This window comes from Cucumis sativus, chromosome 1 (genome assembly GCF_000004075.3).
Source record: "Cucumis sativus cultivar 9930 chromosome 1, Cucumber_9930_V3, whole genome shotgun sequence".
NCBI lineage: Eukaryota > Viridiplantae > Streptophyta > Magnoliopsida > Cucurbitales > Cucurbitaceae > Cucumis > Cucumis sativus.
The window spans coordinates 25,431,590-25,488,832 of NC_026655.2; the positions used below are offsets into that span (position 1 = coordinate 25,431,590).

Below are 57,243 nucleotides of genomic sequence, written 5' to 3' on the forward strand. Positions count from 1 at the left end.
GTTATAAGGGCCGTTTTGGAGATATTGTTTGAAAGAAATAAGTTGTATAAGGATAATTATATAATTGACTCGTATATTATATTGCATACGTTTTTTAAAATTTACACATCAGTTTTCGTTTTTCATTTTAACGAAAAACAAATCAAGAGGTATTTTTCCTAACAACTTTTTAAATTCAAAGACAATTAAAAAAAATAAAATACTTTGGTTGTTATACTTTTGGTTTATTTTGTTCATTATACTTATTGACCTAAAAACAATAATGGACGAACTAAAACGATCACCACCTTAAGAGTACAAAGATAAGATGAACTAAAATTAAAAATATAAAAATGAAAATAAACATCACAATGAAGCAAATGGAACTTGAAGTACACGGAACCAGACGATATGAAATTAAAGCATTTGTTTAAAGGATTGGATGATAGAAGATCAACTCTTTAGACTTTAGAGAAGAGAGTGGAAAAATTGAGATGGGTATTATGTTAGTGTGTATAGGAAAGTTCTATGAAAATGACCACCGACTATTGAGAGACCAATTTGGGGCCAAGTCAATGATTGGTAATTTCAACCTACAATTATGATTTATGACAATGACAATAGCTTAGGTCACTTTGAAAATGACTATAAGATTTTCTAGTTACACATATACACTTCATATTAGACTTGGTCGTTGTAATAATAACTATGTCAGGGATGATATAAGCTAAGTACATGTGTTTAGTCTTTAATGTTTGCGTATATTTCTTTACATAATATAATCTTCGAACAACGTAGATAGTAAATAATCAGTATAGAGGTTTGGTGGTTTATTACCAATATTTATGAGTAGAGAGATAGTTATTCAAGTTATAAAATAATAGGTGACAATACATGAGTTTTTATTTTAATTTAGTTTTGAGACTTTAAAATATTTGTTTTGACTTTCGTAATTTAAAAAAGTTGATATAATTATTATTGTTTTGAGTTGTGAAGACGTGAGGTCAAATCTCTCATGTCTAGAATGAAATAACGTACCAATTAATTTTGAGCTAAACCCGTTTAAAAAAATTAACTTTTTTTTAGTTTTAACAAATCAATGATGTCGGTCAAGAAGTTATGAAAAGCAACCATTGAAGAAAGAGAACTTTAGAAAGAAAAGCAACGTAGTAAATCACAAATGATTTTTTTTTTCTTTTAAGTTTAGAGGTTGGAACTAAAACAAACTTTTTCATTACAAGGAAGGATAATCGAACCTTCAAGGTTAGGGAGAAAAATCAAAGAGTGACAAACTAAAATAAATTTAAAAATTTAGGAAACAGAATATACATTTTAAAAGTTTATATTTATAGAGAATGTTAGCTAATTTTTAAAAACTTTTAAATTTTAAGAAAAAAAAATTAAAAGTTTAAAATAATTATGGATTCCAAAATGCAAACATATATTTTAATTGAGTTTAAAAACTAATTAATGTATTTATACACGGTAAAATTATGAACAACACGAACATAGTTCAATAATATAGAACTTGTACTTTTTACTTCAATGTCAGTTAGAATTATATGAAATTGTGTCACAAAAAGTTCCAAAGAAGGATAGGATCTCAAAATGAAAACGCTTGTTGATATAATTTTTTTATAATATGTCACTTTGTTCAAAAGTAAAAAACCAATTGTTAGGGGTTTAGAGAAGGTTTTTCCCCTTGCAATACATGACAACATGATACATTACTAATTTTCTTTTAAACAAAAGATTTTAATATGTATACAATGATAAAGGTCCAAAAACAAATGTAGGAAAGATGAAGCAATTTGTTGCACATTTAGGCTCATGGACTCATTCTAGCACCCACCATACAAGGAGGCCTTGGAAACACACCAACCAATGGTCCAATAGCCCAATAGCCCAATAGCCCAATAGCTTTTGAAATACTTTGGAACACTTCAAGTCTTTTTTAAATACTTCTGCTCGAGAGGCTTCTTTCTCCACAAGAAAATAAAACAGCCGTTGCTCTCTCTTCCACGGTCAAAAGGCACCAATCTCCCGGCGCTTGTTTCAGTTCCTATTTTCTTCTCCACTCTCTACTCTCTTCTTCAGGCAATGCAACCGGCAGACGGAGATTTTTTTCCTAAATGAAATCTTATGGTAGGCGTCTCTATTCCGATTAAGGATTTTTTGAATTAGGGTTTTTCTTTTTTCTGTTCACTGGTTTATTTTACATATGAAGGACAGATCTTGTTTTATTTTCTCATAATTAAGTTTACAGGTTCTTCTCTCTTCTTCAGGCAATGCAATCCAGACGACGGAGATTGTTTTCCTAGATGAAATCTTACGGTAGGCGTCTATATTCCGATTAAGGATTTTTCGAATTAGGGTTTTTTTTTTCTTTTGTTCACTGGTTTAATTTACCTATGATGGACAGATCTTGTTTTATTTTCTCATAATTAAGTTTACAGGTTCTCCTCTCTTCTTCAGGCAATGCAATCCAGACGACGGAGATTGTTTTCCTAGATGAAATCTTACGGTAGGCGTCTATATTCCGATTAAGGATTTTTCGAATTAGGGTTTTTTTTTTCTTTTGTTCACTGGTTTAATTTACCTATGATGGACAGATCTTGTTTTATTTTCTCATAATTAAGTTTACAGGTTCTCCTCTCTTCTTCAGGCAATGCAATCCAGACGACGGAGATTGTTTTCCTAGATGAAATCTTACGGTAGGCGTCTATAATCCGATTAAGGATTTTTCGAATTAGGTTTTTTTTTTCTTTTGTTCACTGGTTTAATATACCTATGATGGACAGATCTTGTTTTATTTTCTTATAATTAAGTTTACAGTTCTCCTCTCTTCTTCAGGCAATGCAATCCAGACGACGGAGATTGTTTTCCTAGATGAAATCTTACGGTAGGCGTCTATATTCTTCTTTTGTTCACTGGTTTAATATACCTATGATGGACAGATCTTGTTTTATTTTCTTATAATTAAGTTTGCAGGTTCTCCTCTCTTCTTCAGGCAATGCAATCCAGACGACGGAGATTGTTTTCCTAGATGAAATCTTACGGTAGGCGTCTATATTCTTCTTTTGTTCACTGGTTTAATATACCTATGATGGACAGATCTTGTTTTATTTTCTTATAATTAAGTTTGCAGGTTCTCCTCTCTTCTTCAGGCAATGCAATCCAGACGACGGAGATTGTTTTCCTAGATGAAATCTTACGGTAGGCGTCTATATTCTTCTTTTTGTTCACTGGTTTAATTTACCTATGATGGACAGATCTTGTTTTATTTTCTCATAATTAAGTTTACAGGTTCTCCTCTCTTCTTCAGGCAATGCAATCCAGACGACGGAGATTGTTTTCCTAGATGAAATCTTACGGTAGGCGTCTATATTCCGATTATGGATTTTTCGAATTAGGATTTTTTTTCTTCTTTTGTTCACTGGTTTAATTTACCTATGATGGACTCATCTTGTTTTATTTTCTCATAATTAAGTTTACAAGTTCTTCTCTCTTCACGCAATGCAATCTGGCGGACGGAGAGTGTTTTCCTAGATGAAATCTTACGGTAGGCATCTATTCCGATTAAGGATTTTTCCAATTAGGGTGTTTTCTTTTCCTGTTCACTGGTTTAATTTGCCTAAGAAGGACACATCTTGTTTTATTTTCTCATAATTAAGTTTTACAAATTCTTACTTTTAGACATATTCTTTACATTATGTTTTCTTTTACAGGTAGAAGAATAAACTTGGTTAGCTGAGGAGTAAAAGACAGGGTCTGGAAAAAGTGTAAGCTTCTTCTGCTGTAAGTGAATTTAAATTGATGAAATTCCATGAATATACATTTTCAGTGGTTTTGTTAGAAGTTTTAATGACTTAATAGCTTTGCTTCGTAGTCGTAGGAAATTGTTTGTTTATGATAAACTACCTAGGATTATTTTATACATATACAGAATTGTTTTAAATATTGCTTCGTAGTCGATAGATATAGTGTTTTTGTTTCAAAGAGTAGGTGAGTCAAATAGGAGGACTGATTGTAGAGACGGGTTTGAGAAAAGCTGATGAGCAAGGAATGAAATTATAACATCCTTTTTGTCTTAGTGGTTAGGAATGGAGCATTGAACTCTAATTTAAAAAGAAATAATAATATAAATGTTTTGAGTATTAAAAGTTTTTGAAGGATTGGTGAAGAAACTTATAAGCCTAATAGGTGTTTTTAAAGGAACCAAGAAAAGAGGTCTGAAGGTTTTTAATTAAAGGGAGTACTTGAATAAAAAATCTTTCGGGTAATTGGTGCAAGTGCAAAGTTAGATTCTGTTGGTTATAAGCTAGATAAGGGGCAATCATATGGAATTGCTGAGTTTGTTAGGTATTAAAGGAGACCCAAAGATAAGTTGAATAAGAGAATGATTATCTTCAAGTAGATAGGAAGATAAGTTTGAATAAGGAATTTCAAATTAAAGTACGATATTGGACTTCAAGTTTTTGATAGATTTCTTGTCATTCTTTGGAAGGAAGATTATATGCTAAAGGAAAAGAGATACGGAAGTATATGGTGGATCAAGAGTATTTATTTAAATCAATATCAAAACTGAAAATTGAAGTATTATGCGAAAAATTTGTTTGGAATTGAAGCATTCCATTTGGTTTTCAAATATGAGGGTATAAATTAATATTTATTCAGGAGTTTTTTGGAATTGAAGATACATTTTTATGATTTTGGATTTTAAATGTTAGGAAACTCACAAGTCTAAAAAAGAATAGTTGAAGAGAAAAGTTTGATTGTACACAATATTAACAGAAAAGGTTTTGGATTTGTTGGGTTGAATCATTATGTTACATAAGGAAAATAAGTTATAATAAAAGAATTTTCTATTATTCAACTATGTGATTGTACTTCCACGTTTTGGCGTTTGGTGAGGTCTAGACATTCTTTGGATAAAGGAGTATAAAATTGGATGGAGAGTTCACAACTTGGAGAAACATGATACTTTTAAGATTTGCCAAATTGCCGTGATATCTTATAGGAGAAATTATGAATTTAAAGAGGGGAAAAGCACATGGAGTGTGGTGGATCATGGAGTAATTCATTGAAAAGATTTTTAGTAAATGAAACTCTAAAATAACAAGTGCTTGGGTTAATTGGTGCAGGAGTAAAGTTTCTTTTGGTCTAATAAGGTTAATATGAGATTGAAGTTCGACTTTTGAATGAAGTGTTCTTGTCCTTCTTTGGATGAAATAAGTAATGAAATGTTAAGATGGACAGAGATGGGGCACCTATTTGATTTTCTTCACAGTTCTGGCTTTGGCTTGGACATGAAGTTGGTTATATTTGGACATTTTCATTGGTAGAAGGTAGAGTATTAAAAGTTTTTGAAGGATTAGTGGAGAAACTTGTAAGCCTAATATGTGTATTTAAAGGAACCAAGAAAAGAGGCCTAATAGGTTGCCATCTTTTGAAGAAAGGATTATCAAATTGGATCAAGTGTTGAAGCAGTAGGAAAGGAGGAAAAGAGAAAGTGGAAAGGGGGAAATATTGAAGTAAGAAAGTAGAAGAAGAAAATACCAAAATTGAAGATAGGAAAAAAACATGAAAAGTGAGAAGGCTGTGATGATTATTGATTTAGCTTTTAGAAGAGTTCGTACCAAAAAGTTTGTATTACCCATCATTACCCTAGAGCCGGACTAGGGTATGATGGGAAATAAATACTTTTTGGTAGCATTCGCTCCTAAAAACTAAGCCAATAATCATCACCGCTTTTATCAAATTTCTTGTTTTTTTCTTGTATTTTAATTTGGTATTTTCTTTTTCTACTTTCTTACTTTGACTAACGGTGAGATTAGCCTAATGGATTAAATTTTTATTTAAGGGATGGGGTGAGTGCTCATATCTCTTTGCCATTGTTTTGAGAAATGATTATCAACTTGAATTAGTGTTGAAATAGTGCACTAAGAGTCAGATTAGCCAATTGGATCAAGGTTTTATTTATAAGCTCTATGGTGATTTTTCGTTGATATGAATATAGCGAAAAGTCATTTGGCTAATGAAATGATATTGAAAAAAGACAACATGGAGGGACTATAGACGACACAAAAAGAAAAGTTAGAATATAAGGAGGCTGGCTGTTAAGAAGAAATCTGACTCAACGAGGTTTGAAAATCTAATATTTCCTCATTATTAGGTAATCTTCTGAAACAGATGGACCAAGAGTTGGTTGAAGAGTCCTAGTGATCTAAAACAGTTATGGTTTTGAGGGATCCACAAGATTTTTTTATAAATGCAAGAGAAACTCATTTTCCTAAAGGGAGTAATTGGACAGATCTTGGAAGGGGTTTTGAGAGAATTATAAACAAAGAAGGAAGACATTAGAATAAAAGTTATTTGGGTAGTTGGACCCAAAGAAGTATAAAATTGGATGGAGAGTTGTGAACAAGGAAAAGCTTTGATGTTTTTTGGATTTGGCAACAACTTGCCACCATGTTTATACGACAAGATAATGTTAGAGATTGCAAAATGAAAAAGGGTAGAGAAGAAACATGGAGTGCGGTGGATGATGGAGTAATTCATCAAAAAAACTTTCAAGTAAGTGAAACTCTAAAATAAATAGTTTTTGGGTTAATTGGTGCAAGAGAAAGGTCCTATTGGTCTAATAAGGTAGACTAGTATGAGATTGAACTTCAATTTTTGAAAGAATAGTTATTGGCTTTCTTTGGATGAAATAAGTTTTGAAATGTTAAGATGGACAGAGATAAGGCATCCGTTTGGTTTTCGCAGTTGTGGCTTTCGCTTGGACATGAAGTTTGTTATATTTGGAGATTCATTGGCACAAGGTTTTGAGTATTAAAAGTTTTAAAGGATTAGTGGAGAAGCGTATAAGCCTAATAGGTGTATTTAAAGGAACCTAGAAAAAGAGGTATGAAGGTTTTTAATTAAAAGAAGTACTTGAATGAAAGTTCTTTGGGTAATTGGCGCTAATTCAAAGTTCAATTCTGTTGGTTATAAGTTAGATAACGGGCAATCTTATGGAATTGCTGAGTTTATTAGGTATTGAAGAAGGCAAAGAGATAAGTTTGTATAAGGCCATGGTTATCCGTAAGGAGATGGGAAGATAAGTGTGAATAAAGGAGTTTCATACTAAAGTATCAAATTTTGGACTTCCAAGTTTTTGATAGAATTCTTGCCATTTTTGTGAAGAAAGATTAGCAAATTCACTAAAGTGCTAATATAATGGACAAACTAAGATACTTTATTTCAGTAGCTGACAATTGACCGTGGAAATTGATCTAAGTCCAAACATTAACAGTATAGTATATAATTAAAAATGAAATGGTCAAATGTGAGATTCGTTGGTATATGGTTTCTAGGGTTCTACAAGATTGTCTGACAAAATGCAAGAGAAACTCATTTTCTGAAAAGGAGTAATTGGACCGATCATGAAAAGAGTTTTCAGATCATTCTAAACAAAGAAAGGAGACATTAGAATAAAAGGTATTTGAGTAATTGGAACCAAAGAAGTATAAAATTGGATGAAGAGTTTAAGAAGATGGAAAAGCTTTGGTACTTTTTAGGATTGGCAACTACTTGCCATGATGTTTTATACGAGAAGATAACATTAGAGATTGTGAATTTAAAGAGGGGAGAAAAGACACAAAGAGTGTGGTGTGATGGAGTAATTCATTGGAAGAGTTTCATGTAAATGAAACCTAAACATAAAATGGGTTTGGGTTTATTGGTGCAAGAGAAAAGTTCCTATCGGTCTAATAAAGTAGATTAGTATGAGATTGAAGTTCAACTTTTGAATGAAGAGTTCTTGTCTTTTTTTGGACAAAATAAGTGATGAAATGACGGACAAAGATGAGGCATCCGTTTAGTTTTGCAATTGTGGCTTTGGCTTGGACATGAAGTTTGTTATATTTGGAGATTCGCATTGGCATAGGTTAAAGTATTAAAAGTTTTTTAAGGATTAGTGGAGAAAGTTGTAAAGCCTAATAGGTGTATTTAAGGGAACCAAGAAAAGAGGCCTAATAGGTTGCCATCTTTTGGAGAAAGGATTATCAAATTGGATCAAGTGTCGAGGCCGTAAAGAGAAAGTGGAAAGGGGAAATGCCAATGTAAGAAAGTGGAAAAAGAAAATATCAAAATTAAAGATAGGAAAAAAACATGAAAAGTGAGAAGTCTGTGATGATTATTGATTTAGCGTTTAGAAGAGTTCGTACCAAGAAGTTTGTATTACCCATCATTACCCTAGAGCCGGACTAGGGTATGATGGGTACTAAATACTTTTTTGTAGCATTCGCTGCTAAAAACTAAGCCAATAATCATCACCGCTTTTAACACATTTCTTGTTTTTTCTTGTATTTTAATTTGTTATTTTCTTTTTCTACTTTCTTACTTTGACTAATGGTGAGATTAGCCAAATGGATAAAATTTTTATTTAAGGGATGAGGTGAGTTCTCTTTGCCATTGTTTTGAGAAATGATTATCAACTTGAATTAGTGTTGAAATAGTGCACTAAGAGTCATATTAGCCAATTGGATCAAGGTTTTATTTAAGCTCTATGGTAATTTTTCGTTGATATGAATATAGCGAAAAGTCATTTGGCTAATGAAATGATATTGAAAAAAGACAACATGGAGGACTATAGACGACACAAAAAGAAAAGTTAGAATATAAGAGTTTTGGATTGAAGTGTGACGTTGAGATTCAAGTTTGGATTAAAGAACTCTAGCCAATTGTTTTGAGAAAGAAATATCAAAATGGATTTGTGCTGAGATTATGCATTTAAATTGTGAATAGATTAAGTTTTTGTTTAACGAATTTGGTGATTTCCAATGGACATGGTTGTTGGAAAAAAAAGTTGGCTATACTAAAGTAAATTGTAAAAAGAACATGGAGGACTATAATCGACACAAATATAGAAGTGTGGATTTATTTAACAAATTTGGTGATTTCCATGGATATGGTTATTGGAAAAAGAAAAGTTTGCTGAACTAATGTAATTGGCAAAAAGAACGTGGAGGACCAGAAATGGCACAAATAGAGAAGTAAGGATATTGAGTTTTGGATTGTTAAGTGTTATTCAATTTTAACTTTTGGAATGAATAACATTGTTTCGAGAAAAAGATTATCAGAATGAATTAAGAGTTAAAGATGTGCACTAAGAGGAAGATTAGCCAATTGGATTAAGTTTTTATTTAACGAATTTGGTGATTTGTTGTTGACATGATTATTGGAACAAGAAAAGTTGGCTATACTAATGTAATTGGTATAAAGAACATGAAGGACCATAAAAGGCACAAATATAGAAGTAAGGATATTTGATTTTTGATTGATGTGTGACATTCAACTTTTAACTTTTGAATGAAGAGCCAATGTTTTGAAAACAGATTACTTGTTTTGAAACAGATTACCATAATGGATTTAGAGTTAAGATAGTGCACTACGAGAAAGATTAGCCATTTGGATTTAGGATTTTGTTTAAGGAATTTGGTGATTTGCCATGGATATGGTTAGTGGAAGAAGAAATGTTGCTATACTAATATAATTGGTAAAAAGAACATGGAGGACTATAAAGGAAACAAATAAAGAAGTAAGGATATTTGAGTTTTGGATTGAAGTGTGGCATTTGGACTTTAACTTTGGAATGAAGAGCCAATGCTTGGAGAAAGGATTACGATGAATTAAGTGTTAAAATAGTTCGATATTTGAGTTTTGGATTGAAGTGTGGCATTTGGACTTTTAACTTTTGGAATGAAGAGCCAATGCTTGGAGAAAGGATTACGATGAATTAAGTGTTAAAATAGTTCCTTAATTGTAAGATTAGTCAATTGGATTATGATAGATCACCAAGTTGTGTTCGTATTGTATGGATATAAACTTCAACGATTGCAGTAAGGAATAGATCAATTTCAGAATGAAAAGTACGAAAAACCAAGAAGAGAATTAAAAGAACTATCCTCTCTGCTTTTGGGTTAATTTGTGCAAGAGAAAGGTCCATTGGTGTAATAAGGTGTCGGATGAGATTGAACTTAAATTTTTGAATGAAGAGTTATTTGCTTTCTTTGGATGAAATAAGTTACGAAATGTTAAGATGGACAGAGATAAGGTATCCATTTGGTTTTCGGAGTAGTGGCTTTCGCTTGGACATGAAGTTTGTTATATTTGTGGAGATTCATTGCACAAGGTTTTGGAGTATTAAAAGTTTTGAAGGATTGTGTGGAGAAGCGTATAAGCCTAATAGGTGTATCTAATGGAACCAAAAAAGAAGTATGGAGGTTTTTAATTAAAGGAAGTACTTGAATGAAAGATCTTTGGGTAATTAACGCTAATGCTGGTTCGATTCTGTTATTATAAGCTGATTACGGGCAATCTTATGGAATTGCTTAGTTTGTTAGGTATTGAAGAAGGCAGGAAGATAAGTTGTATAAGGCCATGATTATGTAAGGAGATGGGAAGATAAGTTTGAATAAAGGAATTTTATACTAAAGTATAAAAAGAACATGGAGGACTATAAATGGGACAAATAGAGAAGTAAGGATATTTGAGTTTTGCATTTAAGTGTGGCATTGGACTTCAACTTTTGGAATGAAGAGCCAATGTTCAGAGAAAAGATTATCAAAATGGATTAAGAGTTAAGATAGTGCACTAAGAGAAATATTAGCCAATTGAATTAAGTTTTAATTAAACGAATTTGGTGATTTGCCATGTACATGGTTATTGGAAAAAGAAAACTGGGCCATACTATTGCAATATTGGTAAAAAGAACATAGAAGATCATAAATGACACAAATAGAGAAGTAAGGACATTTGATTTTTGGATTGAAGTGTGACATTGGCTTTTAACTTTTGGAATGAAGAGTCAATGTTTAGAGAAAAGATTATCATAATGGATTAAGAGTTAAGATAGTGCACTAAGAGAAAGACTAGCCAATTGGATTTTTAGTTTTTATTTAACAAATTTGGTGATTTCCCATGGACGTGGTTATTGGAAAAAAAAGTTGGCTATACTAATGTAATTGGTAAAAATAAATGGGGACTATAAATGCACAAATAGAGAAGTCAAGATATTTGAGTTTTGAATTGAAGTGTGACATTCGACTTGCATTTTCAGTGGTTTTGTTAGAAGTTTAATGACTGAATAGCTTTGCTTCGTAGTCGTAGGAAATTGTTTGTTTATGATAAACTACCTAGGATTATTTTATACATATACAGAACTGTTTTAAATATTGCTTCATGGGAATATCTTTGTTTTGTTTTTATGTTTCTTTGTCGATTATATAGTGTTTTTGTTTCAAAAGTAGGTGAGTCAAATAGTAGGACTGATTGTAAAGACGGGTTTGAGAGAAGTTGATGAGCAAGGAATGAAATAATATAACATCCTTTATTGTCTTAGTGGTTAGGAATGGAGCATTGAACTCTAATTTTAAAATAAATAATAATATATATGTTTTGAGTATTAAAGTTTTTGAAGGATTGGTGAAGAAAACTTATAAGCCTAATAGGTGTTTTTAAAGGAACCAAGAAAAGAGTCTGAAGGTTTTTAATTAAAGGGAGTACTTGAATAAAAATTCTTTCGCGGTAATTGGTGCAAGTGCAAAGATAGATTCTGTTGTTATAAGCTAGATAAGGGGCAATCTTATGGAATTGCTGAGTTTGTTAGGTATTAAAGGAGACCAAAGATAAGTTGAATAAGAGAATGATTATCTTCAAGTAGATAGGAAGATAAGTTTGAATAAGGGAATTTCAAATTAAAGTACGATTTCGGACTTCAAGTTTTTGATAGATTTCTTGTCATTCTTTGGAAGAAAGATTAGCAAACTCATTGAAGTGCTAATGAAATGGACAAACTAAGATACTTTCTTTGAGTAGCTGACAATTGGCTATGGAGATTGATTTGAGACTTGACTAATGAAATGGACAAACTAAGAAAAGAGGTCTGAAGGTTTTTAATTAAAGGGAGTACTTGAATAAAAATTCTTTCGGGTAATTGGTGCAAGTGCAAAGTTAGATTCTGTTGGTTATAAGCTAGATAAGGGGCAATCTTATGGAATTGCTGAGTTTGTTAGGTATTAAAGGAGACCCAAAGATAAGTTGAATAAGAGAATGATTATCTTCAAGTAGATAGGAAGATAAGTTTGAATAAGGGAATTTCAAATTAAAGTACGATATTGGACTTCAAGTTTTTGATAGATTTCTTGTCATTCTTTGGAAGAAAGATTAGCAAACTCATTGAAGTGCTAATGAAATGGACAAACTAAGCTACTTTCTTTGAGTAGCTGACAATTGGCTATGGAGATTGATTTGAGACCTGACGATAACATTAGAGTGTGCCATTAAGAATGAAAAAGTCACATGGAGATTCATTGGTATATGGTATTTATGGTTCAACAATATTCTTGGATAAGTGCAAGAGAAACTCATTCTCCTAAAAGGAGTAATTGGACATATGATGGAAAGAGGTTTGAGACAGTTCTAAACAAAGAAAGGAGGCATTAGAAGAAAAGGTATTTGGGTAATTGGAAGCGAAGAAAAGTTGCATCGTATTTGGTCACTTGTTGAGTTGAAGTGTTATGTATGTAATGTGGGAGGAAGATAAGTACAATTAGAGAATTATGGATTAGTATATGGTATGATATTGGACTCCTATTTTTTATGGAAGCGTTCTATTCGATGAAACATTAAACAATTGGATGAAGAGTTGAGAAATGGACAAATTAAGGTACTTTCTTATAATTGGCTACAATTTTCACGAAAAATGATGTTAGAATTCAAGATTATATGCTAAAGGAAAAGAGATACGGAAGTATATGGTGGATCAAGAGTATTTATTTAAATCAATATCAAAACTGAAAATTGAAGTATTATTTGAAGAATTTGTTTGGAATAAAATGGACTTGAGCATTCCATTTGGTTTTCAAATATGAGGGTAAATTAATATTTATTCAGGAGTTTTTTGGAATTGAAGATACATTTTTATGATTTTGGATTTTAAATGTTAGGAAACTCACAAGTCTAAAAAAGAATAGTTGAAGAGAAAAGTTTGATTGTACACAATATTAACAGAAAAGTTTTGGATTTGTTGGGTTGAATCTTATGTTACATAAGGAAAATAAGTTATAATAAAAGAATTTTCTATTATTCAACTATATGATTGTACTTCCACGTTTTGGCGTTTGGTGAGGTCTAGACATTCTTTGGATAAAGGAGTATAAAATTGGATGGAGAGTTCACAACTTGGAGAAACATGATACTTTTAAGATTTGCCAAATTGCCGTGATATCTTATAGGAGAAATTATGAATTTAAAGAGGGGAAAAGCACATGGAGTGTGGTGGATCATGGAGTAATTCATTGAAAAGATTTTTAGTAAATGAAACTCTAAAATAACAAGTGCTTGGGTTAATTGGTGCAGGAGTAAAGTTTCTTTTGGTCTAATAAGGTTAATATGAGATTGAAGTTCGACTTTTGAATGAAGTGTTCTTGTCCTTCTTTGGATGAAATAAGTAATGAAATGTTAAGATGGACAGAGATGGGGCACCTATTTGATTTTCTTCACAGTTCTGGCTTTGGCTTGGACATGAAGTTGGTTATATTTGGACATTTTCATTGGTAGAAGGTAGAGTATTAAAAGTTTTTGAAGGATTAGTGGAGAAACTTGTAAGCCTAATATGTGTATTTAAAGGAACCAAGAAAAGAGGCCTAATAGGTTGCCATCTTTTGAAGAAAGGATTATCAAATTGGATCAAGTGTTGAAGCAGTAGGAAAGGAGGAAAAGAGAAAGTGGAAAGGGGGAAATATTGAAGTAAGAAAGTAGAAGAAGAAATACCAAAATTGAAGATAGGAAAAAACATGAAAAGTGAGAAGGCTGTGATGATTATTGATTTAGCTTTTAGAAGAGTTCGTACCAAAAAGTTTGTATTACCCATCATTACCCTAGAGCCGGACTAGGGTATGATGGGAAATAAATACTTTTTGGTAGCATTCGCTCCTAAAAACTAAGCCAATAATCATCACCGCTTTTATCAAATTTCTTGTTTTTTTCTTGTATTTTAATTTGGTATTTTCTTTTCTACTTTCTTACTTTGACTAACGGTGAGATTAGCCTAATGGATTAAATTTTTATTTAAGGGATGGGGTGAGTGCTCATATCTCTTTGCCATTGTTTTGAGAAATGATTATCAACTTGAATTAGTGTTGAAATAGTGCACTAAGAGTCAGATTAGCCAATTGGATCAAGGTTTTATTTATAAGCTCTATGGTGATTTTTCGTTGATATGAATATAGCGAAAAGTCATTTGGCTAATGAAATGATATTGAAAAAAGACAACATGGAGGGACTATAGACGACACAAAAAGAAAAGTTAGAATATAAGGAGGCTGGCTGTTAAGAAGAAATCTGACTCAACGAGGTTTGAAAATCTAATATTTCCTCATTATTAGGTAATCTTCTGAAACAGATGGACCAAGAGTTGGTTGAAGAGTCCTAGTGATCTAAAACAGTTATGGTTTTGAGGGATCCACAAGATTTTTTTATAAATGCAAGAGAAACTCATTTTCCTAAAGGGAGTAATTGGACAGATCTTGGAAGGGGTTTTGAGAGAATTATAAACAAAGAAGGAAGACATTAGAATAAAAGTTATTTGGGTAGTTGGACCCAAAGAAGTATAAAATTGGATGGAGAGTTGTGAACAAGGAAAAGCTTTGATGTTTTTTGGATTTGGCAACAACTTGCCACCATGTTTATACGACAAGATAATGTTAGAGATTGCAAAATGAAAAAGGGTAGAGAAGAAACATGGAGTGCGGTGGATGATGGAGTAATTCATCAAAAAAACTTTCAAGTAAGTGAAACTCTAAAATAAATAGTTTTTGGGTTAATTGGTGCAAGAGAAAGGTCCTATTGGTCTAATAAGGTAGACTAGTATGAGATTGAACTTCAATTTTTGAAAGAATAGTTATTGGCTTTCTTTGGATGAAATAAGTTTTGAAATGTTAAGATGGACAGAGATAAGGCATCCGTTTGGTTTTCGCAGTTGTGGCTTTCGCTTGGACATGAAGTTTGTTATATTTGGAGATTCATTGGCACAAGGTTTTGAGTATTAAAAGTTTTAAAGGATTAGTGGAGAAGCGTATAAGCCTAATAGGTGTATTTAAAGGAACCTAGAAAAAGAGGTATGAAGGTTTTTAATTAAAAGAAGTACTTGAATGAAAGTTCTTTGGGTAATTGGCGCTAATTCAAAGTTCAATTCTGTTGGTTATAAGTTAGATAACGGGCAATCTTATGGAATTGCTGAGTTTATTAGGTATTGAAGAAGGCAAAGAGATAAGTTTGTATAAGGCCATGGTTATGTAAGGAGATGGGAAGATAAGTGTGAATAAAGGAGTTTCATACTAAAGTATCAAATTTTGGACTTCCAAGTTTTTGATAGAATTCTTGCCATTTTTGTGAAGAAAGATTAGCAAATTCACTAAAGTGCTAATATAATGGACAAACTAAGATACTTTATTTCAGTAGCTGACAATTGACCGTGGAAATTGATCTAAGTCCAAACATTAACAGTATAGTATATAATTAAAAATGAAATGGTCAAATGTGAGATTCGTTGGTATATGGTTTCTAGGGTTCTACAAGATTGTCTGACAAAATGCAAGAGAAACTCATTTTCTGAAAAGGAGTAATTGGACCGATCATGAAAAGAGTTTTCAGATCATTCTAAACAAAGAAAGGAGACATTAGAATAAAAGGTATTTGAGTAATTGGAACCAAAGAAGTATAAAATTGGATGAAGAGTTTAGAAGATGGAAAAGCTTTGGTACTTTTTAGGATTGGCAACTACTTGCCATGATGTTTTATACGAGAAGATAACATTAGAGATTGTGAATTTAAAGAGGGGAGAAAAGACACAAAGAGTGTGGTGGATGATGGAGTAATTCATTGGAAGAGTTTCATGTAAATGAAACCTAAACATAAAATGGGTTTGGGTTTATTGGTGCAAGAGAAAAGTTCCTATCGGTCTAATAAAGTAGATTAGTATGAGATTGAAGTTCAACTTTTGAATGAAGAGTTCTTGTCTTTTTTTGGACAAAATAAGTGATGAAATGACGGACAAAGATGAGGCATCCGTTTAGTTTTTGCAATTGTGGCTTTGGCTTGGACATGAAGTTTGTTATATTTGGAGATTCGCATTGGCATAGGTTAAAGTATTAAAAGTTTTTTAAGGATTAGTGGAGAAAGTTGTAAAGCCTAATAGGTGTATTTAAGGGAACCAAGAAAAGAGGCCTAATAGGTTGCCATCTTTTGGAGAAAGGATTATCAAATTGGATCAAGTGTCGAGGCCGTAAAGAGAAAGTGGAAAGGGAAATGCCAATGTAAGAAAGTGGAAAAAGAAAATATCAAAATTAAAGATAGGAAAAAAACATGAAAAGTGAGAAGTCTGTGATGATTATTGATTTAGCGTTTAGAAGAGTTCGTACCAAGAAGTTTGTATTACCCATCATTACCCTAGAGCCGGACTAGGGTATGATGGGTACTAAATACTTTTTTGTAGCATTCGCTGCTAAAAACTAAGCCAATAATCATCACCGCTTTTAACATTTCTTGTTTTTTCTTGTATTTTAATTTGTTATTTTCTTTTTCTACTTTCTTACTTTGACTAATGGTGAGATTAGCCAAATGGATAAAATTTTTATTTAAGGGATGAGGTGAGTTCTCTTTGCCATTGTTTTGAGAAATGATTATCAACTTGAATTAGTGTTGAAATAGTGCACTAAGAGTCATATTAGCCAATTGGATCAAGGTTTTATTTAAGCTCTATGGTAATTTTTCGTTGATATGAATATAGCGAAAAGTCATTTGGCTAATGAAATGATATTGAAAAAAGACAACATGGAGGACTATAGACGACACAAAAAGAAAAGTTAGAATATAAGAGTTTTGGATTGAAGTGTGACGTTGAGATTCAAGTTTTGGATTAAAGAACTCTAGCCAATTGTTTTGAGAAAGAAATATCAAAATGGATTTGTGCTGAGATTATGCATTTAAATTGTGAATAGATTAAGTTTTTGTTTAACGAATTTGGTGATTTCCAATGGACATGGTTGTTGGAAAAAAAAGTTGGCTATACTAAAGTAAATTGTAAAAAGAACATGGAGGACTATAATCGACACAAATATAGAAGTGTGGATTTTTTAACAAATTTGGTGATTTCCATGGATATGGTTATTGGAAAAAGAAAAGTTTGCTGAACTAATGTAATTGGCAAAAAGAACGTGGAGGACCAGAAATGGCACAAATAGAGAAGTAAGGATATTTGAGTTTTGGATTGTTAAGTGTTATTCAATTTTAACTTTTGGAATGAATAACCATTGTTTCGAGAAAAGATTATCAGAATGAATTAAGAGTTAAAGATAGTGCACTAAGAGGAAGATTAGCCAATTGGATTAAGTTTTTATTTAACGAATTTGGTGATTTGTTGTTGACATGATTATTGGAACAAGAAAAGTTGGCTATACTAATGTAATTGGTATAAAGAACATGAAGGACCATAAAAGGCACAAATATAGAAGTAAGGATATTTGATTTTTTGATTGATGTGTGACATTCAACTTTTAACTTTTGGAATGAAGAGCCAATGTTTTGAAAACAGATTACTTGTTTTGAAAACAGATTACCATAATGGATTTAGAGTTAAGATAGTGCACTACGAGAAAGATTAGCCATTTGGATTTAGGATTTTGTTTAAGGAATTTGGTGATTTGCCATGGATATGGTTAGTGGAAGAAGAAATGTTGGCTATACTAATATAATTGGTAAAAAGAACATGGAGGACTATAAAGGAAACAAATAAAGAAGTAAGGATATTTGAGTTTTGGATTGAAGTGTGGCATTTGGACTTTAACTTTTGGAATGAAGAGCCAATGCTTGGAGAAAGGATTACGATGAATTAAGTGTTAAAATAGTTCGATATTTGAGTTTTGGATTGAAGTGTGGCATTTGGACTTTTAACTTTTGGAATGAAGAGCCAATGCTTGGAGAAAGGATTACGATGAATTAAGTGTTAAAATAGTTCCTTAATTGTAAGATTAGTCAATTGGATTATGATAGATCACCAAGTTGTGTTCGTATTGTATGGATATAAACTTCAACGATTGCAGTAAGGAATAGATCAATTTCAGAATGAAAAGTACGAAAAACCAAGAAGAGAATTAAAAGAACTATCCTCTCTGCTTTTGGGTTAATTTGTGCAAGAGAAAGGTCCCATTGGTGTAATAAGGTGTCGGATGAGATTGAACTTAAATTTTTGAATGAAGAGTTATTTGCTTTCTTTGGATGAAATAAGTTACGAAATGTTAAGATGGACAGAGATAAGGTATCCATTTGGTTTTCGGAGTAGTGGCTTTCGCTTGGACATGAAGTTTGTTATATTTGTGGAGATTCATTGGCACAAGGTTTTGGAGTATTAAAAGTTTTGAAGGATTGGTGGAGAAGCGTATAAGCCTAATAGGTGTATCTAATGGAACCAAAAAAAGAAGTATGGAGGTTTTTAATTAAAGGAAGTACTTGAATGAAAGATCTTTGGGTAATTAACGCTAATGCTGGTTCGATTCTGTTTATTATAAGCTGATTACGGGCAATCTTATGGAATTGCTTAGTTTGTTAGGTATTGAAGAAGGCAGGAAGATAAGTTTGTATAAGGCCATGATTATGTAAGGAGATGGGAAGATAAGTTTGAATAAAGGAATTTTATACTAAAGTATAAAAAGAACATGGAGGACTATAAATGGGACAAATAGAGAAGTAAGGATATTTGAGTTTTGCATTTAAGTGTGGCATTGGACTTCAACTTTTGGAATGAAGAGCCAATGTTCAGAGAAAAGATTATCAAAATGGATTAAGAGTTAAGATAGTGCACTAAGAGAAATATTAGCCAATTGAATTAAGTTTTAATTAAACGAATTTGGTGATTTGCCATGTACATGGTTATTGGAAAAAGAAAACTGGGCCATACTATTGCAATATTGGTAAAAAGAACATAGAAGATCATAAATGACACAAATAGAGAAGTAAGGACATTTGATTTTTGGATTGAAGTGTGACATTGGCTTTTAACTTTTGGAATGAAGAGTCAATGTTTAGAGAAAAGATTATCATAATGGATTAAGAGTTAAGATAGTGCACTAAGAGAAAGACTAGCCAATTGGATTTTTAGTTTTTATTTAACAAATTTGGTGATTTCCCATGGACGTGGTTATTGGAAAAAGAAAAGTTGGCTATACTAATGTAATTGGTAAAAATAAATGGAGGACTATAAATGGCACAAATAGAGAAGTCAAGATATTTGAGTTTTGAATTGAAGTGTGACATTCGACTTGAACATTTTCAGTGGTTTTGTTAGAAGTTTAATGACTGAATAGCTTTGCTTCGTAGTCGTAGGAAATTGTTTGTTTATGATAAACTACCTAGGATTATTTTATACATATACAGAACTGTTTTAAATATTGCTTCATGGGAATATCTTTGTTTTGTTTTTATGTGTTCTTTGTCGATATATATAGTGTTTTTGTTTCAAAGAGTAGGTGAGTCAAATAGTAGGACTGATTGTAAAGACGGGTTTGAGAGAAGTTGATGAGCAAGGAATGAAATTATAACATCCTTTATTGTCTTAGTGGTTAGGAATGGAGCATTGAACTCTAATTTTAAAATAAATAATAATATATATGTTTTGAGTATTAAAAGTTTTTGAAGGATTGGTGAAGAAACTTATAAGCCTAATAGGTGTTTTTAAAGGAACCAAGAAAAGAGGTCTGAAGGTTTTTAATTAAAGGGAGTACTTGAATAAAAATTCTTTCGGGTAATTGGTGCAAGTGCAAAGATAGATTCTGTTGGTTATAAGCTAGATAAGGGGCAATCTTATGGAATTGCTGAGTTTGTTAGGTATTAAAGGAGACCCAAAGATAAGTTGAATAAGAGAATGATTATCTTCAAGTAGATAGGAAGATAAGTTTGAATAAGGGAATTTCAAATTAAAGTACGATTTCGGACTTCAAGTTTTTGATAGATTTCTTGTCATTCTTTGGAAGAAAGATTAGCAAACTCATTGAAGTGCTAATGAAATGGACAAACTAAGATACTTTCTTTGAGTAGCTGACAATTGGCTATGGAGATTGATTTGAGACTTGACTAATGAAATGGACAAACTAAGAAAAGAGGTCTGAAGGTTTTTAATTAAAGGGAGTACTTGAATAAAAATTCTTTCGGGTAATTGGTGCAAGTGCAAAGTTAGATTCTGTTGGTTATAAGCTAGATAAGGGGCAATCTTATGGAATTGCTGAGTTTGTTAGGTATTAAAGGAGACCCAAAGATAAGTTGAATAAGAGAATGATTATCTTCAAGTAGATAGGAAGATAAGTTTGAATAAGGGAATTTCAAATTAAAGTACGATATTGGACTTCAAGTTTTTGATAGATTTCTTGTCATTCTTTGGAAGAAAGATTAGCAAACTCATTGAAGTGCTAATGAAATGGACAAACTAAGCTACTTTCTTTGAGTAGCTGACAATTGGCTATGGAGATTGATTTGAGACCTGACGATAACATTAGAGTGTGCCATTAAGAATGAAAAAGTCACATGGAGATTCATTGGTATATGGTATTTATGGTTCAACAATATTCTTGGATAAGTGCAAGAGAAACTCATTCTCCTAAAAGGAGTAATTGGACATATGATGGAAAGAGGTTTGAGACAGTTCTAAACAAAGAAAGGAGGCATTAGAAGAAAAGGTATTTGGGTAATTGGAAGCGAAGAAAAGTTGCATCGTATTTGGTCACTTGTTGAGTTGAAGTGTTATGTATGTAATGTGAGGAGGAAGATAAGTACAATTAGAGAATTATGGATTAGTATATGGTATGATATTGGACTCCTATTTTTTATGGAAGCGTTCTATTCGATGAAACATTAAACAATTGGATGAAGAGTTGAGAAAATGGACAAATTAAGGTACTTTCTTATAATTGGCTACAATTTTCACGAAAAATGATGTTAGAATTCAAGATTATATGCTAAAGGAAAAGAGATACGGAAGTATATGGTGGATCAAGAGTATTTATTTAAATCAATATCAAAACTGAAAATTGAAGTATTATTTGAAGAATTTGTTTGGAATAAAATGGACTTGAGCATTCCATTTGGTTTTCAAATATGAGGGTACAAATTAATATTTATTCAGGAGTTTTTTGGAATTGAAGATACATTTTTATGATTTTGGATTTTAAATGTTAAGAAACTCACAAGTCTAAAAAAGAATAGTTGAAGAGAAAAGTTTGATTGTACACAATATTAACAGAAAAGGTTTTGGATTTGTTGGGTTGAATCGTTATGTTACATAAGGAAAATAAGTTATAATAAAAGAATTTTCTATTATTCAACTATATGATTGTACTTCCACGTTTTGGCGTTTGGTGAGGTCTAGACATTCTTTGGATAAAGGAGTATAAAATTGGATGGAGAGTTCACAACTTGGAGAAACATGATACTTTTAAGATTTGCCAAATTGCCGTGATATCTTATAGGAGAAATTATGAATTTAAAGAGGGGAAAAGCACATGGAGTGTGGTGGATCATGGAGTAATTCATTGAAAAGATTTTTAGTAAATGAAACTCTAAAATAACAAGTGCTTGGGTTAATTGGTGCAGGAGTAAAGTTTCTTTTGGTCTAATAAGGTTAATATGAGATTGAAGTTCGACTTTTGAATGAAGTGTTCTTGTCCTTCTTTGGATGAAATAAAGTAATGAAATGTTAAGATGGACAGAGATGGGGCACCTATTTGATTTTCTTCACAGTTCTGGCTTTGGCTTGGACATGAAGTTGGTTATATTTGGACATTTTCATTGGTAGAAGGTAGAGTATTAAAAGTTTTTGAAGGATTAGTGGAGAAACTTGTAAGCCTAATATGTGTATTTAAAGGAACCAAGAAAAGAGGCCTAATAGGTTGCCATCTTTGAAGAAAGGATTATCAAATTGGATCAAGTGTTGAAGCAGTAGGAAAGGAGGAAAAGAGAAAGTGGAAAGGGGGAAATATTGAAGTAAGAAAGTAGAAGAAGAAAATACCAAAATTGAAGATAGGAAAAAAACATGAAAAGTGAGAAGGCTGTGATGATTATTGATTTAGCTTTTAGAAGAGTTCGTACCAAAAAGTTTGTATTACCCATCATTACCCTAGAGCCGGACTAGGGTATGATGGGAAATAAATACTTTTTGTAGCATTCGCTCCTAAAAACTAAGCCAATAATCATCACCGCTTTTATCAAATTTCTTGTTTTTTTCTTGTATTTTAATTTGGTATTTTCTTTTCTACTTTCTTACTTTGACTAACGGTGAGATTAGCCTAATGGATTAAATTTTTATTTAAGGGATGGGGTGAGTGCTCATATCTCTTTGCCATTGTTTGAGAAATGATTATCAACTTGAATTAGTGTTGAAATAGTGCACTAAGAGTCAGATTAGCCAATTGGATCAAGGTTTTATTTATAAGCTCTATGGTGATTTTTCGTTGATATGAATATAGCGAAAAGTCATTTGGCTAATGAAATGATATTGAAAAAGACAACATGGAGGGACTATAGACGACACAAAAAGAAAAGTTAGAATATAAGGAGGCTGGCTGTTAAGAAGAAATCTGACTCAACGAGGTTTGAAAATCTAATATTTCCTCATTATTAGGTAATCTTCTGAAACAGATGGACCAAGAGTTGGTTGAAGAGTCCTAGTGATCTAAAACAGTTATGGTTTTGAGGGATCCACAAGATTTTTTTTATAAATGCAAGAGAAACTCATTTTCCTAAAGGGAGTAATTGGACAGATCTTGGAAGGGGTTTTGAGAGAATTATAAACAAAGAAGGAAGACATTAGAATAAAAGTTATTTGGGTAGTTGGACCCAAAGAAGTATAAAATTGGATGGAGAGTTGTGAACAAGGAAAAGCTTTGATGTTTTTTGGATTTGGCAACAACTTGCCACCATGTTTATACGACAAGATAATGTTAGAGATTGCAAAATGAAAAAGGGTAGAGAAGAAACATGGAGTGCGGTGGATGATGGAGTAATTCATCAAAAAAACTTTCAAGTAAGTGAAACTCTAAAATAAATAGTTTTTGGGTTAATTGGTGCAAGAGAAAGGTCCTATTGGTCTAATAAGGTAGACTAGTATGAGATTGAACTTCAATTTTTGAAAGAATAGTTATTGGCTTTCTTTGGATGAAATAAGTTTTGAAATGTTAAGATGGACAGAGATAAGGCATCCGTTTGGTTTTCGCAGTTGTGGCTTTCGCTTGGACATGAAGTTTGTTATATTTGGAGATTCATTGGCACAAGGTTTTGAGTATTAAAAGTTTTAAAGGATTAGTGGAGAAGCGTATAAGCCTAATAGGTGTATTTAAAGGAACCTAGAAAAAGAGGTATGAAGGTTTTTAATTAAAAGAAGTACTTGAATGAAAGTTCTTTGGGTAATTGGCGCTAATTCAAAGTTCAATTCTGTTGGTTATAAGTTAGATAACGGGCAATCTTATGGAATTGCTGAGTTTATTAGGTATTGAAGAAGGCAAAGAGATAAGTTTGTATAAGGCCATGGTTATCCGTAAGGAGATGGGAAGATAAGTGTGAATAAAGGAGTTTCATACTAAAGTATCAAATTTTGGACTTCCAAGTTTTTGATAGAATTCTTGCCATTTTTGTGAAGAAAGATTAGCAAATTCACTAAAGTGCTAATATAATGGACAAACTAAGATACTTTATTTCAGTAGCTGACAATTGACCGTGGAAATTGATCTAAGTCCAAACATTAACAGTATAGTATATAATTAAAAATGAAATGGTCAAATGTGAGATTCGTTGGTATATGGTTTCTAGGGTTCTACAAGATTGTCTGACAAAATGCAAGAGAAACTCATTTTCTGAAAAGGAGTAATTGGACCGATCATGAAAAGAGTTTTCAGATCATTCTAAACAAAGAAAGGAGACATTAGAATAAAAGGTATTTGAGTAATTGGAACCAAAGAAGTATAAAATTGGATGAAGAGTTTAAGAAGATGGAAAAGCTTTGGTACTTTTTAGGATTGGCAACTACTTGCCATGATGTTTTATACGAGAAGATAACATTAGAGATTGTGAATTTAAAGAGGGGAGAAAAGACACAAAGAGTGTGGTGGATGATGGAGTAATTCATTGGAAGAGTTTCATGTAAATGAAACCTAAACATAAAATGGGTTTGGGTTTATTGGTGCAAGAGAAAAGTTCCTATCGGTCTAATAAAGTAGATTAGTATGAGATTGAAGTTCAACTTTTGAATGAAGAGTTCTTGTCTTTTTTTGGACAAAATAAGTGATGAAATGACGGACAAAGATGAGGCATCCGTTTAGTTTTTGCAATTGTGGCTTTGGCTTGGACATGAAGTTTGTTATATTTGGAGATTCGCATTGGCATAGGTTAAAGTATTAAAAGTTTTTTAAGGATTAGTGGAGAAAGTTGTAAAGCCTAATAGGTGTATTTAAGGGAACCAAGAAAAGAGGCCTAATAGGTTGCCATCTTTTGGAGAAAGGATTATCAAATTGGATCAAGTGTCGAGGCCGTAAAGAGAAAGTGGAAAGGGGAAATGCCAATGTAAGAAAGTGGAAAAAGAAAATATCAAAATTAAAGATAGGAAAAAAACATGAAAAGTGAGAAGTCTGTGATGATTATTGATTTAGCGTTTAGAAGAGTTCGTACCAAGAAGTTTGTATTACCCATCATTACCCTAGAGCCGGACTAGGGTATGATGGGTACTAAATACTTTTTTGTAGCATTCGCTGCTAAAAACTAAGCCAATAATCATCACCGCTTTTAACACATTTCTTGTTTTTTCTTGTATTTTAATTTGTTATTTTCTTTTTCTACTTTCTTACTTTGACTAATGGTGAGATTAGCCAAATGGATAAAATTTTTATTTAAGGGATGAGGTGAGTTCTCTTTGCCATTGTTTTGAGAAATGATTATCAACTTGAATTAGTGTTGAAATAGTGCACTAAGAGTCATATTAGCCAATTGGATCAAGGTTTTATTTAAGCTCTATGGTAATTTTTCGTTGATATGAATATAGCGAAAAGTCATTTGGCTAATGAAATGATATTGAAAAAAGACAACATGGAGGACTATAGACGACACAAAAAGAAAAGTTAGAATATAAGAGTTTTGGATTGAAGTGTGACGTTGAGATTCAAGTTTTGGATTAAAGAACTCTAGCCAATTGTTTTGAGAAAGAAATATCAAAATGGATTTGTGCTGAGATTATGCATTTAAATTGTGAATAGATTAAGTTTTTGTTTAACGAATTTGGTGATTTCCAATGGACATGGTTGTTGGAAAAAAAAGTTGGCTATACTAAAGTAAATTGTAAAAAGAACATGGAGGACTATAATCGACACAAATATAGAAGTGTGGATTTATTTAACAAATTTGGTGATTTCCATGGATATGGTTATTGGAAAAAGAAAAGTTTGCTGAACTAATGTAATTGGCAAAAAGAACGTGGAGGACCAGAAATGGCACAAATAGAGAAGTAAGGATATTTGAGTTTTGGATTGTTAAGTGTTATTCAATTTTAACTTTTGGAATGAATAACCATTGTTTCGAGAAAAGATTATCAGAATGAATTAAGAGTTAAAGATAGTGCACTAAGAGGAAGATTAGCCAATTGGATTAAGTTTTTATTTAACGAATTTGGTGATTTGTTGTTGACATGATTATTGGAACAAGAAAAGTTGGCTATACTAATGTAATTGGTATAAAGAACATGAAGGACCATAAAAGGCACAAATATAGAAGTAAGGATATTTGATTTTTTGATTGATGTGTGACATTCAACTTTTAACTTTTGGAATGAAGAGCCAATGTTTTGAAAACAGATTACTTGTTTTGAAAACAGATTACCATAATGGATTTAGAGTTAAGATAGTGCACTACGAGAAAGATTAGCCATTTGGATTTAGGATTTTGTTTAAGGAATTTGGTGATTTGCCATGGATATGGTTAGTGGAAGAAGAAATGTTGGCTATACTAATATAATTGGTAAAAAGAACATGGAGGACTATAAAGGAAACAAATAAAGAAGTAAGGATATTTGAGTTTTGGATTGAAGTGTGGCATTTGGACTTTAACTTTTGGAATGAAGAGCCAATGCTTGGAGAAAGGATTACGATGAATTAAGTGTTAAAATAGTTCGATATTTGAGTTTTGGATTGAAGTGTGGCATTTGGACTTTTAACTTTTGGAATGAAGAGCCAATGCTTGGAGAAAGGATTACGATGAATTAAGTGTTAAAATAGTTCCTTAATTGTAAGATTAGTCAATTGGATTATGATAGATCACCAAGTTGTGTTCGTATTGTATGGATATAAACTTCAACGATTGCAGTAAGGAATAGATCAATTTCAGAATGAAAAGTACGAAAAACCAAGAAGAGAATTAAAAGAACTATCCTCTCTGCTTTTGGGTTAATTTGTGCAAGAGAAAGGTCCCATTGGTGTAATAAGGTGTCGGATGAGATTGAACTTAAATTTTTGAATGAAGAGTTATTTGCTTTCTTTGGATGAAATAAGTTACGAAATGTTAAGATGGACAGAGATAAGGTATCCATTTGGTTTTCGGAGTAGTGGCTTTCGCTTGGACATGAAGTTTGTTATATTTGTGGAGATTCATTGGCACAAGGTTTTGGAGTATTAAAAGTTTTGAAGGATTGGTGGAGAAGCGTATAAGCCTAATAGGTGTATCTAATGGAACCAAAAAAAGAAGTATGGAGGTTTTTAATTAAAGGAAGTACTTGAATGAAAGATCTTTGGGTAATTAACGCTAATGCTGGTTCGATTCTGTTTATTATAAGCTGATTACGGGCAATCTTATGGAATTGCTTAGTTTGTTAGGTATTGAAGAAGGCAGGAAGATAAGTTTGTATAAGGCCATGATTATGTAAGGAGATGGGAAGATAAGTTTGAATAAAGGAATTTTATACTAAAGTATAAAAAGAACATGGAGGACTATAAATGGGACAAATAGAGAAGTAAGGATATTTGAGTTTTGCATTTAAGTGTGGCATTGGACTTCAACTTTTGGAATGAAGAGCCAATGTTCAGAGAAAAGATTATCAAAATGGATTAAGAGTTAAGATAGTGCACTAAGAGAAATATTAGCCAATTGAATTAAGTTTTAATTAAACGAATTTGGTGATTTGCCATGTACATGGTTATTGGAAAAAGAAAACTGGGCCATACTATTGCAATATTGGTAAAAAGAACATAGAAGATCATAAATGACACAAATAGAGAAGTAAGGACATTTGATTTTTGGATTGAAGTGTGACATTGGCTTTTAACTTTTGGAATGAAGAGTCAATGTTTAGAGAAAAGATTATCATAATGGATTAAGAGTTAAGATAGTGCACTAAGAGAAAGACTAGCCAATTGGATTTTTAGTTTTTATTTAACAAATTTGGTGATTTCCCATGGACGTGGTTATTGGAAAAAGAAAAGTTGGCTATACTAATGTAATTGGTAAAAATAAATGGAGGACTATAAATGGCACAAATAGAGAAGTCAAGATATTTGAGTTTTGAATTGAAGTGTGACATTCGACTTGAACATTTTCAGTGGTTTTGTTAGAAGTTTAATGACTGAATAGCTTTGCTTCGTAGTCGTAGGAAATTGTTTGTTTATGATAAACTACCTAGGATTATTTTATACATATACAGAACTGTTTTAAATATTGCTTCATGGGAATATCTTTGTTTTGTTTTTATGTGTTCTTTGTCGATATATATAGTGTTTTTGTTTCAAAGAGTAGGTGAGTCAAATAGTAGGACTGATTGTAAAGACGGGTTTGAGAGAAGTTGATGAGCAAGGAATGAAATTATAACATCCTTTATTGTCTTAGTGGTTAGGAATGGAGCATTGAACTCTAATTTTAAAATAAATAATAATATATATGTTTTGAGTATTAAAAGTTTTTGAAGGATTGGTGAAGAAACTTATAAGCCTAATAGGTGTTTTTAAAGGAACCAAGAAAAGAGGTCTGAAGGTTTTTAATTAAAGGGAGTACTTGAATAAAAATTCTTTCGGGTAATTGGTGCAAGTGCAAAGATAGATTCTGTTGGTTATAAGCTAGATAAGGGGCAATCTTATGGAACTGCTGAGTTTGTTAGGTATTAAAGGAGACCCAAAGATAAGTTGAATAAGAGAATGATTATCTTCAAGTAGATAGGAAGATAAGTTTGAATAAGGGAATTTCAAATTAAAGTACGATTTCGGACTTCAAGTTTTGATAGATTTCTTGTCATTCTTTGGAAGAAAGATTAGCAAACTCATTGAAGTGCTAATGAAATGGACAAACTAAGATACTTTCTTTGAGTAGCTGACAATTGGCTATGGAGATTGATTTGAGACTTGACTAATGAAATGGACAAACTAAGAAAAGAGGTCTGAAGGTTTTTAATTAAAGGGAGTACTTGAATAAAAATTCTTTCGGGTAATTGGTGCAAGTGCAAAGTTAGATTCTGTTGGTTATAAGCTAGATAAGGGGCAATCTTATGGAATTGCTGAGTTTGTTAGGTATTAAAGGAGACCCAAAGATAAGTTGAATAAGAGAATGATTATCTTCAAGTAGATAGGAAGATAAGTTTGAATAAGGGAATTTCAAATTAAAGTACGATATTGGACTTCAAGTTTTTGATAGATTTCTTGTCATTCTTTGGAAGAAAGATTAGCAAACTCATTGAAGTGCTAATGAAATGGACAAACTAAGCTACTTTCTTTGAGTAGCTGACAATTGGCTATGGAGATTGATTTGAGACCTGACGATAACATTAGAGTGTGCCATTAAGAATGAAAAAGTCACATGGAGATTCATTGGTATATGGTATTTATGGTTCAACAATATTCTTGGATAAGTGCAAGAGAAACTCATTCTCCTAAAAGGAGTAATTGGACATATGATGGAAAGAGGTTTGAGACAGTTCTAAACAAAGAAAGGAGGCATTAGAAGAAAAGGTATTTGGGTAATTGGAAGCGAAGAAAAGTTGCATCGTATTTGGTCACTTGTTGAGTTGAAGTGTTATGTATGTAATGTGGGAGGAAGATAAGTACAATTAGAGAATTATGGATTAGTATATGGTATGATATTGGACTCCTATTTTTTATGGAAGCGTTCTATTCGATGAAACATTAAACAATTGGATGAAGAGTTGAGAAAATGGACAAATTAAGGTACTTTCTTATAATTGGCTACAATTTTCACGAAAAATGATGTTAGAATTCAAGATTATATGCTAAAGGAAAAGAGATACGGAAGTATATGGTGGATCAAGAGTATTTATTTAAATCAATATCAAAACTGAAAATTGAAGTATTATTTGAAGAATTTGTTTGGAATAAAATGGACTTGAGCATTCCATTTGGTTTTCAAATATGAGGGTACAAATTAATATTTATTCAGGAGTTTTTTGGAATTGAAGATACATTTTTATGATTTTGGATTTTAAATGTTAAGAAACTCACAAGTCTAAAAAAGAATAGTTGAAGAGAAAAGTTTGATTGTACACAATATTAACAGAAAAGGTTTTGGATTTGTTGGGTTGAATCGTTATGTTACATAAGGAAAATAAGTTATAATAAAAGAATTTTCTATTATTCAACTATATGATTGTACTTCCACGTTTTGGCGTTTGGTGAGGTCTAGACATTCTTTGGATAAAGGAGTATAAAATTGGATGGAGAGTTCACAACTTGGAGAAACATGATACTTTTAAGATTTGCCAAATTGCCGTGATATCTTATAGGAGAAATTATGAATTTAAAGAGGGGAAAAGCACATGGAGTGTGGTGGATCATGGAGTAATTCATTGAAAAGATTTTTAGTAAATGAAACTCTAAAATAACAAGTGCTTGGGTTAATTGGTGCAGGAGTAAAGTTTCTTTTGGTCTAATAAGGTTAATATGAGATTGAAGTTCGACTTTTGAATGAAGTGTTCTTGTCCTTCTTTGGATGAAATAAGTAATGAAATGTTAAGATGGACAGAGATGGGGCACCTATTTGATTTTCTTCACAGTTCTGGCTTTGGCTTGGACATGAAGTTGGTTATATTTGGACATTTTCATTGGTAGAAGGTAGAGTATTAAAAGTTTTTGAAGGATTAGTGGAGAAACTTGTAAGCCTAATATGTGTATTTAAAGGAACCAAGAAAAGAGGCCTAATAGGTTGCCATCTTTTGAAGAAAGGATTATCAAATTGGATCAAGTGTTGAAGCAGTAGAGAAAGTGGAAAGGAGGAAAGAGAAAGTGGAAAGGAGGAAAGAGAAAGTGGAAAGGGGGAAATATTGAAGTAAGAAAGTAGAAGAAGAAAATACCAAAATTGAAGATAGGAAAAAAACATGAAAAGTGAGAAGGCTGTGATGATTATTGATTTAGCTTTTAGAAGAGTTCGTACCAAAAAGTTTGTATTACCCATCATTACCCTAGAGCCGGACTAGGGTATGATGGGAAATAAATACTTTTTGTAGCATTCGCTCCTAAAAACTAAGCCAATAATCATCACCGCTTTTATCAAATTTCTTGTTTTTTTCTTGTATTTTAATTTGGTATTTTCTTTTTCTACTTTCTTACTTTGACTAACGGTGAGATTAGCCTAATGGATTAAATTTTTATTTAAGGGATGGGGTGAGTGCTCATATCTCTTTGCCATTGTTTTGAGAAATGATTATCAACTTGAATTAGTGTTGAAATAGTGCACTAAGAGTCAGATTAGCCAATTGGATCAAGGTTTTATTTATAAGCTCTATGGTGATTTTTCGTTGATATGAATATAGCGAAAAGTCATTTGGCTAATGAAATGATATTGAAAAAAGACAACATGGAGGGACTATAGACGACACAAAAAGAAAAGTTAGAATATAAGGAGGCTGGCTGTTAAGAAGAAATCTGACTCAACGAGGTTTGAAAATCTAATATTTCCTCATTATTAGGTAATCTTCTGAAACAGATGGACCAAGAGTTGGTTGAAGAGTCCTAGTGATCTAAAACAGTTATGGTTTTGAGGGATCCACAAGATTTTTTTTATAAATGCAAGAGAAACTCATTTTCCTAAAGGGAGTAATTGGACAGATCTTGGAAGGGGTTTTGAGAGAATTATAAACAAAGAAGGAAGACATTAGAATAAAAGTTATTTGGGTAGTTGGACCCAAAGAAGTATAAAATTGGATGGAGAGTTGTGAACAAGGAAAAGCTTTGATGTTTTTTGGATTTGGCAACAACTTGCCACCATGTTTATACGACAAGATAATGTTAGAGATTGCAAAATGAAAAAGGGTAGAGAAGAAACATGGAGTGCGGTGGATGATGGAGTAATTCATCAAAAAAACTTTCAAGTAAGTGAAACTCTAAAATAAATAGTTTTTGGGTTAATTGGTGCAAGAGAAATGTCCTATTGGTCTAATAAGGTAGACTAGTATGAGATTGAACTTCAATTTTTGAAAGAATAGTTATTGGCTTTCTTTGGATGAAATAAGTTTTGAAATGTTAAGATGGACAGAGATAAGGCATCCGTTTGGTTTTCGCAGTTGTGGCTTTCGCTTGGACATGAAGTTTGTTATATTTGGAGATTCATTGGCACAAGGTTTTGAGTATTAAAAGTTTTAAAGGATTAGTGGAGAAGCGTATAAGCCTAATAGGTGTATTTAAAGGAACCTAGAAAAAAGAGGTATGAAGGTTTTTAATTAAAAGAAGTACTTGAATGAAAGTTCTTTGGGTAATTGGCGCTAATTCAAAGTTCAATTCTGTTGGTTATAAGTTAGATAACGGGCAATCTTATGGAATTGCTGAGTTTATTAGGTATTGAAGAAGGCAAAGAGATAAGTTTGTATAAGGCCATGGTTATCTGTAAGGAGATGGGAAGATAAGTGTGAATAAAGGAGTTTCATACTAAAGTATCAAATTTTGGACTTCCAAGTTTTTGATAGAATTCTTGCCATTTTTGTGAAGAAAGATTAGCAAATTCACTAAAGTGCTAATATAATGGACAAACTAAGATACTTTATTTCAGTAGCTGACAATTGACCGTGGAAATTGATCTAAGACCAAACATTAACAGTATAGTATATAATTAAAATGAAATGGTCAAATGTGAGATTCGTTGGTATATGGTTTCTAGGGTTCTACAAGATTTTCTGACAAAATGCAAGAGAAACTCATTTTCTGAAAAGGAGTAATTGGACCGATCATGAAAAGAGTTTTCAGATCATTCTAAACAAAGAAAGGAGACATTAGAATAAATGGTATTTGAGTAATTGGAACCAAAGAAGTATAAAATTGGATGAAGAGTTTAAGAAGATGGAAAAGCTTTGGTACTTTTTAGGATTGGCAACTACTTGCCATGATGTTTTATACGAGAAGATAACATTAGAGATTGTGAATTTAAAGAGGGGAGAAAAGACACAAAGAGTGTGGTGGATGATGGAGTAATTCATTGGAAGAGTTTCATGTAAATGAAACCTAAACATAAAATGGGTTTGGGTTTATTGGTGCAAGAGAAAAGTTCCTATCGGTCTAATAAAGTAGATTAGTATGAGATTGAAGTTCAACTTTTGAATGAAGAGTTCTTGTCTTTTTTTGGACAAAATAAGTGATGAAATGACGGACAAAGATGAGGCATCCGTTTAGTTTTTGCAATTGTGGCTTTGGCTTGGACATGAAGTTTGTTATATTTGGAGATTCGCATTGGCATAGGTTAAAGTATTAAAAGTTTTTTAAGGATTAGTGGAGAAAGTTGTAAAGCCTAATAGGTGTATTTAAGGGAACCAAGAAAAGAGGCCTAATAGGTTGCCATCTTTTGGAGAAAGGATTATCAAATTGGATCAAGTGTTGAGGCCGTAAAGAGAAAGTGGAAAGAAAGGAGAAATGCCAACGTAAGAAAGTGGAAAAAGAAAATATCAAAATTGAAGATAGGAAAAAAACATGAAAAGTGAGAAGGCTGTGATGATTATTGATTTAGCGTTTAGAAGAGTTCGTACCAAGAAGTTTGTATTACCCATCATTACCCTAGAGCCGGACTAGGGTATGATGGGGTAATAAATACTTTTTTGTAGCATTCGCTGCTAAAAACTAAGCCAATAATCATCACCGCCTTTATCACATTTCTTGTGTTTTTTCTTGTATTTTAATTTGGTATTTTCTTTTTCTACTTTCTTACTTTGACTAATGGTGAGATTAGCCAAATGGATAAAATTTTTATTTAAGGGATGAGGTGAGTTTTCATCTCTCTTTGCCATTGTTTTGAGAAATGATTGATAGTAAATACATTGAGGTGTGATGTTTGTTTAATTGGTCGAATTGATGTTTCTTCTTGAAAGCGATATTGGTGAATTGGTGTTAGGATCCTTGAGTTTCGTCGTAAGCTTCGTTGGAGTTCGATTCTCCACTTTTTGGGTAAGTTGTGGAAATTACATATAGGATGAATTGAATGGATGTATTTTTTTGAGGAAGTGATTGATTTTTGGTTAATTATGTTTAAGTTGGTTCATGGCACTTTAGTTTGCTAAGGAAGCTTAAGTGATGTTAAGATAAAGAGATTTCTACTACTGGAACCATATGTAAATTTCAATGATTAAAAGAACTCAATTGTTATATGTAAACGGAATGTGTTGATGGAATTGACTGAATTGATTGAATTTGAGGATGGTTGATTGTTATGTTAAAGTATAGGTAGTGTACTGTTGGCTGAATTAACTGAGGTGGGTGATGCTCATTTGTGAGGTGGGTGATGCTCATTTGTTCAAGAAACCGTTATGCTAATGAATGATTTATGTACTGGTATGAGTAAATTGACTGTATATTTGTTGGACTAAAATAATTATATGTGGATGGCAACCAACTTGGACTGCATTTGGACTTGACTGTTTAAGATGTTAAATTGGACAGAGATGGGTTGATTGATATGTAAATTTAAATATGATTGATGTTTAGTATGATTGATTGAACTGTGATGTGTACTGGTGTTTGTAAAGGAGAAATGTCGATAGTTTTAACTGTGATTTGATGTGATTGTTATGAATTATTAAAATGATTGAGGGGAAATGGTTAGCTTTTTCTATGGGGTAGTGTGCCTTGCAGGTGTCCCACGGAATCACCACTTGTTGTGTATCCTTTAGGGGCACTAGACTGATAAGTGCGTTATTTGGAGCACAAGACTGATTATGTGCATCCTACGGGATCACGAGATTGTTATGGTACAGGTAATACGAGAAATAGATCGACAAGGGACAAAAAGGATATGTGACCGTTATAAGGGGGCCTAGTTTTCATAAAATTTGCTTCTGCCTATGGTTTTATTTTATTTTTTATTGAACTGAGTTTATGGATAGTTATTTTGTAAACAATACTTTTAGAATTTTATTTGTTAAAATTGTTTTGTGCTAAAGTAAAGACTTCAACTTAGATAGAAAAGTAAAGTGGTTAGATGATATGAGAGCTCAAGTTTTAAGTTATGTGTTGGTGACTTTAAAGGGAACTAAATACATAGTTAAGATAAGTTTATTCTAAACACAATGAATGGTTTTAGGATGAAGGTATTGAGGAAAGAACAAGAAAACTTCAGAGCATAGTTGTATTAAGTTGATTTTGAGAAACTGTTTTGAGTTTATCGTGAATGAAAAGACTTTAGTTTGGAGTTTGAAAAATGGCATGTAGTTTAACCATGCAAACATAGTTTGTTCAACAAGGAGAAATGCAAAGCCAATGTTTGGAAAACAGATTCCCATAATGGATTTAGAGTTAAGATAGTGCACTAAGAGAAAGATTAGCCTATTGGATTAAGTTTTTGTTTAATGAATTTGATTATTTTCCATGGACATGGTCATTGAAAAAGAAAAGTTGGCTATACTATGGTAAAAAGAACATGAATGACTATAAATGGTACAAATAGAGAAGTAAAGATATTTGAATTTTGGATTGAAGTGTGGCATTCGACTATAACTTTGGATTGAAGAGTCAATGTTTAGATAAAGATTATCAGAGTGGATTAAGAGTTAGAGATATAATGCACTAAGAGAAATATTAGCCTATTCGATTATGCTTTTGTTTAATGAATTTGATTATTTTCCATGGACATGGTCATTGGAAAAGAAAAGTTGGCTATACTAATGTATATGGTAAAAACAACATGGAGGACTGTAAATGGTACAGATAGAGCTGTAAGGATATTTTAATTTTGCATTAAAGTGTGGCATTGGTCTTTAACTTTTGAAATGAAGAGCCAAGATTATCAAAATGGATTAGGAATTAAGATAGTACACTAAGAGAAAGATTAGCCAAAGATGTCTAACAATCCTTCATATGGAATTGTAGAGAATTGGTCAAGGAGATAAGACTTAAGAAAGTAGGCAAATTAAGGTACTTTTTATGATTACTGAATATTTATTCATTGTCTTTTTTTATTGGTATGTTATTTTTTATTTGAACTTGTTGGATTGAAATTTTCCTCCAACCCCAACCCCTTTTGTGAGAAAGGTTTGTTTGTATGACTCACTAGGGGTTTGTGTATTTTGTGATATCTTTGGGATAATGATCCTAGTGAAGTGCAGCCCCATTTTAGATTTCATATTTCTTTCTTATCTTCAATTTTGAAGACTTTTTGTAAGGCTAATTCAGTTTTATTTTTGAATGGTTGGAGGCCCAATTTTTTCATGCAGGTAGCTGATGTATTCTTGCTCTAGTGGCACTGATGGCCTTTATGATTAGATTTCATCAAAAAGTTCGTTTTCTAAAGTATGTGTGTATTGATCAGTTGGAGTGTTTCTTAATTGATGTCGGGCCAACTTTAAACAAATAAATTATTTATAATGATGTTAGAATATTCTTTTTCTTTGTCTTTTCTTCCACAGGTATACTATATTAATGAATGGGGTGAGGGAATTTGAACCAATTAGTTCGAAGTTAATAATACAAAATGTCAAACCCTATGGTGTTTTATCAACCTAAAGAGAAATCGCACTTAAATGTTTGATTAAACACTTATCCATGCCTAATCGTTAGGACTTTGGTCATACTTATTTCAATCTAATGGAAATGAACAATGGTAATTTAAAAAGTGGACTCTAGGTGATTACGTCAAGCATTTTACTTGTGTTTCGTCAAGCATTTTATTTGTGTTTTGCTCCAAGTGATTAGGTCAAGCATTTTACTTGTGTTTTGCATATGTACTGACATAATGGGGTCCATGCCCAAATCTGTAAAAAAAACCACAAATTTGGTTGACAAACAGAGAGTGATCAATCAGATTTCATTCAAAAATTACACTTACCCTTACCTAACAAACACTATAAGAAATAGGGTCTTCTCCAATGTAGCTCCATGTCGGCAAAAACCCCAAAACATGTCGGAAGGTTATCTTGACGTCGGCATGTATGTCAGGAAAAGCACATCGATGATACTTTCCTCGACACAGATTGGATCGACGACAGAAAAACGTTCACCAACATCGCCGCCAACATCGCCACAGATTCTGTTTTCTTTTCTTTTACGTTATGTTTTCTTTTCTGTTACGTTCTACTTTCTTTTCTTTGTTTGCCATAATCACCACCATCATCTTCTTCTTCTACTTTTAATGAGGTTGGGACTTATTAATTTCCACGTGGGGCCATGTTGCTAAATAAACCTAGGATAAATTTTACAAAATATCTATACATTGTGTGGTAGGGTTTCAATTACGTCACTATTTTGAGAACATCGTTTTCATTTCTTATTAATGTTTATAGATCGAAAACAAAGTGACAGTGATGTTTAAAATTGAAAAACCATATAGAACATAAAATTAGAAGACGACGTGTATTATGCGCTAAGACATCCTCTCCCAACGCTTATCTCTCGACAACACTGTCGGTAGTTTTCCGTGTGTTGGCTTATTAACTACCGTTGACGTGTTTGTGAGTCTAAGCCAACGCGTATGGTCGTCAACAAAGATGTTTATTCTTGTAGTGTTGAAAAGTTCAAACAATAATTTAAACAAATTCAAACTTAAAAGTCATTTGGTTATAGGCAACAATTCAGCGAATTATGAAAACAAAAATAATTAGATGCATGCATTGAAAATTTATGTTCGTCCATTTCATCAAATTGTCTAATTAAACATTGTTATAAGGATAAGGACACATTTGCATGCATTAAAAAAATGTTGTTGAAGAAACTCATATCTTACTCTATGTCAAATTTCTTTTTAAATAATTTTAGATTTTAATTTTTTTTATTTGATTAGAGGGACCGAAAAAAATGAATTAATTAAGGAGGCCATTATTTTCAATTATATAATTTACCAGGGACTTATGAGTAAAGGACTAAAAGTAAATTAAAATTTCATTAGTACTTTGGCATTTAATCCTTCAATTGGAAAAGAAATATTCTGCAACAACACACATAGAAACCAACAAAGTAACAGAAAATAAGTTTAACTTTTATCCTATTTCCCTTTGAAAAAAGTAACTTTCTTATTTTGTAATTAGACATATATTTATTTGTTCTTATTGTTTAATTAATTCACGACCCTGCAATTTTTTCTAATCTCAGTAATCGTTCCACTTGCAGGACTAAGATTCCCCATCTTGATCATTGCATTTTCAAAATCCTTTCTAAAGGTAATGGAATTCATACTATAGGTTCGAACCAACGCATCTTGTGAACCACCGTTGGAGAGTTCTTGGTCCGAATGAAACAAGCCACACTGATTAATTAGGTCAATGAAATATTTGTTGTCAAACTTTATGTCGGTTGAGTCAAGAGGGGCCAAGTTACTGTCACCACCGTTAAGCGGGCAGTTAGCTCGTCGCTGAGCAGCGAAGGCACTGTTGATGTTGGTATCATTGTAAATCCGAGTTCGGAAGAATTGACATTGTCCCATGCCTATGGTGTGAGCACCAGACATAGCTGTCATTTCGTTGGCGTTAAAGCCTTTAACAGCGAACATTGAGATTAGTGTCGAGAGGTTGGAGCTTGGTGCTGGAAGATTGTTGTTTGCTTCGCTCTCACTCGCGGTCCTCGAGTCCCTTCGACCAAGCCGTACATCCCAAAATGGTCCTCCAAGCTACATAATAAAATTAAAGAAATCGTTAACTGTGTGTTTGAAATGACTTTTTAAAAAATTTACGAACATTTTGGTTTTATAATAAATTTGTTTTGTTTAGGCATTTTGGACAAAATTATACATATTTTTTTATTCTTTCTATTTTGTAGAATATACAAAAATATATTTTTCCTTTTCAATATTATTTTGTACTTATTAGTTGCATGCAAAATAAACATGCAGGAAAAGGTCAAGAATAAATCAAATATTTCAAAATAGATATAACACAAATAATAAGATAATGGATTGAATATCATATACTTATCAAGTTGTCTAAACTATAACAAATTTAACAGAAAAATAGTTGCAATTTTAACGTCAGATCACAACTACATATATACACACTTTATTGAGAAAAAGACTAAGTTTGAACTTAAAATAATAAGGATTAAAATTATTACCAAATCGGCGCCATCACGAGCAGCAAGAGCAAGAATATCAGCACATGAAACGGTTTCTTTGCAAGCAGCTTCCACCTCAGTTTTAATATCGTCAATTACTTCGAAACCTCTAAGTGAATTCCTATTTGGGAACGCATTTTTTTCGCCCCTCATTGTTGGAGTATCATCAAGCAATACAGAAGCTTCGCAACCCTGTATTTAAAAAGTAACTAGGAAATTCACTTGTAAATATATGTCTTATTGAATTAAGCTATTTATATAGTCTTGTTTGTTGGTTACGATTACTATAAATGTTTAAACTTCCACTTATATATTTCAGAAAGAAAAAAAAAGAAGAGACAAAGAAAATGGTGTTCTTATCCTCGTACGTACATTTACAAAGCAATCGTGGAAGAACATGCGCAAGCATCGAAGCTCCCATACGCTTATCTCTGTTTACAGCTTTGGCCATACCAGCACGAACAATCCATTTGAGTCTAGGACAACTTTTCGAGTAAAAATGAGATGAAAGCTCAGCATTGGCTGAGAAGGCTAAAAGGAAAAGAACAATGAAAAAATAAGAAACGTTAATGGAAGCCATTAGAGAACACAACTAGAAGAAGAAGAAGAAGAATATGAAACTTAGAGAGCGTGAGGGTTTAGCTCTGGAAAGTGAATTTATTTATAGAACAAATTATATTCAAATTATTATATTTAATTACAACAATTTTTTTATTATTATACTTTTAAAAGAAATAATACAAAAAATGGTATGCACGTGACAAAGACGTGGGGGATTTGTGACTTTGTGAAGGTATAAAATTCAAAGTTTGATAGTAATAATTATATAAAAACAAAGTTCTCCACTTGGTAAATTTTGTTGGATTGTGAGGGAAATAGGGAAGTATTTTTCAATCATCATGGAAGAAATGAAAAAATATGAATATGATCAACCAAAAGAAGAAGAAAAAAAGTTGAAATATTGACTTTTTATTATTTTTGTTGTTTATTTATTTTTAACAAAGAGGAGGGTTTGGTAGGGAAGGACACTCTTTATTGCCCAATCATGTAGAAACCTAACTATATATTTGTCAACTCAAAAACTATTATGCATATAAATGTTTGCAAGACTTATGATAGTGTAAAAAAAACTTGATGATTGCTATGGGTATGGTAGTTTTATAACTAATAATTCAATGTATAACAGTAAATATAACCAAATTTATTTCTTATTAAATCAATAATTAAGGAATATAGAAAAAACATATGAAAATCGATATATAGATCTATGTGATTCATTGATAGTGTGTTAACTAAGCTACGAGGTAGGAGAAGAACAATATATATTGCTCTTCTATAAACCCTAAAGTCAAAATCGTAAATAACTCATAATTAATAAATACATATGTTCAATACGCGATCTGTATTGCACTCTATCATTTTACAAATTTAATTTCTTAATTTTGACTTTTGTGTCTATTTATTTTATGATCTTTTGATTTTACAATATTAAGTCACATTTTGCTCTTGTTTGGTAACGATTTAACTTTTTCTTTAAAATAATTTAACCTATATAATAACAATAAGAACAATACGTAATAGACAACAGTAACAATAATACATAACAGCAACAACTATAATGCATATTCAAAGTATGAATCTTTTAAAAGTTTAACATAACATTTTTTGAAATGGTCATTCGTCGTATAGTCTTTTAACAACATTTTTTTTAGTACAACAATTGAGATGATTCGAATCTAGCCTTCTATCTCTAAGGTAAAATATCATATCAATTATACTATTGAGTTAAAGTGACTTTGATAAGTATTGGTTCAAACTTAATCCCAAGCAATCATTATAAATAATTAAGTTTTTCTTTAGCGAAATTAAATAATGTTAACAAATTTCACCCACGCTTTAAATTAAAATTATAGCTAACCTCTTTGACCTAACTCACCTTTCTAAACACTTTTTTTTTTTAATTTAACACATGTTAAAATGATCATGAATAATAATTAAATCTAAAATTTAAATTATACAAGCCTATCTAGATGGTGTTTTAAGAGAACAAGCAAAAATAGCAACTAAAACTATAAATAATAAGTAATTACAAATAATTTTTGTACAAAATAGAACAAAATAAATTAAAGGAAGAACGGTCAAAAATGGCAAAATGGACAACTACTTACACTTTACATTTAAAATCTAAGTGTTACGAGTTTTTTTTCTTTAGTGGTTTTTTATTATAAAGTGTAAATAGTTTGTATTTTTTTTTTTTGTTATTCTTAAAAAAAAACCAAATTAAATTGTATGGAAAACAAATTAAATGCATGAATTCATTATTATATAGTTGGAAAGACGACACTAAACATATATTAAATTTTGGCCACCATCTTAATCTACCCTAATTATCCTAATTATCAAGTAGAGTATTGTGCATCTTTTCTGGCCCAACTTACATGCACATTGACTAATCTTATGAGATAATTACCTACATATCCTTACAATATTCGGGTGTCAAGAAAACTCGTAGGATATAAAATTCTTAGTCAGTGGTCACTATAAAGAACTCCACAACCAAAGGAAACAACTCTATGACTATAAACAACTCCACTCTTTATATATCTTCTAAATCCTTTCTTAATGCTACCATCATATCACACGTCAAAATGTTCAAACTCAATATGAACACAATTCAATTAGCATAAAACATACACTTTTGATTAATAAGTCAAAAGTTAGTCAAATCATTATTCCGAATTATATATTATAAGAAATTTTGTGAAACAAAGTTGTATAGATAAGTATAAATTAGAGAGTTTAGTATTAACCCATCAATTGTTTTTTAAGAATGATTTGTGGTTTAAATTATTGTTAACCCTAATTCCTAAAATGAAAAAGGACAGAAAAAGAAGAAAAACATATGCTAATTTAAAAAAAAAAAAATCTTTAGATACTAAGATTAATTGACTATATATATTTATTGTCGTGGTAATGTGTTGATTAATTAAAATTAAAACTTAAAAGTCAAACCCGTAAAATATAAACTCATTTAGAAAAGTTTGTACACATTTTCAGAAGTAGCAAAAATATTGAAACTATTTACAAAATATAACCAAATTTATCAAATATTTTATAACTCATTTAAAAGTTTTGGTACGGGTTGTAAATAGCTTTTATGTTATTCATAACAATAATTCTCCAAAAAAAATATTTTGCAATTTTCTAGTCCTAATGATATTAAAGAGAACAAATTTAGGAAATCTAAAAACGTAGCGTAACTAAAATTAACACAAGTGGTATAAATTTTTTTGCTAAGGTCGAGTTTAGCTAAGTGATAATTAACACGACTCTTCATTTTAAAATGATGTTCGATCTCATTTCTATGGTTATTATACTTTTAAAAAAATTGTTTAAGCAATATTTTCTTCATTGACAAGTAATTAACAATTTGAATAGTAAATATTTTATTAAGGCTATTTTCAAATATAGCAAATTGAATCAAATTATAGTATTTACAAAAAGTCGCAGTTTATCATGAACGGAGAGACACATAGTAGTTTATTTTGATTTATTGTGATCTATCACATATAAATCCTAATATTTTCCTATATTTACAATTACTTTTAGGATTTGGGTTTTTTTAAATTTGGATAGTTTATTTTGATTTATTGTGATCTATCACATATAATTCCTAATATTTTCCTATATTTACAATTACTTTTAGGATTTGGGTTTTTTTAAATTGGGATAGCACAATTTAGACTCTGAAATTTTCTATATATTTTCTAAATATGTTCAACGATTTTTCTATTTTTAATAATGATATTAATAAACACTAATAGAAGTCTATCGGTATTTAAAATACTTTAGGTGCAACGCATGTACCTATATCATAACTAAAGAGGCATTTTGAAAAACATGTATGGGACAAATGAATAGTCTTCATATAATAATCATAATAATTATTCAAAATTAGGCAATTTTGGATGATTAGTATTAGGCGTCTATTACGATCTATTACAGATTTTGAAAGTGCTTTCGATTTTTTTTAATTTCTTATCAAACAAATAGCTTAGCTTCAAATAAAATAAAAATAATGAAAACAAAGTTGTAGAACGGAGTGTGTTTAGGGCATTGAAATGAAATACCGAAGCCACATGTTGAACGATAAGGAGATTTTTAATAAATGTGCTAAGAAAAGAAAGAAGACAAGATGTAGTTTTTCCATAAACGTACAAGATTAAATAATGAACACGGTTAGTTGAACTATTTAACATATATCCATACTTCATGAAGTCAATAAACCAAGTACGATCACAATAATAAGCCAAAATTTGAATTTGATTGCTAGTGGTGATAACAAATTAGATTTACTTCCTTTTAATAGAATGTGTAATATTTTTATATTTGTAAAGTTTAGAAAAAATTAATATACCTACGTAAATTTAATATCATATTTAATAACACTTCTATTATGGAATTTGAAATATGATTAGAAAAAAATCTAATAAGTAAAAATCAATATTAATGATATTGTTTTAAGATTGATCCAAAAATTTAAAAGAATGATATAATTTAATAGTTCGAATTCTTTCTACATTCTATCAATTTCATCTCTATTGTAAAATAAAAAATTAAAATGATATGTTAAAATAAGAGATTAATTACTGTTTGAATCTTCCTCCCTTCGTTTTGTTTGTATATTAAACAAAAAGTATGAAAGCTAGTTAGTGGCAAAAGTGGAAAGAAGATTATTTCTCTTCATTGATTGGGATTTTAAAGCAAAGACTTTATAGATTATTAAATAATAACATTGACAATTTTTATGCATAAAGAGTGACCCAAAAATGCTACCCCATGAACGAAAGTAAATAAATAATTTAAGCACAACTCATATATATTCAAACATATCCTTTTTCTTTTTTTTTTTGTTCATGGGGTACCATTTTTGGTCCACTTTTATGTGATTTTTTTTTATGCATAAAAATTGTCAATGTTGTTATTTAATAATCTATGAAGTCCTTGAATCTTCAACATATCTATGATGATCAAGGCTATTGTTTAATAATTAATCTCTATTAATTGTCAATTTAGAGCAAGTCATATTCAAATATATCATCTTTGAAAAAAAAATCAAATATATCCAATATAGAGTGAATAATGTTGTCATATTCATTTAGGATCCAACTAATTAAAAATTGTTGAGGGAATTGGAAAGTGACAATGTAATATAATGAGCTAATTACTATGTAATTTGACCAAACCCATGTCTTTAAATTAAAGTTATGAGGCATAACAAACAAGGGAAAAGGATCATTATTGTCCCTTCATTTGATTTTAAGTTATATAAAAAAATGAATTATATAAGTTATATCCGATGTCGTTGATCCTATATTTTCAATTTCGTGTTTAAAAATGGCATTCCTAAACTTTCAATTTTGAATTTAATTATTAGCATGTGAAAACTCAAGTACGATCTCGTTTTAAAAGTTAGTTTTGAATGGGTTCGTGTAGGTTTAATTTTCAAAACCTAAAAAATCAAAAACGAAAATATTACTAAATGAAATCTTAATCTACATTTTACTACGGTTTTAAAAAGTCAAATCCAATTTTAAAAATGAAGGAAATAGACTTTATTATAAAAAAAAATCAAATGATTATAAAAAAAAGGTTTAATTCACTATCCAATAAAAATATTTTGTTTTTATAGTATAGAATTGAGAAAAACATAACATAATATTTGGAGAAAAACAACATAATATTTGAAAACCTAAAAGAACTAAAAGGTAATTTTTTACCAAGCAGATCCCATGGAAACTCTAAACTTTAAATATGAGTTTAGCTTAATTGATATTTATATGTTTTTTAGAACAAGGGGTTCCGGTTTCAAATATCTCTCCTCCAACTTGCACTCAAAAAGATCTTTTCAAGAAAAAAAACCTCTAAACTTTCTAATTTGTATTTATTAAATGGATTGTTACACATATAACAATTAGATTCAAAATAATTAAATATATAGCAATATTTTAATTTTTTTGTAAATATAGGAAAATCGACCATAAAAATATATTAAGGATGAAATATATTTTATAAGTGAGTCAATTTAGCCTATCAATTTAAATTTTATTATCTATAAAATCTTTTAAAAAATTGCAAAACTTTTAATTTAATATTTGAAACAATTTTTTTTTAAAAAAAATGCTATAATCAAATCTTCTTGTCCTCTAAATTTATTCTATACTCATTTAGAAGATAAAATTTTAAATTTATTCATATAATTTTAAGTTGATTTAAAAAGTTATGAATCAATTACAAGATATATTATTTGTTCTTGAAACATAGGAGACAATGAAACTTCATCAACTCAATAAATTATTTTGTAAATTCAATATTTCAAACCACACCTTAATAAAATATAAAAGGAATGATATTGATTTTTCCTTTTTTCTTTTTTTTTTTCACTTTTGTGAACATGATATGATCACCATAAACATATGGAGTTAATGTCAAAAATATTTAGAGAAAAAATTTACTATTGAGAGTCTAGAAATTCTTTTGATTTCTATTAAAGAAAAGCTCTATTTTTCTTATAAAGAATATAATTGATAGAGAGAACTAATGTAATACTATAATTTATTTAAATTGGGGAAATTTTTCTTCATCACTAATCTAAATAATTTTATGAATTTACTATTTTTTCATAACATTTTAAAAAATTCCCTATACCCAATAGTTTAATAATTTCACAAAATTGAGAGTTGTAATATATTTTTACATCATCAATATTTTTCTCCTCTTTTAGTTTGACATCTTTAATTTAATTTTGTGGATTTTAACACTGACTTAATCAATTTACTATTTTGACTTTTACTTTTAAACCATAAGAATAACAAAACGTGGTTGAATTGGTTTATTAAATATAGTAAAATAAACTGTACATGTTATAGCAAAATTTTGAATTCAGAAATTGATAGGTGTCTATCAATGTCACGGATAGAAAAGCAGATAGTGTTTATATATCTATTGTTTGATAGAATATAAAATAATTTTGTTTATGTTTTTGATATTTTGTCAAATTTGTTATTTTATAAGTTTTAGAGATAATTAAGTTCACACCATTAAAAATTCAACCAAAAATAAATATCTTTTTGACAATAAGTAGAAAAAGAAATTATTAGAACTTAGAATTTATAGTTCATGTATGCACGATGACTATATATTCAACTTTTGACAAAATTATAATAAAAGTAGGGGTGAAAGTAATCAAACATCTAATTTCGAAGTTGACAGTAAAAGCAATATATTAGTTTGAGTTGTGCCCGTGTTGGCGTCAAAACTCATATATGGTGAGTAACTAAAGTTTTATATATTTGATTTGATAGGTTACGAATTTATGAAAATAGGATCGGTTTGAATTAATTAGAGGAAAATGTTGTTTCCATTTAAAGTTTTTGATAAAACTATTTAAAATAAACTTTAAAAGTATTTCAAAAGGGATTTTGAGTAGTTGTTCAATTGCTTTAATTTTTTTCAAAATTAAACACAAAGATAGGGTTAAAGTAATGTCAAATCATCTCGTTATCTAAAATCATTCCATGCATTTAATGAAACTTAATTAGTATAGTGTAATTAATCATGTGCCTTCAAACTTGACCCAATTTAATGTTTCAAACTAAATGAAATTTTAACTTTGCAATAATATAACAAATATCAACCTTCAAAAACTCTTATAAACTTCAAGTCTATTATTAGTAGTTTCATGATTAGATATCGACAAAACCAAATTACGAGACTACAAAATTGAAAATGATACATGAAATAAGTTGATATTCATAACTTGATTGGGACAAAAGAACTAAGGTTACACCCTTTACGTTGGTCAGAAAATCTTTCGAACTCGAACTCGAGTTACGTATACTTAAAAATAACCCTTCTTTGAAGAGAACCATATGATATCGCGCATTATTGCATAGGAAGTCTGAGTTTTCTAATTGAGACTCGAATAGTTTCTGTCAAAGCTAAGTCGGAGTTTGGCCAAATCGATATTGTATTATTTAACTTTTTGTCCAATGGGTTTAGTGTTAAAGTAAATTTTACTAAAAAGATTCATCAAATGTGGGTGAAGGATTAATGAGATGGATGGAACTTAAGTTTCAAAGAAAGTAATTGAAAGATTATTTAAAACCTCTCTCTCTCTTACTAAGGTTATTGTGATCAATTAGTGCATGCATGCTTTAGACAAGTGGATAGCTCAAACATTCAACAAATGGTGCTGTTTAAGCCAATAGGTCAGAGTTCATTAATCAAACAAAATTTGAATCAAATTCTTTCCTTCTCTTTCTGACATGCATTTTCGAAGAAAATGGGAAAGATCTCACTCACCTTGTTGCCAATTAACACATCTTGGAGGCAAAAATGGAATAATCAAAGAGAAAGATTGAAGGAGAAGAATAGAATAACACATACGATTTATAGTGGTTCAGCTATATATTGCTTACATCCACTTCAAAGCAGCCATGGAGCATTTTATTCATGTTCTTCAGCAAGAGTTTTTCACAACGCAGAGAGATTTTCAGATGAGTTTTTCTATATATAAACTTCCTTTTCACTTCAAGATTTCAATTTATAGATTATTCCACGCAGAGGATTATCAAAGAAAGATGCAAATGATAATAGAAAGAACTAATTAATTTTCTAACAAACTAATTACCATTTTCTTGTTTCGTCTGTTTTTAGGTTATCAAAAACAAGTGATCAGCTTGATAACAAGAAGAGTGATGAGTAACCTCCTCATAACAGAGTGGCTTTGGTTAATTGGTAAGTAATAAGATTCACCCTAAACTTCTATAGATATGTTTAAAAATTTTGTTTAGGTCAGTGCTATATCATTCAAGTTCCAATCTTCATTATCTTTAAAAAGAAAATAGATAATGTTGAAATGTTTAGGAAAGTTCAAATTGAAACTTTGAAAACTGTATCAGTATTTTTTTGAGGGAGCTGGCCCCAGAATTCGAGTGGAGACATATATATATATATATGACTCCTGACTTTGTCTGAGCCGATCTTTCCCAATCCATGAACCTGAGCATGAAGATTTTTGTCCAACACAGGACATTGATCAGGCTCTTGAAATAATCCCTATGAACTTATGGAGAACCTGCACACGTTCATGTAAGCTTGGTCTAGGCCTATATTAAATCCATCGGCCTAATAGGGTATTGATGTTCTTGCAAATCGCCGTTGGCCATGAAGTGGTATACAAGCAGTTTATGATTGTTATCTGAGCAATACCCGAGCAATGCCAACAAATATGAAGAATGAAATGAAGCCGAGACTTAACAATTCCAATGTGTTATAATTAGCTAATCAACAATCAACTTCTAAAGCTCAAATAATTACAAGACCCAAATGTTTAACGTCACAATTTATACATTAAAAGAATTCTATTGTTTTATTATTTTGGATATAATTTCATTTCAAATATAGTTAATTAATTAAAACTAATTTTAAAAAATTAATATATATTTTTTAATAAATCAATAATAAACTATTAAAATTAATATTTACCTAACTTATCAATTATGTATATTTTTACATAAGTTATTAATTAATTAGCCAATAATATATTAAATATGTTTAATTGGTAAACTAAGATTAAATTAAAGGAAATTGTCAAACATAAAAAATTTGACAAAATTCTATGGAAGGTAATTAGTTTTTTTTTTCTATTTTTGAAAGAATTCCTAAATTAAATTTTGTGAGTACAAAAGTTTATTTTTCAATAATAATAATAATAATAATTGATTGATTTATTAGGTTTTTTAATAATCAAGCAATTATATCGTTTTAATTCATATCACTTCATTCATTAAAAATATATAATATTTATAAAACTTGTTTTAGGTATTCTTTATTAATATATCATACTCTCATCTCATTTTCTTTTCATTTTGTATATAATATATTTTTATATTATTTAATTAAAATTGAAACTACTAATGATAAACTTAATTAGTTATAAACAATACTTGGTTATTTTAAATCACAATTCTAATTGTAATTAAAACTAAATCAATCTTATAAGGAGTTGATTATTATAGTTAAAAAAAAGAAAGTTAAAAGTGTAAATCTTGAAATTTATAGATCAAATTGAAACAACCATCAAATTTTAATAAAAGAAATTATAATATTTAGAACATAAGTATTAAATTGAAACAAAAAGTTTAATTTTTTTCCTAACTAAAAAGGTTCCTCCGGGATTCTTAGCACTAAGGTTAAAAGTTAATACTTACATCGGTTAAAAGTTAATACCTACAAACATTTATATCTTAACCATGTGCATCGGTTTGATCATAAGAACTTCAACTAAGTGTTGTTTGCGGTTGAAGGGGATGCATGGAAACGTGTTCGAATCTTGGACTTAGGGAAACGTGTTCGAATCTTGGACTTGGGGACGTTGTTGCATTAAATCCTAAATAAACTGTCTTTATTAGGGTTTGTGGGAAAAGATAAAGACGATTGAAACAAAAAAGAAAGAAGAGGACACAACACAAGTTGGGATGGAAATTGATCTAAGGATACTCAATTTATTTGGATGTTAACATGTGTGGTGCCAAATCATCTCACCAAAAACGTGACCTTATAGAACTTTTTAACAACACACCCGAAGCCAAAGACTATACTAAACTTTTTTCTCTTTTTCAAGTACTAAATGAATCTTTCTTCTATATAATTTAAATGAACATTTTTTTAAATAACAAAATAAATTAAAATATTTTTTTAGAAATCAATTTAAAATTAAAAATTAAACCCAAAATTAAGATCATTGTTATTTTAATTCATTTTACCAAACTCAGTTAAGATTCTCATAACTATTTTTCACATTTACGAACGCAATCATCGACCAAAGTCACCAAAAATATCGCTCTCATTCCTCCTTAGCTAACAACAATATATATAATCCCGAGGCTACGCTATGCCCCATTCATTGGCTCTACTCTCCATTCTTGAAGCCACACTCCCATGGCTTTGCCTTCACTTCTCACTCCTCCGCCCGTCCCGGTGGAGCTTTACGTCACCAATAGACAAAAGCTACTCAACTCCTTCCGTCAACACCTTTCCGACTCCTCCCGTCCTCTCCAGGGCATTGTGTTGCTTCAGGTAAACGAACCTCTCTTCAACTCACTATTCCATTTTGTTCTGTCATCCTGTTTGTTTGTTGATTCATTTCTGTAACTATCCTTTCTCCATTTCTTCGATTGTGTTGAAATTTTAGGGAGGTGATGAACGGACGCGCTACGACACGGATCATCTCGAACTCTTCAGGTACTTCATATTACTTGTTGTAATCATCTAATTTTAGGGAGTGTTACTTGAAAATCTACATCGATTGCACGTTCTTTTTGGTTTTAATTTATTGTTTGATTTTGTTTACAGGCAAGAGAGTTATTTTGCTTATCTGTTTGGAGTCATAGAGCCTGGATTTTATGGTGCTATCGTAAGTTAATTACTTCATGTAATGGCTTGATTTTGTATTGTGTATTATTGAAATTCATTTTTATATGGAAGTTTGATTAATTGTAGAGATTTTTTGGTAAATGCTTGATGAAAATGAAGTTATTCCGTTTACACTGTTGCTTTTGTATTATGAAATTTGTATAGGACATTGCTAGTGGAAAGTCGATTCTGTTTGCTCCCAAGCTACCTCCTGACTATGCTGTCTGGTCGGGAGAAATAAAGCCTTTGTCATATTTCAAGGTAGTGTATGGTAACCAACACTTGGTGTATTGCCGTGTTTATGAGCTTATTTTAGTTAATATGTTTTGTAGGAAAAATATGATGTCAGTATGGCATATTATACCGATGAAATTGCAGCTGTTTTGCACAAACTATACCCAGAATTGGAGAAACCGTTACTATTCCTCTTACGTGGGTTGAATACTGATAGCAACAATTATGCAGTACCAGCAAATTTTGAGGTTCTTTTTCCATCAATTATGCTTTATCTAATATATTTTTCCAAATCTTAAAGTATGACTTTTGGTTTCATTGGAGTTTATCGTCAGGGGCATTACTACATTGGCTGCCTCTCAGTGGGCCATGGGCTTTCCAATGGTCATTCATTATGCTTATATTATGTGTTTTTGCTTTTGGAAAATAGGGGTGCTTGACTGTGTTTTCTACTTTTTCGTTCAGGGGATCGATACATTTGTAACTGATTTGAATACCCTGCATCCTATTTTGACTGAATGTCGTGTCTTCAAATCGGAACTGGAGCTTGCTCTTATTCAATTTGCCAATGATATTAGCTCAGAAGCTCATGTTCAGGTAGATTCTTTTCAAATTGATAAAGATATCCGCTTCCATTATAGATCTCCATGACTTGAATATTTGCATTTAAGTGCTACGCTTATGCTTTTATTTTAATATCAATATTATTAATAAGTGAAGTTGAGTTTTGTTGACAACATTAAAGATCAAGCATGTGTTTGTTCCAGGTTATGAGAAATGTCAAGGTGGGCATGAAAGAATATCAACTGGAAAGTTTATTTCTTCACCACACTTACATGTATGGTGGATGTAGGCACTGCTCCTACACTTGCATTTGTGCCACTGGAGATAATAGGCAAGTCTGCTAACAATCATCTACCTGTTTTTCCAAACTGCCCTATGGTCATTTAAGCTTTTAGTGCCTTTACTTGATCTTGGTTGCATGACTTTGTCAGTGGAGTTATTTTATATACTCTTTAGGGGAGGGGAAGCCGGGTTTTGGACTGGGGATGAAGTTGTTCAATTTGTTTATTTCTGAAACTGAACTGAGATTTGTGAGAGTGCTGCTTATGTATGGGTGATATTCTATGTTCCAGTGCCGTTCTTCACTATGGACATGCAGCAGCTCCAAATGACAGAGTATGTTGAATTAAAATAATGTTTTGCTTTGATTTTCTGTTGGATTCTTCAGTTTGTAAACTTATTTGATCAATGTTTGTTTCCTATAAAAATATATATATGTAGACACTAATGATTCTAACTTCCTTATTGAATCTTTTGTGAAGCATACTAAGTTGAAATTATTTTAATGCAGACGTTGGAAGATGGTGATATAGCTTTGTTTGATATGGGAGCAGAATACCAGTTTTATGGATCTGACATTACGTGTTCATTTCCTGTGGGTGACATTTACTTTATGTTGTTCCATTCTAAGTAAAGTTATAAATTTCTTCACGTTATGCTTCTATTGGAACCAAAGTACAAGAAATTATTTACATTATGTGTTTTGAAAAACTTTCAAATCCTTCATTTTGAAATCTTGAAAAATTCAACCATTTTAGTTTGAAAATTTTGTAGCAAACTTTGAAACTGGTTTCGAGTTCTATTATTTTAATGGATAACAAATTAATGAATTCATTTGACCCTTCTCTGTCCAAAACCCTAGCCACTGCACCACCAAGCCTCAAACTGCTGCTAATGACTGCTTCCAACTACCCCACCCCTTGCCACATTTAGTCACCGTTCCCATCATTTTTCATTTGCCACACACCAGTCCTTTCTCTTTTCTGCTTTTCTTATCTGTTTGGCCTATGCTTTTCCTCCGATTTGACTATCATTCCCAACCATCTTTTACCGCTCCCGATTGTTTTTAACCTCCTCTTTCCCATCCATCAAATGCTGGCCCCATCTTTTATTTTCAGAACCCTAGCCACCCCTGTTATGTCCCTTGGACCTACTCTTTCTGTTCCACCTGCTAGCTCCTGATTTTTCCACCTCTCCTTTTCTTTGCCTAGCCATCCCCATTCTCCCACCTCATTCTGCATCTGCTCAATTGTCAGCCATAGTCTGCCAAAGCCTCTCCTATTTCCATGAAAACGATGAGCTATTGTATTCATAATCTTTATGTTTGGATCTGGTATGAATATGACATGGATTTTATTGAAGGCATGAAGAGCGAGCTCAAGATTCCACTCTTTCTCTTATTTGATTTGGTGTGAAAATTCTTTGATCGAACTATTGCAAAATATAGTTCACACTTTTTTTCATAAGCAAGTGAGGGATGTTTCCAAGACTCTTTGTTTGGCCAAGTTCAGATTTCCCCAATGATGGAAACTCGAATGTGTAGGTTGGCTACCTTTTGGAGGTAGAAAGAAATTACAAGTACTTGTTGATCTGGGAAATAATGATATAGATTTCTCCTAAAAGTTTGAGAAAAATCAGCATTCATTAATTTTCCAAATCATGTTGTGGAATGAGAAATATTCCAAGTCAAAGATAATCAACTCCTCAGAGGTTGGCAGGAGTGGTTCAAAATAAGAGATTAGAAGCTTCTACATTTTGGGAGAGGAAAGAAAAAGTAGTGGAATTGAACTTCAATTCTATCTTGGTGGTTTCTTTGGACACTGATCTCTTTTCATTATTTCAATGAGAACTCTCATTTCTTGTTCACATAATATAAATGAATTCATTTGGATTTAAAATCACAGGGAAAAAAGATCATAACACAACCACTTTTCCAAGTGCAGCATTTTATTATGCCTCCAAGTACACATTTTTTAAATCCTTTAGTTTATATCATTCATCGTCCGTAAAATATATTCATCCTTGTTGCAGGTGAATGGTAAATTTACAAGTGACCAGTCGCTGATATATAATGTAAGTAACGTCTTCAAATTACTGTTCCCTTGGCATAAGGATTAGTTACCTTTTCTTTTTTTTTCCCCTTTGCTTTCCTATTTTCTCTTTTAGACTTATGGATGTAAATTTGTTGCCCTTTGTTGCAGGCTGTCCTCAAGGCTCATGATGCTGTTATATTAGTTATGAAACCTGGAATAAACTGGGTTGAAATGCACAAGTAGGCTTTATTTAGATACCGTCTTGCTTTTTCTTTTGTGCATATAAGATAGTTTGAGGAGTAAATTGTAGATAGTGAAGAAAAGATCTAAATGACTATTTTTTTACTGAGAATTTTGGATACATAAATCTAGCTTGTCTACTTATTGTGATAGATAAAATTCCATTGTGATTAAACTTTTTCATTCCTTAGATTAGATACATACATTTTTTGCTGGGTTGACTTAGTTGTTATTATTATGTGAAAACGGTAAAGTAACTTCACTAATTAAGATGGTAAAGGCCTTCGAGTTTTTTTGAATAAGTATATGTTATAAGGTCAAATAATTGGTCTTGTGAGGTTTGTTGAGCTCCTCGTAAGTAAATGCATATGCAAATTAACATTAAAGAAACAAACAAACAAATGTGGTTGCATTTTAAATGTGATTTTACTTTCTGGGGCATGCCTTATTTTTTAGCCCGTCATCAAATTGACATTGTTTTAACATATAATTATTATCATCTTGACATTTTTATTTATGGTTCGTACATCTTGTCAATGTTTGTAAAATGCTTTCTTATTGAAATTCTTTCTAAATACCAGATTAGCCGAGAAGATTATTCTTGAGTCATTGATTGAGGGTTCTGTGCTTGTCGGGTACATTCTCCTCCTGACTTCACCCCAATCCCTATATTTTCTTTTCCTTTATGTTAGCAGTCTGCTTTCTATTGGAATTGGAGTAAGTTGTGATATACTTGTATTTTTTGTAGAGATGTAATGGACATGATGGCTGCGCGTCTCGGGGCTGTTTTCATGCCACACGGTTTGGGACATTTCCTTGGTATCGATACTCATGATCCTGGAGGTTTCTTGCAGGTTCTAGTGGATGATTAGTTGCTTCATGTTCTTTCTCTCTTCTTCACATGTGTTCACACGCACACAAACAAATACACATACTTAAGAAAAAGAAGTGAAAAAACGGTTAAAAGGAGCACATAGAAAAAAGAAAAGTATGAATGGTTTGCAAATAGTTCTCTTTTGACTTATACCGTCTAGCATGTTTTTACAGGGTTTGGGAAGGCCGGAAGAACCGGGGCTAAGTTCTTTACGCACAGTTCGGGATCTTAAAGAAGGAATGGTTAGTTATAGCCATAGCTTTTGATTTTCTTTTCCCTCAGTAATCACAAGTCACCATAAAAAATGTTCCTTAGGTTACCTTTCGGTATCAGTGTTGAGAGTGAGATGCAATTATCTGATACAACCTAAATATACTGAATGAAAGATCAACGGTAATTGAATTACAAGATTAGCCACATGGTCGACGTACTTGGAAGTTGGGCCTGTCCAATCCTTAGATCTCTTTCAAGTCCTAAATCACCCACCAACATATTTTCTTCCTTTCCCCTTCCCCACTCCCTCTGTCTATAACAAGGTACCATAACAACTTCTCTTACTAATTGCTAACTTTTCTTCAGTTGTATATAACTTATTTGAGGATAGGATCTTTGGAACGGTGTAGTGAAAGAAGTTATAGAAACGAATATTTTGCTTAAGAGCCAATTTAGAGAAAGAGGCATCCTAGCCAGAGGTTGAAGAAACTACGCTTTTTTTTTTCTTCTTTCTTTCTTTTTCCATCTGTTTTTTTTAAAAATGGAAGCAAGTCTCTTCATTAAGTAATGAAATGAGACTAATGCTCAAAGTACAAGAGAAATATACAAAGAGCTTTAATCTCCAAGGGACCAAGAAACCGAAAATCAAACGAGGTCCAAGAGCTTAACAAAGTCCAAACAAGGCAGAAAAACAACCAAAGCTGCTATTAGAATTGAAATGCTGGGAAAGAAAACAAAAGTGTGCCAAAAAACCATAACCATGATAAAAGTAATCTTTGAAATGCTTGAAGAAGATACATCTCAAGTGAATGAAACGAAAGAGCTGCACTATCTTGAATACAACCAAGGAACAACTGATGGTAATCTTTTGCACTATGTTACATAATTCGTTACTGTATGATTTCTATGTTCACTTCTAATCATTGCTAGTAGATGCTGGAACCAAGAATCCCTTTGTGCATTATATCTCAAAGAACATTTTGTGATTGAAGACTTAACATCATTATGTGTCGATTTCGTCTCAAAATTGATACATTTGGTAGATTGCATTTTAGGTTTAGACATTTCATTTTCTTGCTAATTTGCAGGTCATCACTGTAGAGCCAGGATGCTACTTCATTGATGCATTACTAGACCCGGCCCTGAAGAATAGTAAAACCTCCAAGTTTTTCAACGTAGAAGCAGTGAACAAATTTAGAGGCTCCGGCGGTGTTCGAATTGAAAGTGATTTGGTACGCTATGCATTCTTCATTCCTTAAACGTCTAATTATTACAATTTGATATATAGTATGTTGTTTTCATCCTTTTTTCATTAGGCAAAGTAGTTAACCATTTTCCTGCAATCTTTCTTAAACTTAGAGTTCACTTCTTAGCTAGATTCCAAAAACATAAACAATTTTCGAGCTTGACTTTGATTTTTGAAAAAAATTGGTATAGAGTAGAAAACATACAAGAAATTTAGAGGTAGAAAACCGAATAGTCATCGTTGCCTTAGAATTTTGTTTCGATTTCTTGGGTTTGATTGTACATTCAATTCAATCTTGTTATTTAAAAAATCAAATTTAGTTTAGCATCAATGTATGAACAATGAAAATAAAATTGCATACCATAGTCAATGGCTAGATATACAATAGTAGATATATACAAATCCTTCCGTAGCTACGTTTATAGGATCGGTTTTGGAGGTAAACTTTTCTGAAAAAAAGAAACAATATGCTATGGTTTTAACCATAAAATGATGCAAAATACATGAGTCTTTCTGTTTTGGGTTTTGCAGCTAGTCACTGCCAATGGGTGCAGAAACATGACCAATTGTCCTCGAGAAACATGGGAAATAGAGGCAGTTATGGCAGGATCCCCATGGCCGATTGTATCAAAATCCATCTCGATCTAGTAGTCGTCTACCATTATTTAAGAGTGTTGTATCGAAAAATATCAGTATTTATCTCTGCACACTCGAATTAGTCGTTCTTCTCTTTTAGTTTTTAAAATAAATAATTTGTCCTGAATTTGAATCTAAAATAAAAGGACATTTGACTCTAGGTTTTCCTTTTTAATTTTAAGCTTTCGATGAATGACGGAGTCCCTGACTTAACTTTTATTTCTAAATCTGTCAATGTTACAGATTTGTAATCTTAAGTCTATGTTGAACTATTTGCTATGTTTATACCGTCGTTTCAAATTTAAGGCAGGTTTTGATAAAGTTTTAAATAAATTATTTTGTTTTTTTTGTTTTTTTGTTTCTGTTTTTGAAACTTGTCTATACACATTACTTACTATCCAAATTTTGAAAACTAAAAAAGCTTTTAAAAGCTTGTTTTTGTTTTCTTAAGTTTAATATATTGTGATAAAAATAAATTTAAGTGAACACAAAAAATCTCATGAGAAAACTCTCAATTATTTTACCAAAAGTTTAAATTTAAAAATGAACTAGGAATGAGTGTGATAGACGGACACAGGGTTATCAACTTATACTCATTGATGGGTGATGAGGGGTCAATTTTGAACCTTTTCGGATTAGAAAGTAACCTTGTCAATGTAATCAATTACGACATAATGGCTACAACATACATAACCAATTAATGGCCACAACATACATGCCAATGCTAAAATAATTTTAAAACCTAATTACAATTTAACTAATGCTAAAATAATTTCAAAACCTAATTACAATTTAACTCTATTGTTATTAGAAATAAAATAATTTAATTTTAAAACCTAATTACAATTTAATTTGTTATTAGAAAGATTTAGATAAAAAACCTAAATCTACCGTGAT

The 57,243-nt window shown here is 31.3% G+C and overlaps 1 protein-coding gene, 4 long non-coding RNA genes and 1 pseudogene across 30 annotated transcripts; 5 read left to right on the top strand and 1 right to left on the bottom strand.

Annotated features, from left to right (window-relative positions):
• The first annotated feature begins 1,942 nt into the window (after nucleotides 1-1,942).
• Nucleotides 1,943-35,958, top strand: LOC116403819. Of its 26 annotated transcripts, none has more exons than XR_004216681.1 (11): nucleotides 1,943-2,124; nucleotides 2,246-2,313; nucleotides 2,429-2,503; nucleotides 2,619-2,693; nucleotides 2,833-2,881; nucleotides 2,971-3,038; nucleotides 3,128-3,195; nucleotides 3,286-3,353; nucleotides 3,470-3,541; nucleotides 3,708-3,761; nucleotides 35,707-35,958. It is a non-coding gene; the product is annotated as an uncharacterized LOC116403819 (long non-coding RNA). The 26 variants fall into 26 exon arrangements; XR_004216678.1 differs by having other exon boundaries at nucleotides 2,626-2,693; XR_004216684.1 differs by having other exon boundaries at nucleotides 2,645-2,693.
• On the top strand, nucleotides 3,784-12,313 carry LOC116403829. Its single transcript, XR_004216692.1, has 2 exons — nucleotides 3,784-4,209; nucleotides 11,907-12,313. It is a non-coding gene; the product is annotated as an uncharacterized LOC116403829 (long non-coding RNA).
• On the top strand, nucleotides 17,162-20,587 carry LOC116403833. Its single transcript, XR_004216694.1, has 2 exons — nucleotides 17,162-19,773; nucleotides 20,181-20,587. It is a non-coding gene; the product is annotated as an uncharacterized LOC116403833 (long non-coding RNA).
• On the top strand, nucleotides 22,579-31,340 carry LOC116403828. The gene is made up of 2 exons (XR_004216691.1): nucleotides 22,579-28,060; nucleotides 28,467-31,340. It is a non-coding gene; the product is annotated as an uncharacterized LOC116403828 (long non-coding RNA).
• A 1,410-nt stretch (nucleotides 35,959-37,368) lies between the features above and the next one.
• LOC116403835 lies at nucleotides 37,369-39,179 on the bottom strand (annotated as a pseudogene).
• A 10,324-nt stretch (nucleotides 39,180-49,503) lies between these two features.
• Nucleotides 49,504-56,618, top strand: LOC101206428 (xaa-Pro dipeptidase). The gene is made up of 16 exons (XM_031880159.1): nucleotides 49,504-49,691; nucleotides 49,807-49,856; nucleotides 49,968-50,028; nucleotides 50,193-50,288; nucleotides 50,360-50,509; nucleotides 50,727-50,858; nucleotides 51,029-51,156; nucleotides 51,398-51,440; nucleotides 51,616-51,699; nucleotides 53,136-53,177; nucleotides 53,306-53,376; nucleotides 53,959-54,012; nucleotides 54,126-54,231; nucleotides 54,425-54,493; nucleotides 55,553-55,696; nucleotides 56,242-56,618. The coding sequence occupies exons 1-16, from the start codon at nucleotides 49,554-49,556 to the stop codon at nucleotides 56,356-56,358; spliced, it is 1,485 nt and encodes a 494-aa protein (XP_031736019.1). The 5' UTR covers nucleotides 49,504-49,553; the 3' UTR covers nucleotides 56,359-56,618.
• The last annotated feature ends 625 nt before the right edge of the window (nucleotides 56,619-57,243 follow it).

Coding starts and splice junctions, on each gene's coding strand:
- LOC101206428 (XM_031880159.1), top strand. CDS start 49,554: ATGGCTTTGCCTTCACTTCTCACTCCTCCGCCCGTCCCGGTGGAGCTT. Junction 49,857..49,967: donor GATCATCTCGAACTCTTCAG/GTACTTCATATT, acceptor TTTTGTTTACAG/GCAAGAGAGTTATTTTGCTT. Junction 51,700..53,135: donor ACATTACGTGTTCATTTCCT/GTGGGTGACATT, acceptor TCCTTGTTGCAG/GTGAATGGTAAATTTACAAG.